Source organism: Rhinoderma darwinii, chromosome 5, assembly GCF_050947455.1.
Source record: "Rhinoderma darwinii isolate aRhiDar2 chromosome 5, aRhiDar2.hap1, whole genome shotgun sequence".
Lineage (NCBI taxonomy): Eukaryota > Metazoa > Chordata > Amphibia > Anura > Rhinodermatidae > Rhinoderma > Rhinoderma darwinii.
The window spans coordinates 155,440,879-155,512,967 of NC_134691.1; the positions used below are offsets into that span (position 1 = coordinate 155,440,879).

Here is a 72,089-nt window from a genome sequence, read left to right on the forward strand (position 1 = left end):
AAATTCCTCAACTCACACTCCGAACCCTGCCACACAAACAGTATGTCGTCAATGTAGCGGAGACAGCACTGCACATGGCGAGTGCCATCCCCATGAAAAACCTGCCTCTCCCAAAAACCGAGAAACCGGTTTGCATAGGATGGCGCACACGCCGCACCCATGGCAGTGCCTTGGGTCTGTAGATAGAAATTATCCTTGAATACAAAGATGTTGTTGCTCAGAACATACTGTAGTAGTTCCACAATGCGTTCGCATAATTCGTCATCCCAGTTGCTGGTCCCCAGGAAGAAGCGGACCGCCTCCAGACCATCCCCATGTCTTATGCATGTATATAGGCTTTCAATATCCGCGGTTACAAGGTACATATCGGGTTCAATCTGAATCCCGTCAATTCTCCCCAGGACATCCGTTGTGTCCTTTACATGTGATTGCAGTTCTGTTACCAACGACTTTAAGTAATGATCTATAAATTTACATGTGGCTTCGCATAGGCCTCCCATACCTGACACAATGGGACGTCCTGGGGGTTCCATCAGATTTTTGTGGATTTTTGGCAGAAAATAGATTGTGGGTATTTTGGGGTCCTCTGTCAATAGTCCCTCAAAAATCTTCTTCGTAATGATCCCTTTGTCCAAGGCCCTGTTCAAAATCTCCTTCAACTCCAAAAAGAATTTAGATGTAGGGTTAAACGTAAGTTTAGCATAAGTCTGCTTGTCTCTTAATTGTCTAAATGCCTCTTTTTCGTACTTTTCTGTCGGCCATACCACAATATTACCCCCCTTGTCAGCGGCTTTGATAACCACATCCTCATAGGATTGTAATTCTCTCAAGGCTTGTCTCTGAGGAACTGTGAGATTATCCCTATATCCAAATTGGGTATTTGTTCAAGGTCATCTACTACCAGTTTGGTGAATATTTCCACCTGGGGGCACAGTGACAAGGGGGGAAACCTCGTAGATTTGGGTAGGGGGGTCTGGTCTGGGGTCAATACTTTAGAAGGTCTGGGTCTATATGTATTCTATGATCTAGTCTGGGGTCAAAATGTATTAGTCTGAGTAAAAGGGGTTGTCCGGGCACATCGATAGGTTATCAGTATAAAAAACGTTCTGTCCCTGGACAACCCCTTTAATGTATGGTTCGGGGCCTTGGTGTCTAAATTTGTGTGTTTCTATAGAGTCTGGAATTAGCCTCAGAAGTGATAGGCAAAGATGTCTCATCAGGAGAAGTTGCCATAACGGTCTGCGTCAGATGGAGAAGAAAACTACTCCCTTCAGAGAAGACCTCACCTGTGAGTCACTGGATCTATAGGGGATCCTGGCATGTCTGTTATAGGAAATCCTTGTATTCTACATATCTTTGTGTACCCAGGACTAATAGACAAATGTGTTTTACCATTCCCATTTTCAAGAAGAAGTGTGATACTGTCAGCGATGGTCGGAGACTGTCAGTATATAGGGACACAGCCCTTTGATAAGAGGAATCGTAACACCCATTTGTCAATGCTCGAACAAAAAGGTGGTGGGGAAGGGGGCCCAAGTTTGGGGAACAGCCCAGGGCCTATGGTCTACTTAATCCGCCACTGGCTTGCAGTGCATTTAAAATAACTATAAACATTTGTGTTGTTAAAATATACAAAATATCATATAACATTTTTTGGCTAATGGGTGATTTGCTAAAAAAAACAACTCCTTGATGACCCTCAAGCCTTGGCAGTTTTAGATTTGGCACAAAAAACTGCATCTAAATCTGCCACATAAACTGCATGTGTGATTCCTTCCTTACATCTAGCATTGAGCTAATCGCATTCCACAATATCATACCAACAATTAAAAATAGGGGTGGTAGTGTGATGGTGTAAGGATTATTTTCTGGTTACAGGGTCTAGATGACTTGCCATTATTAACAGAATTCTCCTCTCCGCCAAAAAACCTGGAGAATGTCTCGCCATTAGTTTCTGATCTGAAGTCAGAGCGCAATTTGGTTATGCAGCAAAACAATTTGAAGCACACAATTATACACACCCGGAATTGCTCAAACAAAATTGGAGGGGTTTTTCTCGAGAGAGAATTTATGAACTTTCCTCAGGATAGGTCATCAAAATTTTATCAGTGGGGGTAGAACTCTCGGCACCCCCGATCAGATCCTGTGGCTGGGAGGCAGATAGACTGAGTCCTTGATGTAGCCCCACAGAAAGGAATAGCAGGCTGTTAGATCTGCTGATCATGGAGGTCAGTGCAATATTGGTGAATTGTTTTTTCCAGCGTGGCCGATCCAAACGTAGAGTTTCATTCAAGTATTGGCGAACATCCAGCTTCTACTGCAACACAGAGCAGCAGAACAGGGTTTAGGGGGCCCCGTTCTAGAGATAGGCGCAGGTCCCATACGTGGGACCCGCATCTATTTGACATTTATCCTGCGGATATGTCATAAATGCCTCTCATGGGAAAACCCCTTTAACTGTGTTCACACGGGCGGATACTCTGCATAACAGCACGCAACGTATCCGCCCTGTGCATCGCAGGGAATTCCGGCCGAAAAAGCGCACCAAACTGTGGTGCAGTTTTTTGGCTGGAATGTCTGCTGCGGAAAACTGCACGTTTCATCCCAGGAGACCTCTGCAGCCTGTGATTGGTTGCAGCGGCGGTCACATGGGATGAAGCGTCATCCCAGGAGACTGGCCCTCTGACGTCATACAGGCCGGCATCCTGGGATCACCTCATCCCAGGAGGCCGCGCTGGAAGGAGGAACACAGACTTCTGGGTAAGTATGAGATGTTTTTTTTCTGAGTTGCGTTTTTTGCGGTGGGGCTGCTGCGAATCCGCCGCAAAAACAACGCAACAACTGCTATTTGTTGCAGGTTTCACCTCCCCATTGAATTCTCAATGGGGGAAACCCGCAACAAATACAATTGATATGCTGCGGAATAAAATTCCGCACCGCATGTCAATTTCTGAGCATTTTTTCCGCTCCGTATTTACGCAGCCTGTGGATGAGATTTGTTTTATCTCCTCCACTTTACTGCTACTGTATTTGCTGTGGAATTTTACGCAATGATTTCCGTTGTGGAAAAACCGCAGTATTTACGCAACGTGTGAACTGACCCTTAAACTACACCTTATATATAGAACCCTTGGAAAGTAGAAGAAAGCTGCAAACAATGACCACCACTAAATATGCTCACATACTATTTAGTCTTTCTTGAATTCCTAGATCCTCTTGTAAGGTGTGTTGAAGTCACATTTTCTTGGCACTTGTTTATGAGATATGAAGCTGTTGGCAATTTCTTTAAGAAAATGCTTATGTTACATAGCTGAAGTATCTGGAGATTTGGAGTGGTAATAGTAAGCAATGTCAGAAGTTATTATAGGCTGCTGGTAAAATGTCACCACTGGCGATGTCTCTTCTGGATAATACAAATGTCAAAAGCAGAGCTGGCAGATATACAAACTCATTGTGATTTAGGTGTGTGTGTACAGTTACCTAACAAGATTTAGTGCACAGAATAAACACATCACGTACTCTCAAGGCTTGTGTTTTTTTTTTATAACATGAAGATTTACACTTCATATCATCTTCGAATGCTTTAAAATACCAAATGGCAGAGTATAAGACTTGCTTATATATGGCTGGAGGCTAGCTAAAGGCAGAAGCAACCCTGAAATCAAAGTTGTCACATCTGTAGTTTACAAACAACTCACATTTACTGAGCTGCAAGGTTGATCCGCTGTATTTCTGGTCAAAAGTGTTTTTCTAAATAGATTTGTGGAAGCAACTGAGCACATTTAGGCCCTGTTCACACAGTTTTTTTGCAGACAGAAAAAATCTGCCTCAGAATTCCTTCAAGAATTTTGAGGCAGATTTTGAACTGCCTGCTCTTTTTTTCCCCTGCGTTTTTCATGGCACATTGATAGGTCATCAGTATAAAAAACGGTCTGTGTCCGGACAACCCCTTTAATGTATGGTTCTGGGCCTTGGTGTCTAAATTTGTGTGTTTCTATAGAGGCTGGTAATGGCTGCAGAAGTGATAGGCAAAGATGTCTCATCAGGAGAAGTCGCCATAACAGTCTGCAGCAGATGGATAAGAAAACGACTGGCATGTCTGTTATAGGAAATCCTTGTATTCTACATATCTTTGTGTACCCAGGACTAATAGACAAATGTGTGTTACCATTCCCATTTTCAAGAGGAAGTGTGATACTGTCAGGAATGGTTGGAGACTGTCAGCATGTAGGGAAACAGCCCTTTGACAAGGGGAATCGTAACACCCATTTGTCAATGCTCGCACAAAAAGGTGGTGGGGAAGGGGGCCCAAGTTTGGGGAACAGCCCAGTACCACTGGCTTGCAATGCATTTAAAATAACTGTATACATTTGTGTTTTAAAATATACAAAATATCATATAACATTATAATACATGTTTTGGCTAATGGGTGATTTGCTAAAAAAAAACCTCATTGATGACCCTCAAGCCTTGGCAGTTTTAGATTTGGCACAAAAAACTGCATCTAAAACTGCCACAAAAACCGCATGTGTGATTCCTGCCTTATATCTAGCATTGAGCTAACCGCATTCCACAATATCATACCAACAGTCAGGGGCGTAACTAGGAAAGACTGGGCCCCATAGCAAACTTTTGACTGGGGCCCCCCCTCTGCTGGGTATCACACAACCCCCCCCCTTGTAGATAGTGCCTCCCTATAGATTCCACCACACAGCGCCCCCCTATAGATAGCGCCATACACAGCCCCCTGCAGATAACGCCATACAGACCCCCCCTGTAGATAACGCTATACAGTCCCCCTGTAGATAACGCCATACAGAACCCCTCTGTAGATAATGCCATATAGCCCCCACCCCCAAAAAAAACGGCCTATAGTTTGTCCTACAAAAGACATGCATCCCCTATCCACAGGATAGGGGATACATGTGTGATCGCTGGCAGCGATAAGGAGAACGGGGGACCGAAAGTCCCCCGAAGTTCTCCATGACTAACCTCTGACTTCCGGCGTCTGCGCAGTTCAATAAAAATGAAAGGAGCGCTAGTCACACATGCGCACAAGCGCGACCGGCGCTCCATTCATTTCTACGGAGCTGCCGACACAGACCCCGGAAGTCCGAGGTTTGTCATGGAGAACTTAGGGGGGACTTTCGGTCCCCCGTTCTCCTCATCGCTGCCAGCGATCACACATGTATCCCCTGTCCTGTGGATAGGGGATACATGTCTTATGTAGGAACAACCCCTTCAGTGGCGTCGCGCTGTAGCAGCCATAGCGGCTGCTAGCAGAGCCTGCGGCCATGGGAGGGGGCCGTGCCGGCGGGTGGCACGGGCCCCCTCATGCTGCAGGCCCTGTAGAAGTCGCTACGGCTGCTATAGCGGTAGTTACGCCACTGCGTATAGGTTTGTACGGCGTAAAACTACAGCTCCCAGCATGGCCGGAACAATGGTAAGGATATGCTGGGAGATGCGGTTTCACAAAAAAAATCATACCACCATCATCTCGCTGCAGATCATACAGTGACTACATTACTGATTAGAGGCAGAATAAACATTTACATTAAGTGACTCACCGGTGACGTCTCAGATTCTAGTTCTTTTCTTCTCCCTCCGGTTCAGACATCTATGATGGATTTCTCCCGGCCATGACCCATTTCTGCAGTTTTCCGTTCAGATGTCTTCAGCTTCTCACTTTTAAAACATTTCTGCACCTATAAACAAAGTTACAATTCTCAACACATCTAAATATAACTGTCACAAACACACAACGTGCCCCCTGTAGATAGTGACCTACATAGAAGCCCCTATAGATAGTGCCCACATATGGACTCCAGAGCTGCAAGGCAATAGTGCTAACCACTGAGCCACGGTGCTGCCCTACATATAGCTTCCCCTATAGTTAGTGCTCCACGTATAGCCCACCTCTGTATATAGTGTCTCACATATAGCTCCCCCTGTATATAGTGTCCCACATATAGCCCACCCCTGTAGACTGTGCACTACATATAGCCACCCTGTTGCTAGTGCCCCACAGGTAACCCACCCCTGTATATAGTGTCCCACATATAGACCCCCCTGTATATAGTGTCCCACATATAGACCCCCCCTGTATATAGTGGCCCACATATAGACCCCCCTGTATATAGTGGCCCACATATAGACCCCCCTGTATATAGTGGCCCACATATAGACCCCCCTGTATATAGTGGCCCACATATAGACCCCCCCTGTATATAGTGGCCCACATATAGACCCCCCTGTATATAGTGGCCCACATATAGACCCCCCTGTATATAGTGGCCCACATATAGACCCCCCTGTATATAGTGGCCCACATATAGACCCCCCTGTATATAGTGGCCCACATATAGACCCCCCTGTATATAGTGGCTCACATATAGAGCCCCCTGTATATAATGGCCCACATATAGAGCCCCCTGTATATAATGGCCCACACCCCCACATATAGACCCCCCTGTATATAGTGGCCCACATATAGAGCCCCCTGTATATAATGGCCCACATATAGAGCCCCCTGTATATAATGGCCCACACCCCCACATATAGACCCCCCTGTAGCTACTGCCCCACATATAGACCCCCCTGTAGCTACTGCCCCACATATAGACCCCCTATATATAATAGCCCACATAAAGATGACCCCCCCCCCCTATAGATAATGCAATTCACATTTTTATGAGGGGGAAAAAACAAAAACTTGACATACTCACATTCTCCGGTTCCCACGCTGTTCACTGGCGATGCAGACATGCTCTCTTCTGAGCATGTCTGCAGGAGCTGAATGAGCGTCCTCCAATGACGCTGATTGGCGGGGCAGAATGACTTGCCCCGCCAATCAGCACCTTCCAAGCATGGAAGCGGCGCGATGATGTCATCGCGCCGCTAGCCAATCAGTGTCATTGTAAGGCACTGGATGGTCAGGCACGGAACATGCCCGGCCATTCAGTGCTAATACATGTATTTGGCTGCCGCTAGCACTGGGGCCCCCTCCGGTGCTAGCGACACCTACAGGCATGAGAGGGCCTGTGTAAGGCTCGGCGTCGCGGGACCCACAGTAGCGACGCTACCGCTGTAGTAGCCATAACGGCTGCTAGCGGCGCCACCGGGCCCCCTCAAGCCCCGGGCCCCGTAGCAGCCGCTACTGCTGCTACCGCGGTAGTTACGCCACTGCCAACAGTTAAAAATAGGGGTGGTAGTGTAATGGTGTAATGATTATTTTCTGGTTCAGGGCCTAGATGACTTGCCATTATTAACAGAATTTTCTCCGCCAAAAAATCCTGAAGGAGAATGTCTCATTAGTTTGTGATCTGAAGTCCAAGCGCAATTTGGTTATGCAGCAAGACAACAATTTGAAGAACACAATTATACACACCCAGAATTGGAGGGATTTTTCTCGAGAAAGATTTGATGGCCTTTCCTCAGGATAGGTCATCAAAATGTTATCAGTGGGGGTAGAACTCTCGGCACCCCCGATCTGATCCTGTGGCTGGGAGGCAGATAGACTGAGTCCTTGATGTAGCCCAACAGAAAGAAGTGGCAGGCTGTTAGATCTGCTGATCATGGAGGTCAGTGCAATATTGGTGAATAATTTTTTCCAGCGTGGCCGATCCAACGTAGAGTTTCATTCAAGTATCGGCGAACATCCAAATGGAAATGTGGAGATTCACCATCCTGCTGATAGACTATGTTTGGCAGATCTTCCTCTATTTGTGACATAAGCCATTCCTTTAACATGTCCAGGTAGGAGTGGCCAGTGACAATATTCTCTGCAAAAAAGATGGGACCATAGACTTTGCACCTGCACCAGGTACATGGTTTTTCTGAGCCCCAAATTCTATTGTTGTGACAGAGGCATAGCTAGGGGTTTAGCACACGGCGGGCAAAACATATCTGAGTGGGCCCCCAATACTTGTTTACAACTGAAGAGGCGCAATCTAATTATAGTGGTCATCATTCTGAATGAGCAGTGTGCTGCATATGCTGCTGTATTATCTATTCTTACTAAAGTTTAATCTTTTCTCTGACAGAGGAGTTTGCATTAGAATGTGTTGCAGATCTCTCTGAAAGTAAATTAAAGAATATATAACCCCCATCATCCCTGAACGTACCAGTCATCAACCCTGTATATACCAGCCATCACCCCTGTATATAACCCCATCATCCCTGCATATAACCCCATTATCCCTGTATATACCTACCAGCGATCATCCCTATATATACACCAGCCATCATCCCTTTATATACCAGCCATCATCCCTGTATATAACCCTATGATCCCTGTATATAACCGCCATCATCCCTGTATATACCAGCCATCAGCCCCGTATATAACTTCCATGATCCCTGTATATACCATCCATCATCCCTGTATATAACCCCTGTAATCCCTGTATATACCAGCCTGGCTAGTATATACAGATAAGATGGGGTTTATAAACAGGGATGATGGCTGGACTACCCCTAATCCCTGTATATAACAACCATCATCCGTGTATATACCAGCCTTCATACCAGCCAGGCTGGTATATACAGGGATGATGGGGGTTATATACAGGGATGATGGCTGGTATATATAGAGATGATGTGGTTGTATACAGGGATGGTGGGGGTTATATACTTGGATGATGGCTGGTCCAGCTATCATCCCTGTTTATAACACCCATCATCCCTGTATATACCAGCCTGGCTGGTATATACAGGGATGATGGGTCCCTGGCTGGCTGGTATGTACAGGGATGGCTGGTATAAACATGGATGATGGGGTTTATATACAGGGATAATGGTTGTTATATACAGTGATGTTGGGGGTTATATACAGGGATGATGGGCATTCCAGCCATCATCCCTGAATTAACCTCATCATCCCTGTATATACAAGCCATTATCCCTGTATACAAACCTTATCATCCCTGTATCCATCCATTTATTGGGGAGGGCTGCTTGCTCACCCTCTCCTCACACGCAGGCTTCTTTTGTTCTTCTGCTCCTCTCTGTCGGGCAGCATCAGAGGTGTGCTCTAGCAGACGTGCCTAGCGTGCGGCACGTCTGCTAGATTGGAGAGTATTGTGGCGTAGCCATGGCGGGGAAGGCAGGAGCGGCAGTCATGTGCGTGGCAACGGCGGTCATGGCGGGAAAGGTGGGCCCTACCATCTCAGTGGGCCCCACCATCTCAGTGGGCCTGGGGCCACAGCCCCCCTGCCCCTACGCTAGCTATGCCACTGCGTTGTGGCGATTGACCTTCCCACTGAGTTGAAAGGTAGCCTCATCGCTGAACACCGGCCTGTCAGCAGATTCGTCCTCTTCCAATCAGCTCTGCAATTAAGGGATTTTCTTTTGCACGATCCTTTTTGAATCACCCTGTATTAACTGATTGCCTGGGGTTAGAGTAGCCATCCCTGCACCGATGAGCTGATAGCGCGGCTTGCTTTTATGTTTTTTTTTAAAAGGGCTCCCTTTATGAGACAACCCCGTTAAGTTTCTAGTGAGAGACACCATAGTCTGTAAAGAAGATTAGGCCAAAATTAATCAACAGCGATGTGAAAGACTAAGGCTACATTTAAATGAACATGTCCGATTTGCACGTGTAAAAAGCGCAGTGTTTTTCCCACATTCTTGTCTGTGTGCGTTGCGTATTGGCATCAGTGTGCTTTGCGTGTGGCATGCACTTCCTTTTTTTTAAATTTATTTCTCTGCTTTTCAATGTATTTGATGCATGAAACACGGAAATCACACGTATGCCATCTGTGTGCTGCCCATGGTTTTCACGCACCCATAGACTTCAATGGGCGACATGCAGTGAGTTTCACGCAACGGACACACGCTGCGTGAAAAACAACATGTGTGAATGGCCCCATTGAATTGCATAGGTCAGTGTGCTGTGAGTGATTTCTACACACAGCACACGGACGAGTATTACACTCGTCTGAATGAGCCCTAATGGAAGCAGTTAGTAGAAGCTCTTGCTGTTGAAGCTTAGAAAGGGGGAATTATGTTTTTTTCACATAAGTGATTTAGGTGATTGATAGCTGCCTTTATTCAATAGTTTATATGAATATCTAAACATTATATTCTTTGTTTACTCAGGTTGTCTTTGTATTAAATTAAATTGCAATCATTGAAACCATTAACTGTGACAGATATTAAATACAGAATAAATTATACTTATTCATGGCATTGTGTATAGAAATATATGTGGAGGAATAAAGGTATTATCTTTTCCGGATCCTGAGTTAGGGCTTATTTACACGAACGTGTTGTCTGCGTAAAACTCACGACATGTCCTATATTTGTGCGTTGTTCGCGCATCACGCACCCATTGAAGTCAATGGGTGCGTGAAAATCACGCGCAGCACACGGAAGCACTTCCGTGTGACGTGCGTGATTCGCGCAACAGCAGTAAAAACTATGAATGAAAACAGAAAAGCACCACGTGCTTTTCTGTTTACAAACATACAAACAGAGTGTCATAATGATGGCGGCTGCGCGAAAATCACGCAGCCGCGCACCATATGATGATGACACACGGAGCTGTTAAGTACCTTTTGCGCGTGCAAAACGCCGCGTTTTTGGCACGCGCAAAGCGCACCCGCTCGTGTAAATCCGGCCTTACAGTATCTCTGCCTTCTGAGCTGAATCTTTCCAGCTTTAGCTGCTCCTTTAATGTCTGCATAAAGCTTGCTCTAGTGATTTGCATTCTGGTAAATGTAATATTCACAGACACTGTGCTGTAATTCTATAAAGGAAAAACATACACCACCCAGAATGTAGTAAAGCCCAAAATGTTGTATTCTAAAAACTGAGCTGAGGTCTTTCTCTGTTGACAAACTGTTGACTGGTTCCAGTGGCAACCATAAGAAATCTGAACACAGATCTGGGTTATAAAATACACTATAACCCAAGATCAGAACTAGATAATGAAATCAATGTATTTCAAAAGTTTAATTATTTTAACTTGTTTAACTATTTTAACTTGTTTAACTATTTTGTATGGATTATATCTATACCAGAGTTGTAAAATGCTTTTTTGAAGGTGAACATGTTCTTTAAATAAAAAAGGATAGTAAAACAGCAATGTCAATGCAACATTTTAACTAAATTAGGAGGACCAACACTATAATAGATATCAGTGGCAGTCCATTTTGTTTGAGTCACTCTTTCCTGGTCAGTGTCCATATTTCTCTGAAAGAAACATCTGTTACTGACAGCAATAGTAATTTGTAGCCCTGAAAAACCTGTTGTTATGCTCTATTTCTCCTAAGTTGGCTACTTAGACATACACTAAATAATAGTTAAGTGTAAAGATAGCCTATATAAGGAGTCTGCGACTAAATAAAGATGCTAACATATTGGTTCACAACAGAAAACCATTACGTACGGGAGCAAACCCCATGGACTCTTTGTACTTGGGTCTGTTCAATAGATGAGGCTCCTGGCACATGTTCAGATTGTCCATTCATTTAAACTTTGTATAAAGTGAATATATGGGTGGACTTTAAACCAAAAGGACCGCATTATTAAACTGCAAAAAAAGGCTTCTGTTTATGCAAAGTATTTAAAGTGGAACTCCAGTCTCTCCTTTACTCAGGCTCTATTGGCTTATTATATGTGTAGCAACCTGTTTTGTTCATTTTGGTTTATAGTCATTCTATCCTTGTTGTAATGTAAATCATCCTAAAATGCGCTGACTTTCTGCTGGGCTTGTGCTCATACACAGCAGCCAATATGAGCACACAGAGCTGCAGTTTTTTTTTTATGATGGAGGGAAATAGCAGCAGCCTGAGCCTCTCATGAGACAGAAGGTGTGTTTCAGACTTCCTTTGTAGCGCAGACTATGATCCGGCTAAACTGTGATCACTGATCATAAATATGGTTTAATATAACAAATGCAAAAACAACTTCACAGCAGCCAATGCTCGAAAATGGAACTAGGGGGCATCACCCAAGCAGTGACGGCTTAAATCTTATTCTTTAGACCACTACTGTAATCCAATTTTATGTTAAGAAAATCTGCACCTACATTAGAAACAAAACATGTTCAGAACCTTTCCCATACCAGCATACCTGAATACTATAAAGGAAATAAACAATGTTTGCTCAGTTGAAAAATGTTTAAACAAGGTGCCTTTGGTGTCCTCGGGGACCTCCTATCATCACCAGGAAATCTTGTTTTTGTAGTTTTATTGGTGCACTACAGTTTTCATTATTACAATAGATGACAAAGAAAACATAAAAATGACATAAAATAGCCCTTTCAAAATTGTTGAATTCAGTTCTGAGAATTTTTTTCCTAAAAAATTCACGCTAGCGGTCAAGCCTGCTCAAATGCTACAAATTGCTCCCCAGACTATTAATAGCTGTTGTAGGTGCAGAATCATGTGACATGTAAAGCATGACTCCTTTTAGATGTAGACAGGGAGGCCCAGGTCTTTTAAAGTTGCTGTATTTTTTTTCTTCATATTAAACTTTAATATGTATTTTATAAAAATATAATAGCTAGATGTCCAGAGAGCATGACTGAAGAACCACTTAAACTACTAAAATAGTTTAGAAAAATGAATGAAGACAGGTTTCACCGTGTTCCCTGAAGTGCCTTCATCTTTAGTATAAAGACTGGTGTGGCCAATGTATTATTCACAGCTTTACTCCCATTAACATTTTCCTTTAGGCCAGTCTTGCACACACAGTTTTCGGCTCAGTTTTTGGCTCAGTTTATTTTAGCCAAACACAGAAGTGGACACAAAAGAAAGTAGTTGCATCAGTCTATTCTATATACCTTTCCTTCCTTTTGAAACCACTTCTGGCTTTGGCTCAAAAATCGGAGCCAAAACTGCCACAAAATCTGCATCAAAACTGTGTGTAATTATGGCCTTAAGGAGAAATGTTTAAATAATCCAGGTTATAATTAAGGATTCATGCACATGACTGTATTCTGTGATCTCCCCTGCCATTGGTGTGCCTGTGTCTCTGCAAGGCCTAGTTCACACAGCGTTTTTTGGCGCTGTTTTTGATGCAGAAAATGTGCCACAAAATGCCCGAAATTGCCTCCCGAAATTCGCTCGCGGGGAAAAAGAAGCGACCTGCTCTTTCTTCCCGTGTTTCTGTCTCTGACCCCCTATTGAAATCAATGGGCGGCAGAGAAAGCGTTTGCGTTTTATGCCCACGGCGCTCAATGGCCACAGCCAAAAAACTTGCTGACAAAACTCTGCAAACAAAGCGGCAAAGAAAGTGCAGGCAGATCAAAAAACTGCAAAAAACTCTGTGTGAACATACACTAATACAGACCAGTAGGTACTCTGTGTTCCACGATACAGGGCCTGTGCACATGGCTAGACTGTGTGCAAGAATCCTCTCACTCTAGCTTTAGACCTAAGGTATAGATGACATTTGTTTAATTGTTTTTTTTATTTTATTTAATACCAAACAATACTTAAAATGAGTTACGAGGTTGGCTTGCCCTATGAAACAAGAAAACAGAAAAATGTTTTAAGGGGTTGTCCCAAAATCGACAATTATGATTAATCCACAGAATAGGTGATAATTGTCTGATCGCTGGAGCTCCACCACTGGTAGCTCCACTGATCGCAAGAACAGGGGTCCCGAACCCCTTGCTGCTCCTCCCTGTATCCCTACAGTGAGAGGGAGATTGAATGGAGTGGAGGACGAGCATGTGACCGCTGCTCCATTCAAGTCTATGGCGGACACAGACGATCCTCCAACATGAGCATTCTTAGACTCCAACATTCTCACTTAATTTGGTTACGTTCTTGCAGCTATTAGTGCTGCTTCATGGAACAGATCAGGAGATCTGAAAGGAATGGCCCATGCTGGAATCATTCCTTCATTATGTCAGATACTTTACAATAAATCAAAGTGAGTATTGGTTTATTACAGGTATGACTTCTCTACTTAATGAAGCCATGATAGTAATGACAGCTATTATTTTTTTCAAATCCCAGCTAATTCTACAGGGTGGGCCATTTATATGGATACACCTAAATAAAATGGGAATGGTTTGTGATATTAACTTCCTGTTTATGGCACATTAGTATATGGGAGGGGGGAAACTTTTCAAGCTGGGTGTTGACCATGGCGGCCATTTTGAAGTCGGCCATTTTGTATCCAACTTTAGTTTTTTCAATGGGAAGAGGGTCATGTGACACATCAAACTTATCGAGAATTTCACAAGAAAAACAATGGTGTGCTTGGTTTTAATGTTACTTTATTCTTTCATGAGTTATTTACAAGTTTCTGACCACTTATAAAATGTGTTCAAAGTGCTGCCCATTGTGTTGGATTGTCAATGCAACCCTCTTCTCCCACTCTTCACACACTGATAGCAACACCGCAGAAGAAATGCTAGCACAGGCTTCCAGTATCCGTAGTTTCAGTTGCTGCACATCTCGTATCTTCACAGCATAGACCATTGCCTTCAGATGACCCCAAAGATAAAAGTCTAAGGGGGTCAGATCGGGAGACCTAGGGGAGATTCAACTGGCCCACGACGACCAATCCACTTTCCAGGAAACTGTTCATCTAGGAATGCTCGGACCTGACACCCATAATGTGGTGGTGCACCATCTTGCTGGAAAAACTCAGGGAACGTGCAAGCTTCAGTGCATAAAGAGGGAAACACATCATCATGTAGCAATTTCAGATATCCCGTGGCCTTGAGGTTTCCATTGATGAAGAATGGCCCCACTATCTTTGTACCCCATATACCACACCATACCATAAATTTTTGTGTTCCAACAGTCTTGGAGGTATCTATCCAATGTGGGTTAGTGTCAGACCAATAGCGGGGGTTTTGTTTGTTAACTTAACCATTCACATAAAAGTTTGCCTCATCACTGAACAAAATGTTCTGTGTAAACTGAGGGTCCTGTTCCAATTTTTGTTTTGCCCATTCTGCAAATTCAGTGCGCCGATCTGGGTCATCCTCGTTGAGATGCTGCAGCAGCTGGAGTTTGTAAGGGTACCATTTGTGAGTAGCTGATATCCGCCGAAGGGATGTTCGACTGATGCCACTCTCCAGTGACATGCGGCGAGTGCTACGCTGTGGGCTCTTGCTGAATGAAGCTAGGACAGCCACTGATGTTTCTTCATTAGTGACAGTTTTCATGCGTCCACATTTGGGCAAATCCAACACTGAACCAGTTTCACGAAACTTGGCAAGCAGTTTGCAAACTGTAGCATGGGAGATGGGTGGTGTCGTAGGGTGTCTTGCATTGAAATCTGCTGCAATGACCCGGGTACTGCGTTCACCAGACATCAACACAATTTCTATCCGCTCCTCACGTGTTAACCTCTGCGACATGTCAATGGCTGTAAACAAAGAGAAGCTTGTAAATAACTCATGAAAGAATAAAGTAACGATAAAACCAAGCACACCATTGTTTTTCTTGTGAAATTCTCGATAAGTTTGATGTGTCACATGACCCTCTTCCCATTGAAAAAACTAAAGTTGGATACAAAATGGCCGACTTCAAAATGGCCGCCATGGTCAACACCCAGCTTGAAAAGTTTCCCCCCTCCCATATACTAATGTGACACAAACAGGAAGTTAATATCACCAACCATTCCCATTTTATTTAGGTGTATCCATATAAATGGCCCACCCTGTAGTTATTAAAGCAACATAACAGAATGGAAAAGGACAGAGCCTCCGACTAGTTTAGTAAATGATACACAATGTGATAAATTGTAGACATTTTTATAGAGATTTTATTGCTCTAACTAATTGATAAACCTAGAATTAAATCTGAGGACGGCTGTAAAGAGTAAAGTTTACACAACCAATTTTATAGTTATGTTCATTCAAAAACTTCAACGATATCAAATATTCTCCCTGTAAAAGACAATAGAAGAGAAAATTAACAGCCAAAATAACAATCCGGATCCAACTTTTTTTTGTTGTTGTCAATGAACTTGTGAATGAATGTACCTGCCTTTATTCCTCAGCCAAATTGTGGCTATACATGTTGTCAATATTTTATTATATTGGTATTCAGTTCATTGGAAAGTAAGAATTCTTTGCTACCTTTTGCCTCTATTGGTTGTTTTAATCTAGAGGAGTGTTTAGTAATCCTCAAGGCTCCATAGTAAAACTTAAAATGTGCCTGGTCTTACCACTCGCTTTTTTCATAAAAAGTTCTAGCCCTTATAAAAATCTATTATAAGAAATAATTCTGCTCAAAATGTTGGACCTCAAGAAAATGTATGTAGTATGGGTTTACTTATTTTTATGTAAACTAAAAATACTCTAACTATGAAAGTACTAATTTGATCAATACATAACTGAGCAAAAAAAAATCTTACTTTTGGAAGAAATGGAATTCCAAATTTTACAGAATGATTGTAAAATACAAATTCTAGAAAGAAAGTTAAGAGTTAGTTCAGATAATATACAACTCATTTAAGATCTACTTATACTGAGTAATCACTAGTAATAGCGCTAGAATTAGTTTCTTAAGCCCCTATTACACTGGCCGATTTGGCAGGTGCAGTGGGCGCAGATCAACGAGTCGTTTGCTCCTGTCACAAGGAGCTATGGATGGGGATGAGTGGTCGTTACTTTGATCGCTCGTCCCCAAACATTATTATCATGTCGGCAGCGCCAACAACGAAAATATTTCCTTTTTATAAAACGATTCGACCAGCAGATGATGGAGCGTTTGCTCGTTCATCTGCTGATCGCTGCCCTGTTTACACAGGGCAATTATTGTCAACGAGCATTCTATGAACGCTTGTCTGCCCGATAATCGCCCAGCGTAAAACCCCCTTTAGAATGAGCAAAGAAATAGACTTTCATCAATTAACTGCTCAAACTTATGTATAATCAATGTTTTTATTGTTCATGATTTTGGCAATTACACTGGAAAGGTGACCACTAATATGCACTTCCTGTTATCACTTTTGCAAAAGTTGCGAAACATAGTTTATGAACATATGGCCACATCTTAACTATTACTATTAGTGGCAGAGATTGGGACACAATCATTGCCTGTGTATCATTGTTATGTTACATTGCTTGTGGCAACCAGGCTAAAGCTCACCACACATTAGTGATTTCAGACAGTCATTTTCTGAATAACTTGTCGTTCACAGTTGGGCTTGAAGGATGTAGCACGTCATAAAGTTAAAACGACAAATCGACGATAGATCTCTGCCTTAAACTGTGTCGTGGCCTTGGCTTCTACTTATGGGATGCAGATTTGTTGTTAATCATAAACGACTTTACAGGACTGAACCTGACAACAACCAGAAAAAATCCAACACGGCAGATCAATTTTTCCACAGATATCTGGTTGTGGTCGGCATCTGTCTCGCTTTCTTGTAGCACAAAAATGTACCATCAGCCAGCAGAAATGGTTTAAATTAACCTTTTTGCCATCCAAAATCCCTAGTGTATGGCCGACTTTTAATTTCTACCCTTGGTGGAAAATAAAAAATTTAAGTTAATCAGAAAACCTGAGGAAAATTGGGACTAGTTTAAAGCTTTAAAATGGATTTAGTTCAGTTGGATACAAAAAAACATAATCTAGACCACTCAACCACTATCCTTAACATTAATCTGCCTTAAACATTATATTGAGGAATTACATTAACAGCAACACCCTAATATTTATAAACAGAATTACTGTAATTATAAGTAGAAACAAGTAATAGAGCAGGAACAGGTAATATAGGTAAGAATAGGAACAGGTAATATAGGTAATAGAGCAGGAACAGGTATTATAGATAATCGAATAGGAACATGTAATATAGGTAAGAGTAGGAATAGGTAATAGAGCAGGAACTGGTAATATAGGTAAAAGAGCAGGTACAGGTAATATATGTTATAGAGCATGAACAGGTAATATAGGTAATAGAGTAGGAATAGGTAATATAGGTAATATAGTAGGAATAGGTAATATAGGTAACAGAGTAAGAACAAGTAATAGAGTAGAAACTGGTAATATAGGTAACAGAGTAGGAACAGGTGATATAGGTAATAGAATAGGAACAGCTAATAGAGTAGGAACAGGTAATAAAGTAGGAACAGGTAATATAGTAGGAACAGGTAATATAGGTAATAGAGTAGGAACAGGTAATATAGGTAATAGAGCAGGAACAGGTAATATAGGTTATAGAGTAGGAACAGGTAATATAGGTAATAGAGGAGGAACAGCTAATACAGGTAATATAGTAGGAACAGGTAATATTGGTAACAGAGCAGGAACAGGTAATATAGGTAATAGAGCAGGAACAGGTAATATAGCTTATAGAGTGGGAACGGGTAATATAGGTAATAAAACAGGAATAGGTAATATATGTTATAGAGCAGATACAGGTAATATAGGTAATAGAGCAGGAACAGGTAATATAGGTAATAGAGCAGGAACAGGTGATAAAAGTAATAGAGTAGGAACAGTTAATAGAGCAGGAAAAGGTAATATAGGTTATAGAGCAGGAACAGGTAATAGAGTAGGAACAGGTAATATAGGTAATAGAGCAGGTACAAGTAATATATTTTATAGAGCAGGAATAGGTAATACAGGTAATAGAGTAGGAACAGGTAATACAGGTAATAGAGTAGGAATATGTAAAATAGGTTATATAGTCACAACAGGTAATAGAGCAGGAACCACTAATATAGGTAATGGAGTAGGAGCAGGTGATATAGGTAATAGAGTAGGAACAGGTAATGGAGTAGGTACAGGTAATATATCTAATAGAGCAGGAAAAGGTGATATAGGTTATAGAGTAGGAACAGGTAATAGAGTAGGAACAGGTAATACATGTAATAGGGCAGGAACGGGTATTGTAGGTTATAAAGTAGGAACAGGTAATATAGGTAATAGAGCAGGAACAGGTAATATAGGTTATAGAGTAGGAACAGGTAATATAGGTAATAGAGCTTGAACAGGTATTATAGGTTATAGAGTAGGAACAGGTAATATAGGTAATAGAGCAGGAACAGGTAATATAGGTTATAGTGTAGGAAAAGGTAATAGAGTAGGAACAGGTAATATAGGTAATAGAGCAGGAACAGGTAATATAGGTTATAGTGTAGGAAAAGGTAATATAGGTAATAGAGCAGGAACAGGCAGTACAGGTAATAGAGTAGGAACAGGCAATACAGGTAATAGAGCAGGAACAGGTAATACAGGTATTAGAGCAGGAACAGGTAATACAGGTAATAGAGTAGGAACAGGTAATAAAACAGGAACAGGTAATATAGGTAATAAAACAGGAACACGTAATATAGATAATAGAGTAGGAACAGGTAACATACGTAATAGAGTAGGAATAGGTAATATAGTATATACTGTAGGAACAGGTAATAGAGACGGTACAGATAATATAGGTAATAGAGTACGAACAGGGAATTTAGGTAATAGAGCAGGAACAGGTAATATAGGTTATAGAGTAGGAACAGGTAATACAGGTTATAGAGTAGGAACAGGTAATATAGATAATAGAGCAGGAATAGGTAATATAGCTTATAGAGTAGGAACAGGTAATATAGGTAATAAAACAGGAACAGGTAATAAAACAGGAACATGTAATATAGGTAATAAAACAGGAACAGGTAATATACATAAAAGTGTAGGAATAGGTAATATAGGTTATACAGTAAGAACAGGTAATAGAGAAGGTACAGATAATATAGGTAAGCGGAGGAACAGGTAGTATAGGTAACAGGGCAGGAACAGGTAATATAGGTAATATAGGTAATAGAGTAGGAACATGTAATATATGTAAGAGTAGGAACAGGTAATATAGGTAATAGAACAGGAACAGGTAATATAGGTAAGCGTAGGAACAGGTAGTATAGGTAATAGAGCAGGAACAGGTAATATAGGTAATAGAGTAGGAACATGTAATATAGGTAAGAGTAGGAACAGGTAATATAGGTAATAGAGCAGAAACAGGTAATATAGGTAGTAGAGTAGGAACATGTAATATAGGTAAGAGTAGGAAAAGGTAATATAGGTAATAGAGCAGGAACAGGTAGTAGAGCAGGAACAGGTAATAGAGCAGGAACAGGTAGTATAGGTTATAAAGTAGGAACAGGTAATATAGGTAATAGAGCAGGAACAGGTAATATAGGTTATAGAATAGGAACAAGTATTATAGGTAATAGAGCAGGAACAGGTAATATAGGTTAATGAGTAGGAATAGGTAATATAGGTTATAGAGTAGGAACAGGTAATATAAGTTATAGAGTAGGAACAGGTAATATAGGTAATAGAGCAGGAACAGGTAATATAGGTTAATGAGTAGGAATAGGTAATATAGGTAATAGAGCAGGAACAGGTAATATAAGTAATAGAGCAGGAACAGGTAATATAGGTAATAGAGCAGGAACAGGTAATATAGGTTATAGAGTAGGAACAGGTAATATAGGTAATAGAGCAGGAACAGGTAATATAGGTTATAGAATAGGAACAGGTATTATAGGCAATAGAGCAGGAACAGGTAATATAGGTAATAGAGCAGGAAGAGGTAATATATGTTATAGAATAGGAACAGGTATTATAGGTAATAGAGCAGGAACAGGTAATAAAACAGGAACAGGTAATATAGGTAATAAAACAGGAACACGTAATATAGATAATAGAGTAGGAACAGGTAATATACGTAATAGAGTAGGAATAAGTAATATAGTATATACTGTAGGAACAGGTAATAGAGAAGGTACAGATAATATAGGTAATAGAGTACGAACAGGGAATTTAGGTAATAGAGCAGGAACAGGTAATATAGGTAATAGAGCAGGAACAGGTAATATAGGTTATAGAGTAGGAACAGGTAATACAGGTTATAGAGTAGGAACAGGTAATATAGATAATAGAGCAGGAACAGGTAATATAGCTTATAGAGTAGGAACAGGTAATATAGGTAATAAAACAGGAACAGGTAATAAAACAGGAACATGTAATATAGGTAATAAAACAGGAACAGGTAATATACATAAAAGTGTAGGAATAGGTAATATAGGTTATACAGTAAGAACAGGTAATAGAGAAGGTACAGATAATATAGGTAAGCGTAGGAACAGGTAGTATAGGTAACAGAGCAGGAACAGGTAATATAGGTAATATAGGTAATAGAGTAGGAACATGTAATATATGTAAGAGTAGGAACAGGTAATATAGGTAATAGAACAGGAACAGGTAATATAGGTAAGCGTAGGAACAGGTAGTATAGGTAATAGAGCAGGAACAGGTAATATAGGTAATAGAGTAGGAACATGTAATATAGGTAAGAGTAGGAACAGGTAATATAGGTAATAGAGCAGAAACAGGTAATATAGGTAGTAGAGTAGGAACATGTAATATAGGTAAGAGTAGGAAAAGGTAATATAGGTAATAGAGCAGGAACAGGTAGTAGAGCAGGAACAGGTAATAGAGGTAATAGAGCAGGAACAGGTAGTATAGGTTATAGAATAGGAACAAGTATTATAGGTAATAGAGCAGTAACAGGTAATATAGGGTAATGAGTAGGAATAGGTAATATAGGATATAGAGTAGGAACAGGTAATATAAGTTATAGAGTAGGAACAGGTAATATAGGTAATAGAGCAGGAACAGGTAATATAGGTTAATGAGTAGGAATAGGTAATATAGGTAATAGAGCAGGAACAGGTAATATAAGTAATAGAGCAGGAACAGGTAATATAGGTAATAGAGCAGGAACAGGTAATATAGGTAATAGAGCAGGAAGAGGTAATATATGTTATAGAATAGAAACAGGTATTATAGGTAATAGAGCAGGAACAGGTAATATAGGTAATAGAGCAGGAACAGGTAATATATGTTATAGAATAGGAACAGGTATTATAGGTAATAGAGCAGGAACAGGTAATATAGGTTATAGAGTAGGAACAGGTAATATAGGTGATAAAGTAGGAACAGGTATTATAGGTAATAGAGCAGGAACAGGTAATATAGGTAATAGAGCAGGAACAGGTAATATAGGTAATAGAGCAGGAACAGGTAATATAGGTTATAGAGCAGGAACAGGTAATATAGGTAATAGAGCAGGAACAGGTAATATAGGTAATAGAGCAGGAACAGGTAATATAGGTGATAAAGTAGGAACAGGTATTATAGGTAATAGAGCAGGAACAGGTAATATAGGCTATAAAGTAGGAACAGGTAATATAGGTTATAGAGTAGGAACAGGTAATATAGGTTATAGAGTAGGAACAGGTAATATAGGTTATAGAGTAGGAACAGGTAATATAGGTAATAGAGCAGGAACAGGTATTATAGGTAATAGAGCAGGAACAGGTATTATAGGTAATAGAGCAGGAACAGGTAATATAGGTAATAGAGCAGGAACAGGTAATATAGGTAATAGAGCAGGAACAGGTATTATAGGTAATAGAGTAGGAACATGTAATATAGGTAAGAGTAGGAACAGGTAATATAGGTAATAGAGCAGAAACAGGTAATATAGGTAGTAGAGTAGGAACATGTAATATAGGTAAGAGTAGGAAACGGTAATATAGGTAATAGAGCAGGAACAGGTAGTAGAGCAGGAACAGGTAATAGAGGTAATAGAGCAGGAACAGGTAGTATAGGTTATAGAATAGGAACAAGTATTATAGGTAATAGAGCAGTAACAGGTAATATAGGGTAATGAGTAGGAATAGGTAATATAGGTTATAGAGTAGGAACAGGTAATATAAGTTATAGAGTAGGAACAGGTAATATAGGTAATAGAGCAGGAACAGGTAATATAGGTTAATGAGTAGGAATAGGTAATATAGGTAATAGAGCAGGAACAGGTAATATAAGTAATAGAGCAGGAACAGGTAATATAGGTAATAGAGCAGGAACAGGTAATATAGGTTATAGAATAGGAACAGGTATTATAGGCAATAGAGCAGGAACAGGTAATATAGGTAATAGAGCAGGAAGAGGTAATATATGTTATAGAATAGGAACAGGTATTATAGGTAATAGAGCAGGAACAGGTAATATAGGTAATAGAGCAGGAAGAGGTAATATATGTTATAGAATAGAAACAGGTATTTTAGGTAATAGAGCAGGAACAGGTAATATAGGTAATAGAGCAGGAACAGGTAATATATGTTATAGAATAGGAACAGGTATTATAGGTAATAGAGCAGGAACAGGTAATATAGGTTATAGAGTAGGAACAGGTAATATAGGTGATAAAGTAGGAACAGGTATTATAGGTAATAGAGCAGGAACAGGTAATATAGGTAATAGAGCAGGAACAGGTAATATAGGTAATAGAGCAGGAACAGGTAATATAGGTTATAGAGCAGGAACAGGTAATATAGGTAATAGAGCAGGAACAGGTAATATAGGTTATAGAGCAGGAACAGGTAATATAGGTAATAGAGCAGGAACAGGTAATATAGGTGATAAAGTAGGAACAGGTATTATAGGTAATAGAGCAGGAACAGGTAATATAGGCTATAAAGTAGGAACAGGTAATATAGGTTATAGAGTAGGAACAGGTAATATAGGTAATAGAGCAGGAACAGGTAATATAGGTTATAGAATAGGAACAGGTATTATAGGCAATAGAGCAGGAACAGGTAATATAGGTAATAGAGCAGGAAGAGGTAATATATGTTATAGAATAGGAACAGGTATTATAGGTAATAGAGCAGGAACAGGTAATATAGGTTATAGAGTAGGAACAGGTAATATAGGTTATAGAGTAGGAACAGGTAATATAGGTTATAGAGTAGGAACAGGTAATATAGGTAATAGAGCAGGAACAGGTATTATAGGTAATAGAGCAGGAACAGGTATTATAGGTAATAGAGCAGGAACAGGTAATATAGGTTATAGAGTAGGAACAGGTAATATAGGTTATAGAGTAGGAACAGGTAATATAGGTAATAGAGCAGGAACAGGTATTATAGGTAATAGAGCAGGAACAGGTATTATAGGTAATAGAGCAGGAACAGGTAATATAGGTAATAGAGCAGGTAAGATGTTCACTATTTATTTTTTATCACATACATTTTATCACATACATTTTTCTATATTATCAGCAAACATGTGATTACATTCTCTGTAGCTGCCCTCCTAGTGGCATTTACTAAACCCACAGCCTGTAGTCTGTAATTGGAGCCGGCAGAGAGTCTGTCACTTAGGGCATGACCACACATGGCGGAATTCCTCCGCAACTGTCCGCATCAATGCCGCACCTAATCCGGGTTGCGGATTACGGCTGCGGATCTGCACAAAATGTGCAGAAAATTGATGCGGACTAGCTGCTGCGGACTGCGGGAAAAGTGCTTCCCTTCTCCCTATCAGTGCAGGATAGAGAGAAGGGACAGCACTTTCCCTAGTGAAAGTAAAAGAATTTCATACTTACCGCCCGTTGTCTTTATGACGCGTCCCTCCTTCGGCATCCAGCCCGACCTCCCTGGATGACGCGCCAGTCCATGTGACCGCTGCAGCCTGTGCTTGGCCTGTGATTGGCTGCAGCCGTCACTTACACTGAAACGTCATCCTGGGAGGCCGGACTGGAGACAGAAACAGGGAGTTCTCGGTAAGTACGAACTTCATTTTTTTTTACAGATACATGTATATTGGGATCGGTAGTCACTGTCCCGGGTGCAGAAACAGTTACTGCCGATCGCTTAACTCTTTCAGCACCCTGGACAGTGACTATTTACTGACGTCTCCTAGCAACGCTCCCGTCATTACGGGAGCCACATTGACTTCCTCAGTCTGGCTGTAGACCTAGAAATACATAGGTCCAGCCAGAATGAAGAAATGTCAAGTGAAAAAAGCAAGACGCATCCGCAGCACACATGACATGTGCATGACAGCTGCGGACTTCATTGCGGAACTTTGAATCTCCATTGAAGTCAATGGAGAAATTCCGCCATGAGTCCGCCACTGCTCCGCAACAGACAGAGCATGCTGCGGACACCAAATTCCGCTCCGCAGCCTATGCTCCGCAGCGGAATTGTACGCATCGTGTAAACGAACACTGCTAAATTAAAGTGAAAGTCAATGGAGAAACGGCTCCGCTGCGGATTAACGCTGCGGAGTGTCCGCAGCGGAATTTAAGTGAAATTCCGCCATGTGTGAACCCGCCCTAAGACTGTCAGCCCATTCATCCAGTTAATGCAGGTTGCACAAAAGCACAGCACATGGGGATTGAAATGGAAATATTCTTATTTAGCAAATTATAACATTTTCCAGTTTCATATTGATGGGCAAATGTACTTGATATATATATTGACATCTTGGATAGCACAACCACAAGCAAGCAGATATGTCATATATGTTACCTCCTTTTTTCTTTCCACAGAAGGTAAACCTTGGGGCTATCTTCCCACATAAAGTTTTTTCCTCATGGAATAAGTAGGCTCCATTGTAAGAAATCTCTGTACTATAGTAGAGTAAATTGATATCTTGTCCTGAAATGAAATAAAATAAAAAGAATGTTTTCTTAAAGGTTATTGAAGCAACATACCATAACATTACATGGATCTTGATGTGCCCATACTGTACCGCCGTATGCTTCTTTATTTTATACAGAGTCTCACAGAAATTACAGGAGAAAAGCTCTGTTACAATGCCAGTTTTCACTATTCGGGTATGTTCACACACAAACTCAAAAACGTCTGAAAATACTGAGCTGTTTTAAAGGGAGAACAGCTCCTGATTTTCAGACGTTTTTGAAGTCACTCGCGATTTTCGCTGGTTTTCTTACGGACGTTTTACAGACGTGTAAAAAAAATGGCCCATCGGAACAGAATTCCGTTTTTCCCATTGATATCAATGGGCAGATGTTTGGAGGCGTTCTGCTTCCGATTTTTCGGCCGTTTTTCCGGCGTTTACGGCCCGAAAAACAGCCGAAAACACTCTGTGTGAACATACCCTCAGGGTATGTTGACACAGACTATTTTCGAACGTTTTTCGGGCCATAAACGGCCTGAAAAACGGCTGAAAAATCGGAAGCAGAACGCCTCCAAACATCTGCCAATTGATTTTAATGGAATAAAAGGCATTCTGCACCAATGGGGTGTAAAAAAAGAAGTGCATGTCACTTTTTCAGCTGTTTTGGAGCCGTTTTTCATAGACTCTATAGAAAAACAGCTCCAAAAACGTCCGTAAAAAACACAGCGAAAAACGCGAGTGGCTTAAAAAACGTCTGAAAATCAGGAGCTGTTTTCCCTTGAAAACAGCTCCGTATTTTCAGAAGTTTTTGAGTTTTTGTGTGCACATACCCTTACGGTATGTTCACACGGCAGCGTCCATTACGGCTGAAATTACGGTGCTGTTTTCAGGAGAAAACAGCACCGTAATTTCAACCGTAACAGCATGTGCAGGCGTCTTTCGCTGCGTCCATTACAGACGTAATTGGAGCTGTTTTTCCATGGAGTCCCTGGAAAACGACTCTATTTACATCTGAAGAAGTGACAGGCACTTCTTTGACGCGGGCGTCTTTTTTACGCGCCGCCTTTGGACAGCGGCGCATAAAAAAAATGACCGTCGGCACAGCACATCGTAAAACCCATTCAAATGAATGGGCATATGTTTGTTTCCGCTTTTGAGCCGTATTTTCGGACGTAATTCAGAGCAAAAACGCCCGAATTACGTCCGTAAATAGTGTGTGTGAACCCAGTCTTAGGGCTGTGCTGGGTCTAGTCAGATCCAGCAGCTTTCATTAGTCACCTGCATCCAAGCAATCACATGATCACTTACTTGATCACAGAGATAAGAGGAGCAATGGCCCTGCTTCTGGCTCTATTCTATACACAGGGCTTATTGAGCATTGTAGATGTAAAAATAGAGAAGAGAGAAGTGGTAAAAAAAACAATTGCCTTCTATTCTTTTTGCTTGTGCGGCTGACATAAACCAGCGCTGTACATTAGTTAAGCCCAGGTTTAGAACCTATATCACACGATGTACTGTACATGGTTTTAAACTGTAATAAATATGGAAGATATCTACTATATTTACTTACTTAACATTAATCCAATTTTAGCTAATAGATGCTTTGAGAGAATTCTGGTACAAGGATTAAAGCTGACTCCTACATCTTGCAAAGGATCTGCAAAGAAAAAGTGTAATAGCTGGATCAATAAAAGCACAACTATATAGTATATTATAGCAATAACCATACAGTACACAAAATATTTGTAAGGTGGGTGAACTATGCACTGCAGCCTGGCGCTTTAAGGGTCAGTTCACAAGGCAGATTTTTCATGGCAGGTCCCACCGCAAAATCTGCCGTGGAATTATTCTTGCCGTCGGCAGGAAGATTCCTCCTCCCATTGACGTCAATGGGAGGTTTGGGTAGAATCCGCCCAAAGATCGGGCAGGACGTTAGCTAGCAGGAAAAATAAGTGAATTGAAATTAATGGGAGGCAGAATATTGCGCCGGAATCCGCTGCAAAAAATTCTGCCGTGTGAACAGGGCCTAAGAAGCACTGTAAAGCTGCTGAGAAATTGTTCGGGCATATATTGTGATGTTACCTTCAGGCTCCTGATGTGGTGATGTCTACTTTTTGTCTTGCAAGTACCTGGAGGAGGGCAGACCACAATGCACTGCCATTGTGAGTAGTGAGGTCTTCATCCCAGGAAGGGACCGGTACTGGCAAGAGGTGAAGTATGGTAAAGCTGATACTTTGCACCCCCACACTGATAGGAGGAGGGACAGAGGGGAGTCGATATAAGAGATCATTTTTGGCACCTAGTGGGGAATGAGTGGATCTACAACGTGAGGTGCTGAATAGGTTGCTGGAGTTCTGCAGTAGTAGAGAAACCTAGTGACCAGTGTGGGCTTGTCTTCCTGCAGTGAAGAAGGGAAAGACTGACGCCTTCAGCTATTGGGATAGAGATCCAGAGGGGGTGATGCAGGCCTACGCGTAGCTGGAAATAGCGATTGCGGGTCCTTGTAGAGAAAAGCAGTGAGGCTACTTTGCCAAGTGGAACCAATAAGCATGTGTCACGGAGCAAACGATGAGGTATGGAGAGACTTTTGACGGACTTTGGGACTGACAGAGGCAGGCTGTGGAGGAAGGTGGCTCAACAGAGTTCTGTGTGGGCCATTGTAGAAGCACTGCCGGTGCCAGAGTATTGTCAGTCGTAGGGGTAGCTATAGGAAGTCTGTTGCAGCTGTGGAGATAGTCAGCCCGGGATTGGGGACCAGTTGGCGGGTGAGCGGTTCTGGGTTCAAACCTGGGGAAATACTGTAGTGGGGCCTATTGGGGGTATAGATCAGTGACGTAGCTATAGGGGTTGTATAATGGTCGTATAACGGTCATAATTGTGACCACATCTATCCACAGTTACTGTGGCTTATGTAGTAAACATGGGCCCCTGTTACTAAAGTAACAGTACACTTACCTACCTCACTCCTGAGTCAGGTCTGGGCGCTGTGTTGAATCCTGATGTCTTTCCACCCGGAGATGAAGGACCCAATTCAGGAGCGAGTATGGTAAGTATAAGAATATTGTCTGCTGGGCCCTGTATCTAAGCCTATCATGTGGGATACTGTCTATTGTGCCCTATATCTAATCTTATCATGTGTGATACTGTCTGTTGAGACCTATATCTAAGCCTATCATGTGTGATACTATCTGCTGGGCCCTTTATATAAGCCAAAACCACCGAAAAAGGCCATACTTACAAATGGACACAGCCAGGCCAGAAATGCTGATGAAAGGGCGAGCAGGTGCTTTAAATAATAATAGCCACTCCCACTAGTCTTGAGGGGAGTGGTGTGTGGTGCATGGGATGTGTAGTAAGAAATAATAAATGAATAGTGTGTGTGCAAGTGTAATACTATAAGTGAAATATAGGGGGCAGTAATAAATGAAGTGCCTCAATGGAAATAAATGGATAATGGAGTGCAAGTGAGTGAAACATGGAGGGATAGTGTGTACGTCATGAGGCACAACGTGTATAGCCAGGTAGAAGCCTATTTGTGACGCCTTGATAATTCATAGAGCGGGCTACCCTGCTTGCTATGCCAAACAACAACACACCATGCTCTCCCAGCATCAAAGACCCGGCTGTGTCCAAGAGAAGCGAATATACATAATAATGAAAAAATACCTGGGGTATTGGTAATCATTTTGGCCAAAAGGACGCAAGCTCGCAATCCACGACAAGGATCCCCAGACTTGCGAGTCCCTAACTCCTAAACTGGAACAGAACGTTCCTGATGCACAAACAGCCGGGTCTTTGATGCTGGGAGAGCATGGTGTGTTGTTGTTTGGCATAGCAAGCAGGGTAGCCCGCTCTATGAATTATCAAGGCGTCACAAATAGGCTTCTACCTGGCTATACACGTTGTGCCTCATGACGTACACACTATCCCTCCATGTTTCACTCACTTGCACTCCATTATCCATTTATTTCCATTGAGGCACTTCATTTATTACTGCCCCCTATATTTCACTTATAGTATTACACTTGCACACACACTATTCATTTATTATTTCTTACTACACATCCCATGCACCACACACCACTCCCCTCAAGACTAGTGGGAGTGGCTATTATTATTTAAAGCACCTGCTCGCCCTTTCATCAGCATTTCTGGCCTGGCTGTGTCCATTTGTAAGTATGGCCTTTTTCGGTGTTTTTGTATATGTCCCTGTGTTTTTATCGGTTCTGTTTGTGCATCAGGAACGTTCTGTTCCAGTTTAGGAGTTAGGGACTCGCAAGTCTGGGGATCCTTGTCGTGGATTGCGAGCTTGCGTCCTTTTGGCCGGTGTATAGCCAGGTAGAAGCCTATTTGTGACGCCTTGATAATTCATAGAGCGGGCTACCCTGCTTGCTATGCCAAACAACAACACACCATGCTCTCCCAGCATCAAAGACCCGGCTGTGTCCAAGAGAAGCGAATATACATAATAATGAAAAAATACCTGGGGTATTGGTAATCATTTTGGCCAAAAGGACGCAAGCTCGCAATCCACGACAATCCAATGCTTCCAGGAAACTGTATACATTCTATGTTATAACGCTCTGAATAAGATCTGACGACTGTATATTGCTTTCTTTTTCTTATATGATGCATGTAAAATCAATAAAAAACTTTACTGTTAAAAACAAATTGGAAATTTTTTAATATGTTTAATTATCAATTCTTGAATTTACAGGCGTGTAGCCTAAGGGTTGATGCACAATAAGATTTTGACAACAAGTTTAGTGTTGTCACAGAGACATTAATGGAGATTTACTTATACTGGCTCATCTGCTCACTTGTACACCAGTTATATTTTGCAGTGTGTACCATATCCACCAACCAGAGGAATTAGGGCCTGTTCACATCAGCGCTGTCTCCTGTTGAGGATTTTCGTTCATCTATTCCATCCAAGGAACAGATGAACGGAAAGCCAAACTTAAAGCATCGCTTCCGCTTGCATCACCATTGATTTAAATGGTATTTTTTTTGTTTCAGTTGGTTTCCATTTGTCTCTGTTCCGCTAGGTTTACGTTTTTTTTAATGAAAGCAATAGTGCAATGCTTTCCGTTTGGCTTTCCGTTCATCTGTTCCTCTGACGGAACAGATAAACGGACATCCTAAATGGAAGAACAGGCCCTAAATCTGTTGCATTCAGTGTAAATGGAAGGTCTCATGTCTTGACACTTATGTATTTAAAAAATAAAAAAAATGCAATTATCTAATATGTCATTTCTTTTAAATTCAAGTATGCAGAAGTAAACCGCCATTGCCATGTGTAAACGTGTACATACATCTGCTTCTAAGTCAGTTAGGATATAGACTTTGAAGTGGATAGTTAATTGAAATCACATAATGGGACTTATTTATGAAAACCATTGCAGACAATTTTTTGGTAAATTTTAAGTAAAAAATAAATGGTGCACACAAGTGGCAGTCTTTTTTTTGTTTTTTGCTTTACTCAGAGCCAACAGTTTTTTTAGTTTGCGGATGGGATTTAGTTTGTTAAAATTGTGCATATCATTTATAAAGTGTGTACAATGTTTTCTACATATGTAAAAAAAAACTGTCAAACAGTCAATGTCTCATCATGCCAGGTGAATATTGTGGACAGATTTTTCTAAGGCTGGGTTCACACGACCATGTTACGTCCGTAATGTACGGAACGTATTTCGGCCGGAAGACCCGGACCGAACACAATGTAGGGAGCCGGGCTCCTAGCATCATAGTGATGTACGATGCTAGGAGTCCCTGCCTCGCTGCAGGACAACTGTCCCGTACTGTAATCATGATTACAGTACGGGACAGTAGTTCCACGCAGAGGCAGGGACTCCTAGCATCGTACATCACTATGATGCTAGGAGCCCGGCTCCCTGCATTGTGTTCGGTCCGGGTCTTCCGGCCGAAATACGTTCCGTACATTACGGACGTAACATGGTCGTGTGAACCCAGCCTAAAGGAGCAAAATGTCACCATTTTAGGAATAAGCATTTCAGATGAGTTAACCTGCTCAAAAAATAGCACTTGCACCAAATTCATACGCATTTTGACAACTGAAATATGTTAACAAAATAGCACTTTATTTTTTTAATTTTTTTAAGAATTGGTGTGAATGTGTCTGCGATACCGCTGAATTTGAGATACATCAGTACAGAACGTGCAATGAAATGATTACATCACAGCAGTCTTTACTTTCTGACATAGTTTCAAGCACTGATAACTCATAGTATTGAGCCATTAAAAAAAATAATTATTATAAATATACATCTAGTAGGTCTCCTTAAAAGATTTGTGCCATCACATCTTGAAAATAGGATTAAGATTCCTTAAAGCACGGGTGTACAACCTAAGGGCCACATTGTCAGATTGTACCACTCCCAAGAAAGGTCTAGATCTTATTTAGGGGTTTCATAGTAAAGGGGTAAATACATATGCATTCATACATTTTCTGTTTTTTTTTTCTCATTTAAACAAGGTAGTTTTTTTATTTTCCAATGTAACAATTTGGACTATTCTGTCAGGTCTATGACATAAAATGAAATTTTTAAATTTATTTTAATTACAGGTTTAAGGTGAAACATTTAAAGGGACAGTGTCATGATTTTTTTTTTTAATTACCTTATGTGTTTTTATTTAATAAAATATTATATTGACTTTATTTTTCACACACAATGTTTTTTTTTTTAAATTAACTATATCTTGCTGTACTGGGGGCTGCCATGTTTTATTTCATCTGTGTATGTGTCTCTTAACGACACATACACAGATGGAATACGGCAGCACAGTCCATAGGACATAATGAACGTATCCCGTTCATTGCATTTGCCATCTGCCTCTGGACTGCGCAAGCGCAGTCCAAAGCGACGCAGCAGAGAAGCTGGTTTGTAGGGAAATAGCAGGCGCCATTATGAAGACCGGCAGCACTGCAGGTAAGGTGTGTGTGTCTCTCTGTCTGTCCCTCTCTCTCTCTCACAGCCCCCCTCTTGCGGCCACCCCTTGCGACCTTCGCCTCTTGCGATGCCCCCCCACAACCACCCCTCTCGCGACGACCCCCCTCGCGACTCCCCCATCGCGACCCCCCCACACAGCTGCTGTAACTGTGTAGCAGTGCTGTGGGTGCGCGTGTAGCAGCGCTGTGTGTGTGCGCATGTAGCGGAGCTGTGTGTGCGCGTGTAGCAGAGCTGTGTATGGGCATGTACCGGAGCTGTGCGTGCGGGCGCAGCGGATCTGTGTGTGTGTGCTCGCGCAGCAGAGCTGTGTGTGTGCTCGCGCATTAGATCTGTGTGTGTGTGTGTAGCGGAGCTGTGTGTGCGGGCGCAGCGGAGCTGTGTGTGCGGGCGCAGCGGTGCTGTGTGTGTACGGGCACAGCGGTGCTGTGTGTGTACGGGCGCAGCGGAGCTGTGTGTGTGTGCTCGCGCAGCAGAGCTGTGTGTGTGCGGGCACAGGAGAGAAGTGTGTGTGTGTAGTGTGCGCAGCAGAGCTGTGTCCTATTTTCGTGCAGCGGGGTATGCATGGGCGCAGCTGATCCTTCATAGCCGCTTATCAGCTGTTTTGAAGAATCAGCGGCGAGCACACCCCCCACACGCACACAAACATGCAACTGCGCCACATACAACCCCACCCCACTGTTCTTTTTTATGCAACACGTTTATTAAAAACGATTGTGTAAAAAACTAACGGCGCACTTTCCCATTGATGTAAATGGGAAGCTTAATCAAGCGTTTGACGCTTTTTTCACGTGTTTTTTTATGCATTTTGTGTGCGCTTTTTGACACATAATTAGGACTCCCATTGACTATGGGAGAATTTGGCGTGTTTTACGTGCAAAGGAATTGACTCGACACGTCTTTATTTACACAAATTTGTGTAAAAAAAGCGCATTGTATGTACTGAGAGCGCACTTTACCAATTATGTAAATGAAAAGCATAATCAAGCGTTTTTTGATGCGGTTTTTGGCACGTAAAATGCGCAAAAAAAGTGTCAAATACACACCTTGTGAACCTGTCAACTGAAAAGTCATTCACTTCACTTTCATCATTCTTAGGGTATGTGCACACACAAAATCAAAAACGTCTGAAAATACGGAGCTGTTTTCAAGGGAAAACTGCTCCTGATTTTCAGACGTTTTTTTAGCAACTCCACGTCGGAACAGAACGCGGTATTTCCCATTGAAATCAATGGGCAGATGTTTGGAGGCGTTCTGTAAAGGATTTGCCAGACACAGCTTCTGTGTCGACGCCCGTGGGCAATCAGTCTGCACCTGCTCCTATGTCTGTGAGATTGACTCCATCTTCCACCACTCAGGATGGCCGGCTTAGGAGTGGGAGAGCCTATCACAGCCTGGCCAGACGGAGCTAGCTCCCGCCCACTGTCTATTTATACCTGCCTTTCCTGTTCCTCCTTTGCCTGTGATTCTTCTCTGCTTGTTTCCTGGCCTTGCTGCTACTGCTTGTACTACTCATCCTCTGCTTGTTATAGACCTTGGCTTTCTGACCACTCTCCTGCTCAGCGTTTTGTACCTCGTTCACTCCAGGTTTGACTCGGCTCGTTCACTACTCTTGTTGCTCACGCTGTCCCCGTGGGCAGCTGCCCCGTTTCCCTAGCTTCTGTGTACCCTTGCCTGTTTGTCTGTCTTGCACTTACTGAGCGTAGGGACCGTCGCCCAGTTGTACCCCGTCGCCTAGGACGGGTCATTGCAAGTAGGCAGGGACTGAGTGGCGGGTAGATTAGGGCTCACCTGTCTGTCTCCCTACCCCATCATTACATAATCACAGGCCCATATACCTAGTCTACCCTGGTCCCTGACACATCTATGGACCCCCTTGAGACCCTGGCTCAGCAGATGCAGGCCTCTCCCTACAGGTCCAGGCCCTGGCTCAGAGGGACAACCTGCATGATGCTACCCTGGTAGAGCCCCCCACCACACCTCTTGAACCCCACCTCAAGTTGCCTCACCGGTTCTCAGGGGACTGGAAGACTTTTTTTCTCCTTTCGGGAGAGTTGTAGGCTCTATTTTCGTTTAAAGCCCCACTCCTCAGGTTCTGAGAGCCAGCGGGTGGGTATAATTATGTCCCGGCTCCAGGACGGGCCCCAAGAATGGGCCCTCTACTTGGCTCCTGACGCACCTGAACTTTCCTCCGTTGATCGTTTCTTTTCTGCTCTCGGGCTCATTTATGACGAGACTAACAAGACTGCCTTTGCCGAGAGTCAGCTGGTGACCTTACGTCAGGTTAAGAGGCCTGTAGAGGAGTATTGTTCTGACTTTAGGAAGTGGTGTGTAGCTTCTCGGTGGAATGACCCTGCCTTGAGGTGCCAGTTTAGATTGGGTCTGTCGAACGCCCTGAAAGACCTGCTAGTTAGCTATCCCTCTTCTGACTTCCTAGATCAGGTTATGGCTTTAGCGGTACGACTTGACCGACGTCTCAGGGAACTACGACTTTAACGTTTTTGTGCCTTCTCCTCTGACTCCCCCATGATGCCTCCCGAGGTTCCGTTGCTTCGTTCTTCCACGGAAGACTCGGATGTACCTATGCAACTCGGGGCCTCCGCGTCCCCGCAACAACGAAGAGAGTTCCGCAGGAAGAATGGTCTCTGCTTCTACTGTGGGGATGACAAGCATCAAGTGAACAACTGTCCTAGGCGTAAGAATAAGCAGCCAGAAAACTACCGCGCCTAAGTGATCATCGGGGAGGTCACTTGGGCGCACAGGTATTTCCCGTAAAGATGAAACCTAATAAAATCTTGCTTCCCTTTCAGGTCTCTTTTGGTGGTAGGTCTGCTACCGGCAGTGCCTTCGTGGATTCAGGGTCTTCTGATAATATTATGTCTGTGGAATTTGCTATGACTCTAGCTATGCCATTTATTGATTTGCCTAAACCTGTCCCAGTAGTGGGTATCGACTCCACTCCTCTTGCTAATGGTTATTTTACACAGCATACCCCTGTTTTTGAACTCCTTGTTGGCTCCATAAATTTGGAGCAGTGCTCTGTACTGGTGATGCAGGGATTATCGTCCGATTTGGTTTTAGGCCTTCCCTGGTTGCAGTTGCATAATCCCACGTTTAACTGGAATACTGGGGATCTTACCAAATGGGGTAATGAATGCATGACGTCATGTTTTTCTGTTAATTCTATTTCTCTCCCTGAGGAGGTGAACACTCTACCTGAGTTTGTTCTGGACTACGCTGATGTTTTCTCTAAAGAGGCCTCTGAAGTGTTACCTCCTCATAGAGAATACGATTGCGCAATCGATTTGGTACCAGGAGCTAAGCTCCCTAAGGGTAGGATATTTAATCTCTCTTGTCACGAACGTGAAGCCATGAGAGAGTATATCCAGGAATGCCTGGCCAAGGGTTACATTCGCCCCTCTACTTCTCCGGTAGGTGCTGGCTTCTTCTTCATAGGGAAGAAGGATGGTGGCCTTAGGCCGTGCATCGACTACCGTAACTTGAATAAGGTCACTGTAAGGAACCAGTATCCCCTTCCTTTGATTCCTGATCTCTTCAATCAGGTTCAGGGGGCCATATGGTTCTCTAAGTTTGATCTACGGGGGGCTTATAACCTTATCCGCATCACAGAGGGGGATTAGTGGAAGACTGCGTTTAACACGCCCGAAGGTCATTTCGAATACCTCGTCATGCCCTTTGGGTTGTGTAATGCTCCCGCGGCCTTCCAGAATTTCATAAATGAGATTTTAAGAGACTACCTGGGGGTATTTCTTGTAGTGTACCTTGATGACATACTTGTGTTTTCCAAGGACTGGTCCTCCCACATTGAGCATGTCAGGAAGGTGCTCCAGGCCCTTCGGGAAAACAAACTGTTTGCTAAGACCGAGAAATGTGTGTTTGGGGTGCAAGAGATACCATTTTTGGGTCAAATCCTCACCCATCATGAATTCCGCAGGCTGTGGCGGAATGGGTCCAACCTGCCTCCCTGAAGGCGTTACAGTGCTTCCTGGGATTCGCTAACTATTACAGGAGATTTATTGCTAACTTCTCGTCATCGCTAAGCCTCTTACGGATCTCACTCACAAAGGTGCTGATCTCCTCCACTGGCCTCCTGAGGCTGTCCAGGCTTTTGAGATCCTTAAGAAGTGCTTTATCTCGGCCCCAGTGCTGGTTCAGCCCAACCAAATGGAGCCATTCATCGTGGAGGTTGACGCCTCCGAGGTGGGAGTGGGGGCTGTCTTGTCCCAGGGTACCAGGTCCCTCACCCATCTCCGTCCCTGTGCCTAATTCTCCAGGAAGTTTTCACCCACTGAGAGTAACTATGACATTGGCAACAGTGAACTCTTAGCCATTAAATGGGCATTTGAAGAGTGGCGCCACTTCCTGGAGGGGGCTAGGCACCAGGTAATGGTCCATACCGACAACAAGAATCTGGTTTTCTTAGAATCTGCCAGGAGGCTAAACCCGAGACAAGCTCGATGGGCGTTATTTTTTACCAGATTAAATTTTTTGGTCACCTATAGGGCTGGGTCTAAAAATATTAAGGCTGACACACTGTCGCGTGGCTTCATGGCCAGCCCTCCTTCGGAGGAAGATCCTGTGTATAGGATCTGCCAGGCACAGCTTCTGTGTCATCGAACAGAGGTAATTAGTCTGCACCTGCTTCTATGTCTGTGAGACTGACTCCATCTTCCACCACTCAGGATGGCAGGCTTAGGAGTGGGAGAGCCTATCACAGCCTGGCCAGACGGAGCTAGCTCCCGCCCTCTGTCTATTTATACCTGCCTTTCCTGTTCCTCCTTGCTTGTGATTCTTCTCGTTTGGTTTCCTGGCCCTGTTGCAGCTTCTGAACTATTTGACCCTGCTTCATACTGACCCTGGCTTACTGACTACTCTCCTGCTCTGCGTTTGGTACCTCGTACACTCCTGGTTTGACTTGGCTTGTTCACTACTCTCCTGCTCTGCGTTTGGTACCTCGTACACTCCTGGTTTGACTCGGCTCGTTCACCACTCTTGTTGCTCACGGTTTGCCGTGGGCAACTGCCCCATTTCCCTTAGCTTCTGTGTACCCTTGTCTGTTTGTCTGTCGTGCACTTACTGAGCGTAGGGACCGTCGCCCAGTTGTACCCCGTCGCCTAGGGCGGGTCGTTGCAAGTAGGCAGGGACTAAGTGGCGGGTAGATTAGGGCTCACTTGTCTGTTTCCCTACCCCCATCATTACATCCTGCTTGTATTTTGCCTCCAGGTATAATCATTTCCTCTATTGATTCTGATTTAGTCTCCGAAATTGCGGCTGATCAAGGTTCAGCTCCCGGGAACCTTCCTGAGAACAAGCTGTTTGTTCCCCTGCAATTTCGGCTAAGGGTTCTTATGGAAAATCATGACTCTGCACTATCTTGCCATCCAGGCATCCTGGGTACCAAGCACCTCATTGCCAGAAACTACTGGTGGCCTGGGTTGCTTAAAGACGTTAAGGCCTAGGTCGCCGCTTGTGAGGTTTGTGCTAGGTCCAAGACTCCCAGGTCCCGACCAGCGGGCTTACTATGTTCTTTGCCCATTCCCCAGAGACCTTGGACCCATATCTCCATGGATTTTATCACCGATTTGCCTCCATCTCAAGGCAAGTCGGTGGTGTGGGTTGTAGTAGACCGCTTCAGTAAGATGTGCCACTTTGTGCCCCTCAAGAAACTACCCAATGCTAAGACGTTAGCTACCTTGTTTGTCAAACACATCCTGCATCTCCATGGGGTTCCTGTCAATATTGTTTCTGACAGAGGGGTACAATTTGTTTCATTGTTTTGGAGAGCCTTCTGTAAAAAGTTGGAGATTGATCCGTCCTTCTCCTCGGCTTTCAATCCTGAAACTAATGGCCAAACGGAGAGGACTAATCAGTCTCTAGAACAATATTTAAGGTGTTTTATCTCTGACTGTCAACATGATTGGGTCTCATTCATTCCCCTCGCCGAATTTTCCCTTAATAACCGGGTCAGTAACTCGTCAGGGGTCTCCCCCTTTTTCTGTAATTTTGGGTTTAATCCATGGTTCTCCTCCGTTTCACCTGGTAGTTCCAACAATCCCGAGGTAGATGTCGTTCATCAGGAACTGTGCACAGTCTGGGCCCAGGTTCAGAAGAACCTAGAGGCGTCCCAGAGCATACAAAAGACTCCCCTTGTTTGTGGTCGGGGATCTGGTGTGGCTATCTTCTAAAAATTTGCGCCTTAAAGTCCCGTCCAAGAAGTTTGCTCCCCGGTTTATAGGGCCGTACAAGGTCATTGAAGTCCTTAACGCTGTCTCCTTCCGACTGGAGTTGCCCTCGTCTTTTCGAGTGCACAACGTCTTTCATGCCTCCCTTCTTAAACGCTGCTCCCCGTCCTTGGCTCCCTCGAGGAAACCTCCGGTCCCTGTTCTCACCCCTGAGGGGGTAGAATTCGAGGTGGCCAAGATTGTAGATAGCAGGATGGTCCAAGGCTCCCTCCAGTACCTGGTCCATTGGAGAGGACACGGGCCTGAGGAGAGGACTTGGGTACCCGCCCGGGATGTTCACGCTGGGGTCTTGCTCAGGAGGTTCCACCTTCGTTTCCCCAATAAACCAGGTCCACCTAGAAAGGGTCCGGTGGCCCCTCATAAAAGGGGGGGTACTGTAAAGGATTTGCCAGACACAGCTTCTGTGTCGACGCCCGTGGGCAATCAGTCTGCACCTGCTCCTATGTCTGTGAGACTGACTCCATCTTCCACCACTCAGGATGGCAGGCTTAGGAGTGGGAGAGCCTATCACAGCCTGGCCAGACGGAGCTAGCTCCCGCTCACTGTCTATTTATACCTGCCTTTCCTGTTCCTCCTTTGCCTGTGATTCTTCTCTGCTTGTTTCCTGGCCTTGCTGCTACTGCTTGTACTACTCATCCTCTGCTTGTTAAAGACCTTGGCTTTCTGACCACTCTCCTGCTCAGCGTTTTGTACCTCGTTCACTCCAGGTTTGACTTGGCTCGTTCACTACTCTTGTTGCTCAAGGTGTCCCCATGGGCAGCTGCCCCGTTTCCCTAGCTTCTGTGTACCCTTGCCTGTTTGTCTGTCTTGCACTTACTGAGCGTAGGGACCGTCGCCCAGTTGTACCCCGTCGACTAGGACGGGTTTTTGCAAGTAGGCAGGGACTGAGTGGCGGGTAGATTAGGGCTCACCTGTCTGTCTCCCTACCCCGTCATTACACGTTCTGCTTCCGATTTTTACGGCCCGAACAACGGCCGAAAATAAGCCCTGTGAACATACCGTTAGGGTATGTGCACACGTAATGTTTTCAGCCATTTTTCAGGTCGTAAACGTACAGAAAAACGGCTTAAAAATCGGAAGCAGAACGCCTACAAACATCTGCCCAATGATTTCAATGTGAAATACGGCGTTCTGTTCCAACAGAGCGTTGTTTTACACCTCATTTTAAAAAAATGGCACATAAAAAGATGACCACGAAAAAGTGCATGTCACTTATTGGGATGTTTTTCATTCACTCTCTATAGAAAAACAGCTCCAAAAACAGCCGTAAAAAAACGCAAGTTTGATTAAAAAACGGCTGAAAATCAGGAGCTGTTTTCCCTTGAAAAACGGCGCATTAAAAGATGCCCGCGAAAAAGTGCATGTCACTTCTTGGGACGTTTTTGGAGCCGTCTTTCATTCACTCTATAGAAAAACAGCTCCAAAAACGGCCGTAAAAAACGCAGTGAAAAACGCAAGTTTGATTAAAGAACGGCTGAAAATCAGGAGCTGTTTTCCCTTGAAAACAGCTCCGTATTTTCAGATGCATTTTTAGTATGCGTGTGAACATACCCTTAGCCCTTTTGGTGTGTCCTATAGCTTCTGCCAGCTGCATTGTACAATCACTCCCAAAATAGCAGCCGCACAATGCTTAGCAATTTGAAGACACCTTTTCCTGGTTTTAGCCAAAAAATAGGGGGGGGGGGGGTGAGATTCCCATTTACGGCAGCTGTAAGTCAGGTTGCTTTGTCTAATCACCTTGCTGTAATTCTGGAAAGTGCTCCCTCTGGTAGCCAACATAGGAAAACATGTCAAATTATTATTAAATTTTGAATACTTTCCATCATGTGGAAGAAAAAAAAAATACAGAAAAAAAACGTAAAAAATATAATAGAAATAAGTAACTTACTTAAAAAAAAAAAAGTTTAATTTACGACACATTCACTTTAAATGTCTTGGAAAGTACAGACCTTAATCCAATTGACAATCTGGGCATGACTGGAAGACTGCTGTACATCAACACAACCCGTCTAACAAACATGAAGGAGTTGGAACAGTTTTGTGTGGAAGAATGGGCACAAATCTTAGTGTCTAGATGCTAAGCTAATAGAGACTTACCCCAAGAGACTTGTATCTGTAAGTGCAGCAAAAGGTGGCACCATAAAGTATTGACTTACAGGGGTGAACACTAATGGACATTAAAGTTCTCTGTTTTTTGTTTTCAAGAAGCACTCCACTTTTTTTTTTTTTTATTGCACCTTCCATTTGTACATCGCTGCTTTTCAGAAAACCGGAACTCAGGCTCTCAATAGGAATGCATTGAGAGCCTTACTTCCGGTTTTCTGAAAAACAGCGATTCCCGTCCAGGTCAGAATGAAGATGACGTGAGCGACGCTGGACCCGAAAAACGACAAGATGCGGGGACCATTTTGTTAATGGATTCAACATTTTGTGCTTATTCATCTTTATTCATCTTTATAGTTCATTCAAATTATATAGTTCTGCCATCAGTAGCGAGAGCTTACTACTTACTGTTTATACATTGACTCAGTAATAAGATAGTGGTCAGTATGCTCCTAAGCACCCCCAAGTGGTGGCAGAAATGTACCTTTAAAGGGCCTGTTTACCTCAGCGTCAGGTTTCGTTGATAGGTTCCGTCAGACCTTTCCATTATAATGTTTCCGTTGTTTTTGCCGGAAACTATAGCGTAGTCTAATGCGCTATTGATTCCGTCAAAAACATGGGAATCTTACGGAACGGAGACAAATGGAAACCATTAGCAATGGAAGCATCACAATTGAAATCAATGGTAATGCAAACGGAACCTATGGTTTCCGTTTGCCTTTCTGTTGATGGCTTCTCCTGATGGAAAGGTCTGATGAAACCCATGAACGGAAACCAATGCTGATGCGAACACACCCATAGCTCTATGGCTATGCATGGGATTTGAGCTATGTATCAGAAAAATGGAGCTCCAACCCCTTTAAAATATCAAGTAAGACTTATTTTGTGACACGACTAAGTGCATACATACCACAGAGGCAGACCATGTGGCTACTGTGTGGCTCTTGGAGAAAGGGTGCCCAGCTCTGGTTGGACCTATCCTCAATTCTACTTGGTGGCAAAAAACGAATGTAGGAATTCCCCTTCCAAAATGGAAATTGACCCAAGAGTCATGAGATAGGCATGAATGGTGAAACCATGCTCTGTCATGGGTGGACACCATGGGCATAACTAGAGCTGCAGCAGCCATAGCATTGGCTATCGGGCCCATCGGCTGAGGGGCCCAGTCAAGTGCTAGAACATCATTGCTTATTGTGGGGAAAAACAACTTAGTGACCCGTTTTGTGGTTTTGAAATCTATCTATCTATCTATCTATCTATCTATCTATCTATCTATCTATCTATCTATCTATCTATCTATCTATCTATCTATCTATCTATCTATCTATCTATCTATCTATCTATCTATCTATCTATCTATCTATCTATCTATCTATCTATCTATCTATCATACACCACAGGAAACTACAGCAGTGGCTACAACAGCAATCATACACTGATAAATCCCAATGATATAAGTTGTACCCAGAATATTTCACATTTTGTTTAGTTAACTTTCTTATAACCTAACCATATCTATATAACTATACGTAAATCCAAATGTCACAGTCAAGCCTGCACATGATACCAGTAAAGCTTCACCCTGAAATGTCATTGCAAATAAACTTTTAAGCTTTCAATTACATTAAACGTCGACCCATGAAATGTTCCTCTGTGAGAAGAATGAAGGTCTTTAAACATTTTTATTTATATCTCTTGTCACCTTTGATATTGAAGTTCTGCTAAGTATGGAATTTGTTCAAAGAATAGACTTTTGTCATTCTCTTACATTTTCAAAGAAAAAAACTGAGATTTAAGACAATAAATAATACAGAATATAAAAACCTATAATTACCTACAGGTTCCTCTGTTCCTTATATAGCACCAACCTTTTCTGCAACACTGTGCCTGCTATTTGTGTTTTCAAAACCTGTTTCTTATTGCAATAAATGAAGGTATATTTGCTACATTTACAAACTTATGTGAGATTTTATAGGATGTATAGCTTGACAGCACTCAAATGGAATGTCCATTAGACTAAAATACTTAAAGGGACACTCCGGCCAAAACTAAAATTTCCCATGTGTACCATTATGGTATTCCATGTGTCAGTCTCTCATCTGTTATTTTTCTTGTTTCCTTTATCTCTATATATCAGACTGGAGTGGTTGCTTAGCATCAGTGTAAATCCAGCTCGTTGACACGCTTTCTCTACTTGAGTCTACGGAGATCTACGTGTCACGCGTGACGGCCTTCAGCAGTTCCTGTACCACACTAATTTTGCACAGAGGGGGGGACAGAAACTTCTATCATCAGCTACCACTGATACTTAGACTGGTTCCTGTCACACAGGTATAATGTAGAAGAATATAGTGCAGCATCCCTGTCTGTAAACTTATGGTCTCTCAGCTTATTTGGGAGAATATATAGGGAATGATAATCACAGTGTCCCCCAGCATGCATAAATGGTATGGTCTTCAGATGGTCATGTGATGCTGCGCTGAAATATCATGGGATTGATAGCAAAGCATAGAGGAAGAGAAAGCTGGGGAAATCTAAGAATCGAGATGGAGGCTTTTTCTAAGCACAGACAAGGCAGCAGATCATAAAGTAAGTACAGTATACATAAAAGAAGTGCAGAGTATGTGTCTGTGTAACAAGCTATACATCAAGCTGCATATGTTTCTTTTTATTAGTGACCTATGTGGGTAGGTGCCAAGGGGCACCAATAGTTACAACCTCACAAACATGACCTGGGACCGTGTATAGCCGTGTATAGCTTGTTACACAGAAACATACTTTTTGATGGTCTTTCAGGTTTCAGTGACTTGCTTGCTTTCTCATTCACGTACTTTTGTACTATCTACCTTATGCATATGCCATTACATTAGCCCATCATATACAGGTGTCTGGCCTCCATTTTTTCCACACTGTGGTAGTCATCCTTGATTTTAATATATGAGCATTTATATTCATTGTTGTTGGGTTATGTATTAATAAAAATTAGCAATTTTATCTATAATATCGTGGTTTTGACTCTTGTTCTTTGGTTCTTATTCTAATATATATTATGAGTCATAACTAATGTTACTAATAGTCATGGGCATCAATTGGTTTTCCCCTCCCCCAATATATGACATAGTACTTGAAACAATTTAATTTATTTTGCATTATTCTTAAGGGGTATTTAGGTTGTCCTCCGTATTGGTTGTGTAAAGGGTTTGCCAGGCACAGGTTCTGTGCCGACCAGGGTTAATCAGCCTTCATCAGCTCCAAGGTCTGCTAGAGTGACGCGATCTGTTACCACTCAGCCTGCTGAGGAGAGGGAGAACCTATCACAGCCTGGTCTGACGGTTCTAGCTCCCGCCCTTGGTCTATTTATACCCTCACTTGCAGCATGTTCCTTGCCTGAAATTGGTAGAGTAGACCTCCAATTTATATTATAAGTAGTTAAATTTATCCCTCCATGCTCTGGTGTACACCACCTATTAAATCATGAAAAATGTAGGTATAGGGAGAGAGGAGGAAAGGTAGAGCATGGTGGACAATGTCGCCTTCAATTTTTTATTGATACCGACTAGTGTAGTAGGAGAAGGATTATACTATGCAATGTCCCCTTTATTGCCACATTGTGTGGTATTTTGATTAAATTATTGCACAGTGTGATTACAGCTTTAAACAAATTCCACTGGGTAGGGAGCTTGTTGGCCCTACTACTCAGGTGGAAATAAACGAGGTGGTGCTGCAAGGGTTATTTTTGTATCTGTAAGATACCTTGCATATGCACACTACAGGAGGTTGTGTTCAAACTCTATGAGCAACTGCCTGATCATTGACTACCTTTTAAGCGTTGCCGCTCCAAACTTTTGGTGAGTAGCAGCGCAAAATTTTTGTGTCAATGAACAGTTAATTAGTCTTCAGATTGTGTTGTATTTGTTCTGTTACCAGCGTTGCTGTTCCATTCCTGGCTCAAGCAGCAGCTCGGCCAGCAACGCGGACAGAAAGCAATCTATCTCAGTGAGCAGCTAGCTGGTCACCGAGTGCGTTTTGTGTTCTCAGCGTTGCCGCTGCGGTTCTTAATTATGCGGCAATGCAGAGAGACAAACTGCCTGTTTAGTGTTCTCAGCGTTGCCGCTGCGATACACAATTCGGCGGCAATACAGAGACAGCAGCGTACGCTGTGTTTAGGCAAACAGACAGCCTGCCTGTTAGCAGTGAAAACTACTGGTTCGTGCAGTTGTAAGGATTGCTGGCTGTTTCAGAGTATTGGCTGTGAGTGCCGCGACGTCATGGGCACTCAGCAACACACTGGTCTCAAGTGTCGCCACTACGTCCGTTCCCTCCAGCTGTCTGGAGCGGACTTGAATTCGGCAGGATTAGTTAATTATTATTCATGGCTCCAATCTTGCCCTGTGTAATCTGTAATCTTTCCCTACTGTCAGGGTCGGTATGTCCCGACGTACGTTTCACTGAACTGAGTCAGCTTCTTCCGGGGGCGGGAGCATTTTGTTTCTGGTGCTTGTTATAGGCCAGAATTTGACTGACATTAATTATGGCCAATCAGCATAGGCAGTGGCGTAACTACCACAGTAGCAGCCGTAGCAGATGCTACGGGGCCCGCGGCATGGGGGGGCCCGTGTCGCCCTGACAGGCACATTACATTATGTGCCAGGCCTAGAGGCACGGGCCCCCTCATGCCTAGTAGTAGCATCACTAACGTTACACTAGGCATCCGGGGGCGGGGGCCCGGTGATAGCCGTGGGGGGGGGGGGGTCCGGGGGCCCGGTGATATCCGCGGGGGGGGGGGGGGGCGGGGGGATGGTGATAGCCGCTGCACTGCACACTGTGCACTGATAGTCTGCCACACAGTTGAATAGGACGGCGATAGGTGGTAGGAGGAGCGCTCAGGCAGGGGAGAGGATAGGGGGCGGAGCTAAAGGGAACGAACGACGCGAGACTTCGGGTGGAGGACAGTACAGTCAGGACTGCCGGAGTACTAGTATCTCATAGGACGGGCAGAGGACAGTCACAGGACGGGTGGAGGAGGTGCAGACTGCAGAGGACAGGTACAAGAAGTTAAAAAGTTCATGGGAGAAGGGAAAAGTTTTTAGGTAGAAAAATTTGCCTCATAATTCCTTCTGGAATTTTGAGGCATATTTTGAACACTTCCCGCGTTTTTCGTTGCGTTTTTTGTGACGTTTTTCGGCCATCGGGCCATGGGCAGAAAAACACAGCAAAAAACGCATTTTCTGCCTGATTGATTTCAATGGGAGGCATCGGCGTCTTTTTCCTGCGCACAGTAAAACTGCCTCGCGGGAAAAAGAAGCGACATGCCCTATCTTCGGGCGTTTACGCCTCTGACCTCCCATTGACTTCAATGGGAGGCAGATAAAGCGTATTTCGCTGTGTTCTAAGCCCGCGGCGCTCAATGGCGTGCAGGGAGAGGAAAATCTGCCTCAAACTTCCAAACGGAATTTTGAGGCAGATATTCCTCCTACAAAAAACTCTGTGTGAACATAGCCTTACGCTTCTTTTTCCCGCAGGCGGTTTTTACTGCTCGCAGGAAAAATTTCATCGATTTCAATGGGAGGCACTTTCGGACGTTTTTTTGCCACGGTTTCCGCGTCAAAAAACTCAGTGTGAACTCCCCCTAACACCTATACTGAAGCCTTAAGGTCCTGTTCACACAGAGTTTTTTTGCAGGCAGAAAAATCTGCCTCAAAATTCCTTCGTGCCTGCACGCCGTTTGCCGTGTTTTTTGCTGCGATTTTTGGCTGCGGACATTGAGCGCCGCGGGCAAATTTCTCTGCCTCTTATTGTCAATGGGAGGTCAGAGACGTAAACGCACGTAGATAGGGGCAAGTTGCTTGTTCCCGTGAGCGGTTTTAGCGCTCGCTGGAAAAAACGCATCCGTTTTCGTCTATTTTTTTTACACGTTTTTCCGCGTCAAAAAGCATGCTGAAAAACTCAGTGTGAATTCCCCCTAACACATAAACTGACGCCTGCCTGGCCCTGCCCTCTGCCACGTTATATAACTTCAAACTTCACACACATTACATTAAAGAAAGGGGTCCTCTGGGCATTTTATATTGATGGCCCATCCTTAGGATAGACCATCAATATTAGATCAGTGGGGGTTCGTGATTGATGGGACCATAGCGTTCGTCTGACTTTTCCCAGTTAACAAGCACAATACCGTAAACACACACACACACACACACACACACACACACACACACACACACACACACGGATTGCATTCAAGTGAACGGGACTGAGCTGCAATCCCTGGCACAGCTGCTACCAATGTGTACGACGCTGTGCCTGGTAAACACTGAAGAGGCCAAGGCGACGAGTACTACGGCCCCTTCAAAAAAGCTGATCGGCGGGTGTTCCGGGAGTTGGACCCCCGCCAATCTAATATTGATAACCTATCATAAAGATAGACCATCAATAAGAGATGTCCAGAGGACCCCTTTAACACCCTAACGACATGCCACGTACATGTACGTAGCAGCCAGTGGCGTAACTACCGCTGTAGCAGCCGTAGCGGCACGGGCCCCCACCGGCACGGGCCCCCACCATGGCCGGAGGACAGGGGATACATGTGTGATCGCTGGCATTGATAGGGAGAACGGGGGACTGAAAGTCCCCTGAAGTTCTCCATCACAAACCTCGGACATCCGGGGTCTGTGTCGGCAGCTCCGTAGAAATGAATAGAGCGCCGGTCGTGCTTGTGCGCATGCGTGACCAGCGCTCCTTTCATTTTTATTGAGCTGCCGACACAGACCCCGGAAGTCAGAGGTTTGTGATGGAGAACTTGGGGGGACTTTCGGTCCCCCGTTCTCCTTATCGCTGCCAGCGATCACACATGTATCCCCTATCCTGTGGAGATCCTGTGGAGAGGGGGTGATACATGTCTTTTGTAGGACACACTGTAGGTGGGATTTTTTGGGGGGGTTGGGGCTGCATGGCATTACCTACAGGGGGGGCTGTATGGCGTTACCTACAGGGGGCTGTATGGCGTTACCTACAGGGGGGGCTGTATAGCGTTACCTACAGGGGGGGTGTATGGCGTTACCTACTGGGGGGGCTGTATGGCGTTACCTACAGGGGGGGTGTATGGCATTACCTACAGGGGGGGCTGGATGGCGTTACCTACAGGGGGGCTGTATGGTGTTACCTACAGGGGGGGCTGTATGGCGTTACCTACAGGGGGGCTGTATAGCGTTACCTACAGGGGGGCTGTATGGCGTTACCTACAGGGGGGCTGTATGGCGTTACCTACAGGGGGGGCTGTATGGCACTATCTACAGGGGGGGCTGTATGGCGTTATCTACAGGGGCTGTAAGAGATTATCTACAGGGGGGCTGTATGGCGTTATCTACAGGGGGATGTATGGCGCTATCTACAGAGGGGGCTGTATGGCGTTATCTACAGGGGGATGTATGGCATTATCTACAGAGGGGGCTGTATGGCGTTATCTACAGAGGGGGCTGTATGGCGTTATCTACAGGGGGGGCTGTATGGCGTTATCTGCAGGGGGGCTGTATGGCGTTATCTACAGTGGGGGCTGTATGGCGTTATCTCCAGGGGGGGCTGTATGGTGTTATCTACAGGGGGGGCTGTATGGTGTTATCTACAGGGGGGGCTGTATGGTGTTATCTACAGGGGGGGCTGTATGGCGTTATCTACAGGGGGGGCTGTATGGCGTTATTTACAGGGGGCTGTATGGCGTTATCTACAGGGGGCTGTATGCCGTTATCTACGGGGGGGGCTGTAAAAAAGGCACTATCTACAAGGGGGTGTTGTGTGACACCCAGGGGAGGGGGGCCCCAGTCAAAAGTTTGCTATGGGGCCCAGTCTTTCCTAGTTACGCCCCTGAGCATAGGGGTGACTTGTTACACTGTTTCCTTTGTTAACAAAGCTATGATGTATGTCTTTGTTTGTGTCGGCAGCTCCGTAGAAATGAAAAGAGCGCCGGTCGTGCTTGTGCGCATGCGTGACCAGCGCTCCTTTCATTTTTATTGAGCTGCCGACACAGACCCCGGAAGTCAGAGGTTTGTGATGGAGAACTTGGGGGGACTTTCGGTCCCCCGTTCTCCTTATCGCTGCCAGCGATCACACATGTATCCCCTATCCTGTGGAGATCCTGTGGAGAGGGGGGGATACATGTCTTTTGTAGGACACACTGTAGGTGGGATTTTTTGGGGGGGTTGGGGCTGCATGGCATTACCTACAGGGGGGGCTGTATGGCGTTACCTACAGGGGGCTGAATGGCGTTACCTACAGGGGGGCTGTATGGCGTTACCTACAGGGGGGGTGTATGGCGTTACCTACAGGGGGGGTGTATGGCGTTACCTACAGGGGGGGTGTATGGCATTACCTACAGGGGGGGATGGAAGGCGTTACCTACAGGGGGGGCTGGATGGCGTTACCTACAGGGGGGGCTGTATGGTGTTACCTACAGGGGGGGCTGTATGGCGTTACCTACAGGGGGGGCTGTATAGCGTTACCTACAGGGGGGGTGTATGGCGTTACCTACTGGGGGGGCTGTATGGCGTTACCTACAGGGGGGGTGTATGGCATTACCTACAGGGGGGATGGAAGGCGTTACCTACAGGGGGGGCTGGATGGCGTTACCTACAGGGGGGCTGTATGGTGTTACCTACAGGGGGGGCTGTATGGCGTTACCTACAGGGGGGCTGTATAGCGTTACCTACAGGGGGGGCTGTATGGCGTTACCTACAGGGGGGGCTGTATGGCACTATCTACAGGGGGGGCTGTATGGCGTTATCTACAGGGGCTGTAAGAGATTATCTACAGGGGGGCTGTATGGCGTTATCTACAGGGGGATGTATGGTGCTTTCTACAGAGGGGGCTGTATGGCGTTATCTACAGGGGGATGTATGGCATTATCTACAGAGGGGGCTGTATGGCGTTATCTACAGAGGGGGCTGTATGGCGTTATCTACAGGGGGGGCTGTATGGCATTATCTACAGGGGGCTGTATGGCGTTATCTGCAGGGGGGCTGTATGGCGTTATCTACAGTGGGGGCTGTATGGCGTTATCTCCAGGGGGGGCTGTATGGTGTTATCTACAGGGGGGGCTGTATGGTGTTATCTACAGGGGGGGCTGTATGGTGTTATCTACAGGGGGGGCTGTATGGCGTTATCTGCAGGGGGGCTGTATGGCGTTATCTACAGGGGGCTGTATGGCGTTATCTACAGGGGGCTGTATGCCGTTATCTACGGGGGGGGGGCTGTAAAAAAGGCACTATCTACAAGGGGGTGTTGTGTGACACCCAGGGGAGGGGGGCCCCAGTCAAAAGTTTGCTATGGGGCCCAGTCTTTCCTAGTTACGCCCCTGAGCATAGGGGTGACTTGTTACACTGTTTCCTTTGTTAACAAAGCTATGATGTATGTCTTTGTTACAAGTGGCAACCTATCACCACTACATACAAAAGTATCTTCAGCAATTTTAGATGGATTGGTTGGATTCTTAACCATTTATTGGTTTATTTGAGCACACACAGCGTACGCTGCTGTCTCTGTATTGCCGCCGAATTGTGTATCGCAGCGGCAACGCTGAGAACACAAAACGCACTCGGTGACCAGCTAGCTGCTCACTGAGATAGATTGCTTTCTGTCCGCGTTGCTGGCCGAGCTGCTGCTTGAGCCAGGAATGGAACAGCAACGCTGGTAACAGAACAAATACAACACAATCTGAAGACTAATTAACTGTTCATTGACACAAAAATTGTAATCCTTTTGCGCTGCTACTCACCAAAAGTTTGGAGCGGCAACGCTTAAAAGGTAGTCAATGATCAGGCAGTTGCTCATAGAGTTTGAACACAGCCTCCTGTAGTGTGCATATGCAAGGTATCTTACAGATACAAAAATAACCCTTGCAGCACCACCTCGTTTATTTCCACCTGAGTAGTAGGGCCAACAAGCTCCCTACCCAGTGGAATTTGTTTAAAGCTGTAATCACACTGTGCAATAATTTAATCAAAATACCACACAATGTGGCAATAAAGGGGACATTGCACAGTATAATCCTTCTCCTACTACACTAGTCGGTATCAATAAAAAATTGAAGGCGACATTGTCCACCATGCTCTACCTTTCCTCCTCTCTCCCTATACCTACATTTTTCATGTTCCTTGCCTGTGATTGTCTGGTTTCCTGGCTCTGCGATTCCTGCTATTTACCTGATTGACCGCTGTTACTTATTGACCCTGGCTTGACTGACTATTCTCCTGCTCTGATTTTGCTACTACATACTCTCCTGGTTTGACTCGGCTCGTTCACCACTGCCTGTTGCTCACGGTGTTCCGTGGGCAACTGCCCCTACTTTCCCTTTGCTTCTGTGTGCCCTTGTCTTGTGTTGTCTGTCTTGCACTTATTGAGCGTAGGGACCGTCGCCCAGTTGTACGCCGTCAATTAGGACGGGCCGTGCAAGTAGGCAGGTACTGAGTTGCGGGTAGATTAGGGCTCACCTGTCCGTTTCCCTCCCAGAGTCATTACAGGTTGCTTATATTTTGCCTCGATCTGTACATGACATATAATTGCGTTTATGTAACTCTGTGCATGAATAATAGTAACTTGTTGTTATGCCTTAACAAACACTTGGGCATCTAACAAACAGACCCAGAATGTTTGTGGGGGAGAGCGTCTTCAAGCTCGGAAGTGGATGACTATTTTCAACTTGTTGGTTTCTAATCACTTTACACAAAGAAGTACTTAAACCACGATGGTAACTCCTGGATTCTTTCCATGCAACATGTTTAAAGCAGATAGGGTTTTAATTACCAAGAAGGAATTTGTAGATGGTTTTGGGAAAAAGTACCGGAATAAAGAACATATCAGATGCTCGACAGAAGATGTAGTCTATTGCCTTGAATGCCCATGTGGTCTTAGATATGTGGGCAAGACTACCAGAGCATTAAGAACTCATATTAGAGAGCACATTGGTACAATTACAAATTACGATAAAAATTAAAAAGATCATCGGCTTAACACGACCCCTTTAGCATCACCACGATCACCAGGCACTATAAAACCAAACATAATTTAGACTGCACTAGCCTCAAGGGTTGGGTGATTTGACAAATCCGTCTGGGAATAAGGAGAGGAAACTTAGATCTGGAGCGAGGGAGGGAGAGCTAATTGATTTTCAGGATGTAATTCGTTAATCCCCATGGATTGAATGAAAACTTTAATTTCAGCAGTTTCCTTAGAACGGCTCATCCTTGTATAATATCTGTTATTGAGGTTCGCATATCTTTAGTAATGTATCTCATATTGTGTATGTGACAATTTATTTCAATTAATTTAGAATCCAGTGTTACTGTTGTTATTACTATCTCTTATGCGAATCCAGCTCTTCTGACTTTGCAAACTGGGTTATATTTCATATCCTTAATGGTATAGGTAGGTTATCAAATTGTATTATACAGCATTGGCTACAACTAATTCAAACTTTGCACCGGATATTGTGTGCTCAATTCATAAGGCTTACTGTTATTGTATTTATTTAATTAATATTTTTTCTATATATAGTTTTTCTTTACAGTAACAGTTGCAATATTTTGACTTAATTAATCTGTATATTTATTCTTATAAATAATGCATGGTATAGGTTCAATGTTTACTTACACACTGGATTCTATATGACTTAGATGTTCACTCTCAGGATTCATTTTCATTGCTGTTAATCAAACTTTTACCTATTTAATGGCTGCGGGAGCGGCGGTCCCAATCCCTGGAAGAAGCCGGGAATACTTGGGAAATGTGCGTCGGGTGTTCAGTTTTAATCATCTTCTGATACAGGGGCAATTATATTAGGCAGTGATACTCAGTAACAGTACAGCGGCGGTACAGTACACCTCTCCACTTACAGCACATACAGTTAGGCTATAATCACACGGTAATGTAAAAACACCTGTAAAATACAGAGCTGTTTTCAAGGGAAAACCGCCTCTGATTTTCAGCCGTTTTTAAAGCTTAAGTCTTTTTTGATGCGTTTTCTGTAGACCGTTTTGGACCTGTTTTTCTATTAAAATGGCTCCAAAAATGGCTCAAGAAGTGACATGCACTTCTTTTTACGGGGCGTTTTATTACACACCGTTTTTTCAAACGGGCGCGTAAAAAAACTCCAATCTTTAAACGCTATTTTTTCTATTGAAATTAATGGGCAGATGTTTAGAGGCGTTCAGCTTCCATTTTTTCAGGTGTTTTTCCGAGGCGTTTACGCCCCAAAAAATGGCTGAAAACACAGCGTGTGAACATACCCTTACAGCTCACACCTGTACCGCTGCCCTGCTGCTGAGCTTTACTGATTCTAGCTCGGCATGGCGATGCTGCAGGTTTCTGTATATATCATAAGGGAGCGCTTATCTCTCCGCTCCAAACACGAATGATGTGATATTACTGGCACAAGCTTTAGGCTTGCAATGCATCGTTGCCACTGAACCCCTTTAGTGTTAGTGGAGAAAGGTGGCATTCCTAGTAATAGAGTCCCCCATGTTTATTACAGCACTTGAATTTATTCTCATCCAACGCTGCTGCTTTATTGGAGCCTACATGGTTTGCTCGTGGGGGGTTACATCACTGTGGCTCAGATAACGCTTTGCTCTCTAATATCCAGACTTGGGAAAGATAGCTTAATTCAATAAATGTTTACATAACCATACAGTTGTTCTTGCCCTTACCCTGTCTATCTCTTGTGACGTTTATTATTACAAACATCACTTACTTTCTTTTACTGGCTATTTTTGGCCATCCAGAAGGTCTGGAATTGGGGGTCATTCACACTGACTTAATTGGACCCTTGTACTACAGGAGAGTTTTAATTGTTTGTTACAATTTTAATAAATGGAAATAAAAGTTATTTTTCAAAAAATTTTCCAATTGTAACTTTACACAACCACACACTTGGGTAGTCCTTTCCTTTCCCTTATTCTTTTCAGTTACATATAAATTAGTGGTGTACACCTTGCGTTCTTTTCCTTTTCCTTATGATTTAGAATTATAATTCCAGAAGGTTGTTACTATTCCCATTTAATATCTTGCTATTACCACCCACCTTCGAGATTGGTTCAGGCACTGGACTCTGAATCTGTTTCCAGAAATGGACACAACCTTATTCACTTCGATACAAGACACAGTGCACAGATTAGTTCTTGTGATCAGTGGGGGTCTCAGAGATCGGACTTGTACTAATCACTTATCGATGGCACATTTTTAATGAGGGTCTAGATTTTATAACAATTGCTAACACCACTGTAAACGTGTATGTAATACTTAATATACAGTTTTATTTAAATAAATTGTGCAGTAACCATGTTGTTACAATACTATACGCCTTTGATGTTGTTTTTAAGCTACTTATTTAGTCTTTTTTGGAATCATGTACAATTACAATTAGTATGCTGCTGATAAACATAGAATATAAAGGATACATTTGGGTCACATTGAATTAACACAATTTTGCGCTGTGACTGTCCCACCTCACACACAGGCTGTAGATTTAATGAAAGATATCTAGTTCATGCTGAGCTGGCCGGCAGTTTTCTGTCATTGTATGCCCTTGGTAAAAGCAGGTATTGCTTGTGTTATAAGTTATCCTCAGCATGACATGGAAGTTATTAAAACAGTCAGGACTATACAGAGCTCTATAGCAAACAAGGAATTGGTTTTCAGTGAACTCACCACAACTTTTGTAATATGCTTCAAAGTCCTTTGTCTTGCAGATTGTGTGCGTAGGCCATTCTTTCATTTCTCCTGGCCACAGCAAACATGAAATAGCGAGTAAGATGGCAAAATTCTTCATTCTGCAACGGTGTTGTCTTTTTCTCAAGTAGTGTGTCAATTCAAACCAGCTATATGTGACTCCTTTTACAGAACTCACTTCTATACATTCAATCCTAATCTTGAAGGCCAGATATGTTTAGGGCGTGGATATTACGAATATGCTACCAGCAAAGTTCCCCAAACAAGTCTTGTTTCACTTCCCTTATTAATGTTTTGATATTCATATATTTTACTTATAATATTTAAAGGGCTATTCCCAATGTAGACAATTATGGCATATCCACAGGATAGGTGACATAATTGACATTGGCACAGGAGTTAAAATTGAATCATTCTGAGCAGACTTTGTGCAAATGCCAGCCATGGCAGGGACGAGCAAAGATAACTGTATGGCAATAGGCTTACATTAGCAACAGCCAAAAGGAGATTTAGAGACGTCGGCAGAATACAAAGGGCTAAGCAGAGTAGTTGTCTCTCCTGGATACTTGAATTGTTGCTATGAAATGGTCCAGGCACATTCTGGCGGCAGTGGAATCAGACATCATGATCACAGATGATAATTCACATGGGAAACGTAAATATTTACTGGAATTTCTCTTTAACCCCTTTAGGACGCAGCCTGTTTTGGCCTTGTGGCACAGCCGATTTTTTCAAATCTGATGTGTCACTTTATATGGTAATAACTCTGGAACGCTTTTACCTATCCAAGCGATTCTGAGATTGTTTTCTCGTGACATATTATACTTTTTGTTAGTGAAAAAATTTGGTCGATAAATTCAATATTTATTTGTGAAAAATTTTAAATTTTAGCAAAAATTTGCAAAAATTACAATTTTTCTAAATTTAAATGTGTTTGCTTGTAAAACAGATAGTAATACCACACAAAATAGTTACTAGTTAACATCCCCCATATGTCTACTTTTATGTTTGCATCATTTTTTTTCACGTACTTTTATTTTTCTAGGACGTTACAAGGCTTAGAACTTTAGCAGCAATTTCTCATATTTTCAAGAAAATGTCAATAGGCAATTTTTTAAGGGACCAGTTCTGAAGTGGTTTTGAGGGCCTAATATATTAGAATCCCCCAATAAATCACCCCATTTTGAAAATTGCACCCTTCAAAGTATTCAAAACCACATTCAGAAAGTATTTTAACCCTTTAGGCGTTTCACAGGAATTAAGGCAAAGTAGAGGTGAAATTTACAAATTTCATTTTTTTTGCCGCAATTCATTTGTAATAAAAAAAAAATCTGTAACACAGAAGGTTTTACCAGAGAAACGCAACTCAATATTTATTGCCCAGATTCTGCAGATTTTAGAAATCCCCCACATGTGGCCCTAGTGTCCTAATGGACTGAAGCACCGGCCTCAGAAGCAAAGGAGCACCTAGGGGATTTTGGGGCCTCCTTTTTTTAGGAATATATTTTAGGCACCATGTCAGGTTTGAGGAGGTCTTGTGGTACCTAAACAGTCGAAACCCCCCCAAAGTGACCCTATTTTGGAAACTACACCCCTCAAGGCATTTTTCTAGGGGTATAGTTAACATTTTGACCCCACAGTTTTTTTTGCAGAATTTAGTGGAATTAGTCTGTGAAGATGAAAATCACCTATTTTTCTGTGGAAACATAGAATTTTTTCATTTTTACAAGGAATAAAGGAGAAAAAGCACCCCAAAATTTGTAAAGCAATTTCTCCCGATTACGGCAATACCCCATATGTGGTCGTAAACTGATGTCCCTCCCCGGAGGGACCAAAACAGTGGAAACCCCCCAAAAGTGACCCCATTTTGGAAACTACACCCCTCAAGGAATTTTTCTAGGGGTAAAGTGAGCATTTTGACCCCACAGGATCTGTTTTAGAGCTAAGGTGACCAAAAAAGAAAGATTTTGGCACTTTCAATTCTTTATTTCTTACAGCGTTCACCGTGCGCAATAAATTAAGTTTTACTTTATTCTGCCGGTTGGTACGATTATGACGATACCATATGTGTATAGTTTTTTTTAAAGTTTTGCAGCGCTTGCAGAATAAAATGACGTTTCTATAAAATAATTTATTTTCTGGGACACGCTATTCTCAGCTGTAACTTTTTTATTTTTTCGTCAAAAAAGCTGTGGGATGTCTTGTTTTTTTGCGGGACGGGTTGTAGTTTTTATTGGTACGATTTTGGGGTAAATGCGACTTTTTGATCACTTTTTATTCTATATCTTGGGAGGGGTGGTGACCAAGAAATAGCGATGCTGACAAAGTTTTCCATTTATTTTGTTTGCGGCGTTCACCGTGCGGAAAAATTAACATTGTAGTTTCATAGTTTGGGTCGTTACGAACACGGTGATACCAAATATGTTTACTTTTTTTTAACGTTTTCATTTTTTCCCTATAATAAATGACTTATTATAGGAAAAAACAACTTATTTTTACACTTTTATAAAACATTTTTATTAACTTTTTTTTACTTTTTACACTTTATATTTTTGTTTATTAACTTTTCTTTTACTCTTTACTCTTTATTTTTTTGACCTGCAGCTTTGATCGCTGCTAGAATACATTACACTACCTAGGTAGTGTAACGTATTCCAACTGTCAGTGTGACGTCACAGTCACTCTGACAGTTGGTCTACGAGGATCAGCAGAGGCTGATCCTCATAGGCTGACATACATGGCAGACCTGAGGGCGTTGCCTGGCCCTCGGGTGCCATCACAAGCATCAGAAGCCCCCACGATTGCATGGGGGCTGCTGATGCGCTACAAACCCACTACATGCGGAGATCGCAATCGAGCCCCGCATGTAACGGGTTAATTGCCTAAATCAGCGGCGATGAGCCGCTGATCGGCAACACTGGGGTGTCAGCTGTCGGGGACAGCTGATCTCCGAGTTCCCGATGCACACTGTCGCCGACAGTGTGCCATCGGGAACGACACAGTGACTTCCTGTCACTCTGACAGGAAGCCTATCAGGACCAGCCGAAGGTTGGTTCTGATGGGCTTCCGTCCATGGCAGATCCGGAAGCCATTGTTTGGCTTCCGTTTGCCATAGTAACTATCGGCAAACCCCGCGATATGTTAGAGACCCCCAAAATTCAGCGATTGCACCTGATCGCCGAATTTAAGGGGTTAATTCGCCGAAACCAGTGGCAAAGGACCGCTGGTCGGCAAGAGTGGAGTGTCAGCTGTCGGCGACAGCTGACCTCCCCGTTCCCGGTGCACACTGTCGCCGACAGTGTGCACCGGGAAAAACTCAGTAACTGTACGTGCGTTAAGACACTGGCAGCAGGGACGTACAGTTGCGTCCTGGTGCGCCTAGGGGTTAAGAACTGATACACAATGAATTTGGAAAGTTTTCAGACCCATTCATTTTTTCACACTTTGTTATGTTGAGGCCTTGTTCTAAAATAAAAATTCTAGTTTTTCCCCATCATTCTGCACTCAATACACCATAATGACAAAGTGAAAACAGAATGTTATTAATCTTTGCTAATTTATTGAAGAGGAAAAACGAAAATATTGCATTGACATAAAAAATCAGACCCTTTACTCAGTACTTAGTTGAAGCACCATTGGCAGTGATAACAGCCTCCAGTCTTCTTGGGTATGATGCCACAAGGTTTACACACCTGGATTTGGTGATTTTCTGCCATTCTTCTCTGCAGAACCTCCCTAGCTACTTCAGGTTGAATGGGGACCGTCGGTGGACAGCCATTTTCAGGTTTCTCCAGAGATGTTCGATTGGGTTCATGTCAGGGCTCTGGCTGGGCCATTCAAGGACATTCACAGAGTCGTCCCTAAGCCACTCCTGTGTTGTCTTGGCTGTGTGCTTAGGGTCATTGTCTTGTTGGAAAATGAACCTTCGGCTCAGTCTGAGGTCCAGAGCACTCTGGATCAGGTTTTTATTAAGAATATTTCTGTAATTTGCTCCATTCATCTTCCCTTCAACCCAGACCAGTCTCCCTGTCCCAGCCACTGAAAAACACCCCCACAGCATGATTCTGCCACCCCCATGCTTCACTGTAGGGATGGTATTGGGCAGGCGATGAGAAGTGCCTAGTTTCCTCCAGACATTAGAATTGAAGCCAAAAAGTTCAATCTCGGTATCATCAGACCACAGAATCTTGTTGCAAACTCCAGACGAGCATATATGTGCCTTTTACTGAGGAGAGGCTTCTTTCTGGCCACTCTGCCATAAAGCCCATATTGGATGAATTCTGCAGTGATGGTTGACCTTCTGGAAGTTTCTCCCATCTGCACACAGGTTCTTTGGAGCTCAGCCAGAGTGACCATTGGGTTCTTGGTCACCTGTAAAGGATCTGCCAGGCACAGCTTCTGTGTCAACGCCCATAGGTAATCAGTCTGCACCTGCTTCTATGTCTGTGAGACTGACTTCATCTTCTACCACTCAGGATGGCAGGCTTAGGAGTGGGAGAGCCTATCGCAGCCTGGCCAGACGGAGCTAGCTCCCGCCCTCTGTCTATTTATACCTGCCTTTCCTGTTCCTCCTTGCTTGTGATTCTTCTTGTTTGGTTTCCTGGCCCTGCTGCAGCTTCTGAACTATTTGACCCTGCTTCATACTGACCCTGGCTTACTGACTACTCTCCTGCTCTGCGTTTGGTACCTCGTACACTCCTGGTTTGACTCGGCTCGTTCACCACTCTTGTTGCTCACAGGTTTCCCGTGGGCAACTGCCCCATTTCCCTTAGCTTTGTGTACCCTTGTCTGTTTGTCTGTCGTGCACTTACTGAGCGTAGGGACCGTCGCCCAGTTGTACCCCGTCGCCTAGGGCGGGTCGTTGCAAGTAGGCAGGGACTGAGTGGCGGGTAGATTAGGGCTCACTTGTCTGTTTCCCTACCCCCACCATTACATCACCTCTCTTACCAAGCCCCTTCTCCCCTGATTACTTAGTTTGGTGGGCCGGCCAGCTCTAGGAAGAGTCCCGGTTGTTCCAAACTTCTTTCTTTCAGTGCAGTAAAACATTTTTTGTACTCTTCTCTAGATCTGTGCCTCCACACAATCCTGTCTCTGAGCTCTACCGGCAGTTCTTTGTACCTCACGGCATGGTTATTGCTCTGATATGCATTGTGATCTGTGCGACCTTATATAGACAGGGGTGTGTCTTTCCAAATCATGTCCAATCAAATTACCACAGGTGGACTCCAATCAAGGTGTAGAAACATTTCAAAGATGATCTAGAGAAATGGGAGGCCCCAGAGCTAAATTTCAAGTTGTCATAACAAAGGGTCTAAATATTTATGTCCTCCCGAAATTTTAGTTTTTCATTTTTAATAAATTTGCAAAAATTTCTACAATTCTGTTTTTACTTTGTTATTATGGGGTATTGAGTGCAGAATTATGGGGAAAAACTTGATTGTTTTTTTAATTTTAGCACAAGGCCTCAACATAACAAAATGGGAAAAATGAAAGGGTCTGAAGACATTCCGAATGCACTGTATACTGTATATTTACACATTTCTGCCTGAGACCACCACTAACACCTACATCATCCTAAACAATACAATAATAATTGTATATAATAATATAATTATAAGAAATGGTAAAGTGTTAACCACTAAATCACCATAGAACTTCTGGGATACTAGAATTTAACTCATAATTGCCATGTATAATGTATAGCAATACATTTTGTTCATTTAAACCAAAAGAGGTATTCGGTATTAACTGCTAAACCACTCTAGACCACCAGGAGTATGACAGGAATAGTATTACTAACCCCAAACCCAATGTAAAAGTATTTTAAATAATTTATGTACAATGTTTTCAAAGTCCGTATAACTGGGGGCATTTTGCCGTCTCCATTGGGGGCACTAACCTACTTGGAATCTCCCCTTTTAAAAATTCTGCGTTTGCCCCTGCCATCATAGATTGATTGAAATAAGCCATAAATTCATCATAGAAAAACCATTTAACTCCTTTTAACTTAATTAGACATATTTAATAACATTTCTTATATAGTGTCTACTTACCTGTGCCAGCGTTACCCTGTTCTGATCTGCGGTCACGTGACCGCACCCAGGGTAAATTTTTTATTTCCTGTGACGTACCGTGTCTTTGCTCAGCCAGCACTTCAGGCTGAGAAAGGCACGGCTCGTCATCAACTACATTTACAGGCAGTGGGCCGGGGGGATGTTTCATGAGCTCTTCAGAGCTCCACCTCCTCTGGTCCCGCCACCTGTAGTCCTAGTTGATAAGGCGTCGTGTCTTTACACAGCAGGAAGTGCAGGCTGAGCAAAGACAGGGATCGTCATCATAGTACACGCCCCCTCCTTCTCCTGTCTCGTCATCCACGCCTCCTCCTTCTTTACTCTTGAGGTATGTGCACACACACTAATTACGTCCGTAATTGACGGACGTATTTCGGCCGCAAGTCCCGGACCGAACACAGTGCATTGAGCCGGGCTCCTAGCATCATACTTATGTACGATGCTAGGAGTCCCTGCCTCGCTGCAGGACAACTGTCCCGTACTGTAATCATGTTTTCAGTACGGGACAGTAGTTCCACGGAGAGGCAGGGACTCCTAGCATCGTATATAACTATGATCTAGGAGCCCGGCTCCCTGCACTGAGTTCGGTCCACTACTTGCGGCCGAAATACGTCCGTCAATTACGGACGTAATTAGTGTGTGTGCACATACCCTTGGAGCTCTCGCACTGAAGTGCATGTGAGAAGGAGGAGCGGAATCCCTAATCCCCGGCCACAGCATTGCTGAAGCTGTGGCCGGCGATTACGCTCCAGGAAAAGTCCCTGACTTCACTGACCATATATGGACAGTGAAATCAGGAACTGCTCCTAAAGCGGAATCCCCGGCAACATCAGCCGACAATGTTGCCGTGGATTCCGCTCCTGGAGAAGTCACTGCCTTCACTGTCCATATATGGACAGTGACGTCAGGGACTTCTGAAGGGAATCCCCATTGCTGTGGCCAGGCATTCCGATAGAGGAGAAGTCCCTCACTTCACTGTCCATATATGGACAGTGAAGTGAGGGACTTCTGGAGCCGTCCCCTACAGGAAGGGGGGTGACTATGTACAAGGGGGCTGTGTGGCATTACCTACAGGGGGGCTGTGTGGCATTACCTACAGGGGGGCCATGTGGCATTACCTACAGGGGGGCCATGTGGCATTACCTACAGGGGGGTCATGTGGCATTACCTACAGGAGGGCCGTGTGGCATTACCTACAGGGGGGATCGTGTGGCTTTACCTACAGGGGGTTCATGTGGCATTACCTACAGGGGGGCCGTGTGGCATTGCTTACAGGGGGGCTGTATGGCATTGTTTACAGGGGGGCTGTGTAGCATTGCTTCACTGTAAGACCCTGTTCACACTGAGTTTTTTTTGCCGGCAGAAAATTCTGCCTCAAAATTCAGTCTGGAATTTTGAGGCAGATTTTGATCTGCCTACACACCGTTTGCCACGTTTTTCACAGTGTTTTTTGCCCGTGGCCATTGAGCGCCGCTGGCAAAAATGCAGGGAAAAATACTTTCTCTGCCTCCCATTGATGTCCATGGGAAGTCAGAAGAGTAAACGCCCGAAGATGGGGCATGTCGCTTCTTTTTCCCGCGAGCTGGTTTTACCACTCGCTGGAAAAAATCCTCCGCCACCCATTGAAATCAATGGGAGGCATTTTTGGCCATTTTTTTAAACGTTTTGACACGGAAACCACGTTGGAAAACGCGCAAAAAATATCTGAAAATGCCTCCTATTGATTTCAAAGGGAGGCGGAGGCGTTTTTTTCCTGCGGGCAGTAAAACCGGTTCGCAGAAAAAAGAAGCGACATGCCCCATCTTCGGGCGTTTACATCTCTGACCTCCCATTGACATCAATGGAAGGCAGAGAACGCGTTTTTCTTTGCATTTTTGCCTGCGGCGCTCAATGGCCGCAGACAAAAAACGCGGCAAGCAGCATGCAGGCTGGTCATAATCTGCCTCAAAATTCAAGACAGAATTTTGAGGCAGAATTTTCTGCCAGCAAAAAGACTGTGTGAACAGGGCCTAATACAGGATCTCTTGGAACAGATCCAGCAGCAGGTGAGGAAAATGTGCTGACTGGATTGTGTGTACCAAGTTGTCTGACATAGGTGGAGTGGGCAGACTTACATTTATCAGGCTGTGAAAGGGGCGGGGGAGGGAGATGGGTGCCTGTACTTAGATCAGGGATAGATGGAGGCACAAAGGATAATGATGATTATTAGTGTGTAAGACAGGGTGCAGGGAGGGAGCTGCCTGGAATTAGAGCAAGGAAGGACCTGTGAACATAGAGGGGCGTGGCAGTATGCAAATAGCTGAGATTCTTTGGGGGAAGGGGGGGATGCAAGCTGTCTCCTCAGATGCAGCAGGGGATCATGAGTATGGTGGGTTACAAGACAGGAAACAGCCAGGACCAGAAGAAAGGGACGTAAACAAACAGAAAGAGCAGCAGTGACAATGGAGATCAAACTTTTTTTTTTCCTGGATAACCCCTTTAACATCAGATGAACTTTTGGTCTTAAAGAGGACCTGTCAGCTATCCTGACATGTCTGTTTTAGTAAATACTTGTATTTCCCATGAAATAACAATTCTGAAGCATCTTTTCTTAGAGCACTGTATTGTGTTATTCCTCTGTTATTCTTCCTGGAATTGTATAAATAAATTGACAACTGGTTGTTGCCATTCCCCTCGTCAATACGTTGTATCCCTACACAGTCTTAAACTGTCAACACTGACTGGAAATTGTAAGTCTGTGTAAGGATACACCCCATTGAAAAGTAATGGTTAATATTTAAAGAGGTTATCCGGGTTTTAAAATTGATGGCCTATTTTTAGGATAAGCCATCAATATTAGATCAGTAGGGGTCTGACTATGAACACAACGAGCCTATTAGCTGTTTGAGTGAGAGAATGGTACAATACCTTGCACAGCCGCTACAAATGTAACGGCGCATGCAAAGTATGAACCAAATTCAAACCATGTAAACAATGAAGAGGCTGCCCCTCCTGTATGAGCGTCACGGCCCCTTCAAACAACTGATTGGCGGAGCTGCTGAGAATTGGACCTCACCAATCTAATATTGAAGGCCTATCTTAAGAATAAGCCATCAATTTTAGAAACCCGGATAACCCCTTTAACTTGAACCCTTATTATAATCATACCTCTCAACTTTTGAATTCGGAAAAGAGGGACATTTTTAAGCCATGCCCCCTAACCACGCCCAATATTCTGCATAAACACATCAAATCACAGCCAGATCCTTCTGCAAATAACACGCGCATTACATAGTTACATAGTTACATAGTTAGTACGGCTGAAAAAAGACACATGTCCATCAAGTTCAACCAAGGGAAGGGAAAAGGGAAGGAAAAATTTCTACACATAGGAGCTAATATTTTTTTGTTCTAGGAAATTATCTAACCCTTTTTTAAAGCCATCTACTGTCCCTGCTGTGACCAGCTCCTGCGGTAGGCTATTCCATAGATTCACAGTTCTCACTGTAAAGAAGCCTTGTCGCCTCTGCAGCTTGAACCTTTTTTTCTCCAGACGGAGGGAGTGCCCCCTTGTTTTTTGAGGGGGTTTTACAAGGAACAGGATTTCACCATATTTTTTGTATGTGCCATTAATATATTTATATAAGTTAATCATGTCCCCCCTTAGTCGTCTTTTTTCAAGGCTAAATAGGTTTAATTCTTTCAATCTTTCCTCATAACTTAACCCCTTCCCGACATTTGACGTACATGTACGTCATGGAAAGTACTGACTTCCCGCATCTTGCCGTACATGTACGTCAAACGTTTGGCACCGGCTCAGAAGCTGAGCCGGTCCCATCATCACCGGATCTCAGCTGTATCTTACAGCTGACATCCGACTGTAACGGCGGGGACCGAAATTAGCTTCGATCCCCGCCATTAACCCCTTAAGTGCAGCGCTCAAACGCGATCGCTGCACTTAAGGTGTTTGCAGCTCATCGGAACCCCAGTAATGAAATTGCCGGGGTTCCGGTGGCTGCAATGGCAACCGGAGGCCTAATACTGGCCTCCCGGTCTGCCTAGCACCGAAGCCGGTCAAGATCCGCCCGGCGGCGGAGCCTGATCGGCTTCCGTAGCTGCCGGCAAGATGGCGCCGGGTCAGGAGCTGATCCGGCGTCATCAGCGGTGGAAGTCAGCTGTACTGTACAGCTGACATCCACCTGTAACGGCAGGAACCGGAGCTAGCTCCGATCCCTGCCATTAACCCCTTCGATGCAGCAATCGAAAGCGATTGCTGCATCGTAGCGGTTACAAGCAGATCGCCAGCCCTGACAGGCAATCGGGACTGGCGACTGCTGTTATGGCAACAGGAGACACAATGGTCTCCTGCTCTGCCATTACGGAAGCCGATTTAGGCCCCGCCGGGAGGCGAAGCCTAAACGGCTTGCTGTCAGTGAATGACTGACAGATCTAATACATTGCACTACATAGGTAGTGCAATGTATTAGAAAAAAAAAAATCTGACCGTTGGACCTTCAAGTCCCCTAGTGGGACTTGAGAAAAAGTGTAAAAAAAGTATAAAAAAGTGTAAAAAAAAGTGCAAAAAATAAAAGTTTGAAAACAATAAAAGTTTCAAGTAATCAAATAACACACAATCCCCCTTTTACTCTTATCAAGTCCTTTATTATTGAAAAATAATAATAAACCATATGTATTTGGTATCGCCACGACCGTAACGACCGGAGGTATCAAAATATTATATTATTTATTGCACGCGGTGAATAGCGTAAAAAAAACCCGTAAAAAACGTTACCAGAGTTTCTGTTTTTTAGTCACTTTGCCCTACAAATATTACAATAAAAAGTGATCAAAAAGTCGCACGTATCCAAAAATGGTACCTATAAAAACTATAGCTCGTCCCGCAAAAAACAAGCCCTCATACAACTCCGTCGACAAAAAAATTAAAACGTTATGGTTCTCACAACTTGGCGACAGAAAAAATACATTCTTTTTACAAAAGTAATTTTATTGTGCAAAAAGTTGTAAAACATAAAAAAGTTCTATAAATGAGGTATCGCCGGAATCGTACTGACCCGCAGAATAAAGGTAACATGTAGTTTATAATGCGTGGTGAACTCTGTATAAAAAAAAACCAAAAAAAGCTGTGCCAGAATTGCGTTTTTTGGTTTACCTGTCATCCCAAAAAATAGGATAAAAGGTGATCAAAAAGTCACATGTACCCCAAAATGGTACCAATAATAACTACAGCTCGTCCCGCAACAAACCAGCCCTCATACCGCTACGTCTATGAAAAATAAAATTAGTTATGGCTCCAATAAGTCAGGAAATAAAAAAATATGCAGTTGTGCCCGAGGAGAACATTTCTTCTGTTTCAAGAGGCGATTTATCAAGGACCTAAAATTAGGGAACCAGGAAGGGAGGGCCCAATCATATCCGATGGAAGCGACGGTGCCCGTATTATACCAGGATAATACTTTCCCAGCAAAATTCCCCAAACTACAAAGGCGCGGAGTGTGGACCAAAAGGGGGATAAGAAATGACACCATTTATCAGTGCGACACCGGCCTGTGCAGAAAGGATTGCTTCACAGCGTAACACACATCTATGGATTATTTTTATTTTTTTATACCACCTGACTATGCCCCTTATATACTCCGCCCCGCTTACATGTACCCCCACATTATAAAACACCAGCAATACTCAAACAAATATAGTACCAAGCAAAATCCGCTCTCCAAAAGCCAAATGGTGCTCCCTCGGCCCTGAACCCTACAGCGTGCCCAAACAGCAGTTTCCTTCAACATATATGGCACCGTCATACCCGTGAGAACCCTTTTAACAATTTTTGTGGTGTGTGTCTCCAGCGTCATAAGCTGGGCATGACATATTTGCCACTGAATGGCATATCTAGGGAAAAATATAAATTTTTAATTTGCACCATCCGCAGCGCATTCATTTATGGAAAAGACCTGTGGGGTGAAAATGCTCACTACACCCCTTAATAAATGCCTTGAGGGGTGCAGTTCCATAATGGGGTCACTTATCAGGGGTTTCTTTTTATTATTTCACATCTGAGCCTCTGCAGTTGTGAACCAATACTTTGTAAATCGCCAAATTAGGCCTCCACTCCGCATGGTACTCTTCACTTCTGAGCCCTGTCATATGTCCAGACAAAAGATTAGGGCCACATGTAGGGTGTTTCTAAAACCGGGAAACACCGCATAATAATTAGAGAGCTGTCTTGTTATGGTGGCACAAGCCGGGCACCACATATTGGCATATCTATGGAAAAAAATCCCATTTTCACTCTGCAACATTGAGCGCACACTAATTTCTACAAAACACCTGCAGGGTTAAAATGCTTACTACACCCCTTGGTAAATGCATTGAGGGGTGTAGTTTACAAAATGGGGTCACTTCTGGGGGGTTTCCACTGTTTTGGGCCCACAGGTGCCCAGAAACCAATCCAGCAACATCTGCACTCCAAATGGCGGTCCTTCCCTTCTGAGCCCTGCCGTTTGCCCAAACAGCAGTTTATGACCACATATGGGGTATTGCCGTACTCGGGAGAAATAGCTTTACAAATGTTGGGTTCTTTTTTTCCTTTATTTGTTGAGAAAATGAAAAAATTTGCGCTAAAGCTACGTCTTATTGAAGAAAAAGGACTGTTTTTATTTTCACTGCCTAATTCTAATAAATTCTATGAAACATCTGTGGGGTCAAAATGCTCACTACACCCCTAGATGCATTCTTCAAGAGGTGTAGTTTCCTAAATGGAGTCCCTTTTTGGGCGTTTTCATTGTTTTGTCCCCTCAGGGGCTTTGCAAATGTGACCTGGCCTCCGCAAATCATTCCTGCTAAATGTGATCTCAAAAAGTCAAATAGTGCTCTTTCCCTTCTAAGCCCTGCCGTGTGTCCAAACAGCCGTTTATTACCACATGTGGGGTATTGTTTTACTCGGGAGAAATTGCTTTACAAATTTTGTGGTGCTTTTTCTCCTTTAGTCCTTCTGGAAATGAGAAAAAATTAGCTAAACCTACATTTTCTTTGAAAAAATGTAGATTATTATTTTCAGGGCCTACTTCCAATAATTTCTGCAAAAAAACTGTGGTGTCAAATCGCTCACTATACCCCTAGATAATTTCCTCAATGGGTGTTGTTTCCAAAATGGGGTCACTTGTGGGGGGTTTCCACTGTTTTGTCCCCTCAGGGGCTTTGTAAATGTAACATGGCCTCCGCAAACCATTCCTGCTAAATTTGAGTTCCAAAAGCCAAATGGCGCTCTTTCCCTTCTCAGCCTCGCCGTGTGTCCAAACAGCCGTTTATTACCACATGTGGGGTACTGTTTTACTCGGGAGAAATTTCTTTACAAATTTTATGGTGATTTTTCTCCTTTAGTCCTTGTGGAAATGAAAAAAAATTAGCTAAACCTACATTTTATTTGAAAAAATGTAGATTTTCATTTTCACAGCCTACTTGCAAAAATTTCTGCAAAAAACCTGTGGGGTCAAAATGCTCACTATACCCCTAGATAATTTCCTCAAGGGGTATAGTTTCCAAAATGGGGTCACTTGTTTGGGGTTTTCACTGTTTTGTCCCCTCAGGGGCTTTGTAAATGTGACATGGCCTCCGCAAACCATTCCTGCTAAATGTGAACTCCAAAAGCCAAATGGCGCTCTTTCCCTTCTCAGCCACGCCGTGTCTCCAAACAACCGTTTATTACCACATGTGAGGTATTGTTTTACTCGGGAGAAATTGCTTTACAAATTTTGCGGTGCTTTTTCTCCTTTAGTCCTTGTGGAAATGAGAAAAAAAATCGCTAAACCTACATTTTCTTTGAAGAAATGTTGATTTTAATTTTCACGGCCTACTTCCAATAATTTCTGTAAAAAACCTGTGCGGTGAAAATGCTCACTACACCCCTAGATAATTTCCTTGAGGTGTCTAGTTTCCCAGATGGGGTCACTTTTGGGGGATTTTGACTGTTTTGGCACCGCAAGAGCCCTTCAAACCTGACATGGTGCCTAAAATATATTCTAACAAAAATAAGGCCCCAAAATCCACTAGGTGCTCCTTTGCTTCTGAGGCCGGTGTTTCAGTCCAGTAGCACGCTACGGCCACATGTGGGATATTTCCTAAAACTGCAAAAACTGGGCAACAAATATTGAGTTGCATTTCTCTGGTAAAACCTTCTGTGTTATAAAAAAAATTGTATTAAAAATGTATTTCTGCAGAAAAATATGAAATTTGTAAATTTCACCTCTACTTTGCTTTAATTCCTGTGAAATGTTTAAAGGGTTAAGACATTTTCTAAATGCTGTTTTGAATACTTTGAGGGGTGAAGTTTTTAAAATGGGGTGACTTTTTTGGGGTTTCTAATATATACGGCCCTCAAAACCACTTCACAACTGAACTGGCCCCTGTAAAAATAGCCTTTTGAAATTTTCTTGAAAATGTGAGAAATTGCTGCTAAAGTTCTAAGCCTTGTGAGGTCATAGAAAAATAAAAGGATGTTCAAAAAACGATGCCAATCTAAAGTAGACATATGGGGGATGTTAATTAGCAACAATTTTGTGTATTATAACTGCCTGTCTTACAAGCAGATACATTTAAATTGAGAAAAATGCTAATTTTTGCAATTTTTCGCTAAATTTTGGTGTTTTTCACAATTAAATACTGAACATATCGAGCAAATTTTGCCAGTAACATAAAGTCCAATGTGTCACGAGAAAACAATCTCAGAATCGCTTGGATAGGTGAAAGCATTCCGGAGTTATTACCACATAAAGTGACACATGTCAGATTTGAAAAATGAGGCTCTGTCAGGAAGGTCAAAAGTGGCTAAAGAGGGAAGGGGTTAAATTCTCCATGCCCCTAATTAGCTTCGTTGCTCTTCTTTGTATTTTTTCCAACTCCAGGGCATCCTTTCTATGAACTGGAGCCCAGAACTGAACTGCATATTCTAGATGAGGCCTCACTAATGCTTTGTAAAGTGGTAATATTACATCCCTGTCCCGCGAGTCCATGCCTCTTTTAATACACGACAATATCCTGCTGGCCTTTGAAGCAGCTGATTGACACTGCATGCTGTTATTGAGTTTATGATTTACAAGTACACCCAGATCCTTCTCAACAAGTGAATCCGCCAGTGTAGCTCCCCCTAGGACATATGATGCATGCAGGTTGTTGGTACCCAGATACATAACTTTACATTTATCTACATTAAACTTCATCTGCCAAGTGGACGCCCAAACACTTAGTTTGTTTAAATCTGCCTGTAATTCATGAACATCTTCCATAGTCTGAACTATATTACATAGCTTGGTGTCATCTGCAAAAATAGAAATAGTGCTATTAATCCCATCCTCTATATCATTAATAAATAAGTTGAATAATAGTGGTCCCAGCACTGAACCCTGGGGTACACCACTTATAACCGGTGACCATTCAGAGAAGGAATCATTGACCACAACTCTCTGGATACGGTCCTTGAGCCAATTCTCAATCCAATTACAAACTATATTTTCTAAACCTATAGTCCTTAATTTACCCATTAGGCGTCTATGGGGGACAGTGTCAAATGCCTTTGCAAAGTCCAAAAACACTAAATCCACAGCGGCCCCTCTGTCTAGACTTCTGCTCACCTCTTCATAAAAACAGATTAGGTTAGTTTGACAACTTCTGTCCTTAGTAAAACCGTGCTGGCTGTCACTTATAATGCTATTTATTGTCACATAATCCTGTATATAGTCCCTCAATAGCCCCTCAAACATTTTCCCCACGATGGATGTTAAGCTTACTGGTCTATAATTACCTGGGGAAGACCTAGAGCCCTTTTTGAAAATAGGCACCACATTTGCGCTGCGCCAGTCCCTTGGCACTATACCAGTCACTAGAGATTCTCTGAATATTATGAAAAGGGGGACAGAAATAACTGAACTAAGCTCTTTAAGAATTCTAGGGTGTAACCCATCTGGTCCCGGGGCCTTGTGCACATTTATTTTATTTAATTTAGCTTGGACCATCTCTACATTCATCCAATTCAGTATATCAACTGATATATTAACAGCACTGGCACTGGCTACATCAGCTGCTCTTTCTTCAGTTGTATATACAGAGCTAAAGAACCCATTTAGTAACTCTGCCTTCTCTTGATCCCCTGTGATCAACTCCCCATTACCATTATCTAGGGGTCCTACATGTTCAGACCTGGGCTTTTTTGCATTTATATACTTGAAGAATTTTTTGGGATTTGTTTTACTATCCTTGGCCACCTGCCTTTCATTTTGTATTTTTGCTAATTTTATTACATTTTGACAGATTTTATTAAGCTCTTTATATTTTACAAAGGCTACAGCTGTACCCTCAGATTTGTATTTTTTAAATGCCCTTTTTTTGTCATGTATTGCCCCTTTCACAGAAGGTGTAAGCCATGTGGGGTTTAATTTGAGTCGTTTATACTTGTTACCTATAGGAATACATTTTGCACTATAATAACTCAAAGTAGATTTGAAAATCTCCCATTTATCATTTGTTCCATTATTTGACATTAGTTCTTCCCAGTCCATATCCTGAATTGCAGCCCTCATCCTGGGGAAATTGGCTTTCTTAAAATTAAATGTTTTTGCCCTCCCAGCCTGCGTTTGTTTTTTACAGTATAGGTAAAATATAACTATATTATGATCACTGTTACCGAGGTTTTCACGAACATTGACATTCCCAACAAGATCTGCATTATTAGAATTGACCAGATCCAACAGAGCTTCACCTCTAGTCGGGTCTTCCACAAACTGGCCCATAAAATTTTCCTGCAACAGGTTGAGGAAATGTCTCCCCTTTGCAGTTGAAGCCGAACCATGACACCAATTAATATCCCGGAAATTAAAATCTCCCATTATCACTACAGTACCCGCCTGTGCAGCCTGCTCCATCTGTTTATATAGCTGAACATCCATCTCCTCAGTTATATTGGGGGGTCTATAGATTACACCAAAAGTAATTTTTTCAGTGTTTACCTCCCTTTCTAGTTCCACCCACAAGGTTTCAACCTCCTCACAGTATTCACCCACTATTGTCTCTTTCACACTCGCCTTCATATCATTTCTCACATACAGACATACACCACCACCTTTCCTATTTGTCCTGTCTATCCGAAAAAGTGTAAAACCCTGTAGATTTACAGCCCAGTCATGTGAAGAGTCCAGCCATGTTTCAGCAACACCAACTATATCTATATTTTCTTCCAGTATCAAGGCCTCCAGCTCCCCCATTTTGCTTGCTAGACTTCTGGCATTTGTGAACATACACTTTAACTTGCCTGTCAGTTTTTCACTTTTATTATCAGAAATGTGATTTTACATTAATTGGGCCTTTTTATTTACACTGATGTTTTGTAACGAAAGGATCTCCTTATCTTGTTGTCTAGTCCTCTCCCCACATTCTGTTTCTCCCCCCATCAATATAGTCTGACCCCTCTCTAACCTGGCTACCCCTTTATTTTCTACATTGACCTCCCTCCTCAGCCCTAGTTTAAATACTCCGCCACCCCAGCTAGAATTCTCTCCCCCAGCACAGCGGACCCCC

At 43.3% G+C, this 72,089-nt stretch overlaps 1 protein-coding gene across 1 annotated transcript; it reads right to left on the minus strand.

Moving 5' to 3' along the window:
- Nucleotides 1-15,766: 15,766 nt before the first annotated feature.
- Nucleotides 15,767-54,634, minus strand: LY86 (lymphocyte antigen 86). Its single transcript, XM_075828447.1, has 5 exons — nucleotides 54,436-54,634; nucleotides 26,977-27,063; nucleotides 25,295-25,423; nucleotides 16,330-16,382; nucleotides 15,767-15,859 (listed from the first exon to the last, which is right to left on the minus strand). The coding sequence occupies exons 1-5, from the start codon at nucleotides 54,554-54,556 to the stop codon at nucleotides 15,767-15,769; spliced, it is 483 nt and encodes a 160-aa protein (XP_075684562.1). The 5' UTR covers nucleotides 54,557-54,634.
- Between the last annotated feature and the right edge of the window lie 17,455 nt (nucleotides 54,635-72,089).

What these genes read in the sequence shown, in the direction of transcription:
- LY86 (XM_075828447.1), bottom strand. Translation starts at nt 54,556, where the DNA reads ATGAAGAATTTTGCCATCTTACTCGCTATTTCATGTTTGCTGTGGCCA. An exon ending in AGCATATTACAAAAGTTGTG is followed by an intron (nt 27,064 to 54,435) that starts GTGAGTTCACTG and finishes TTTTCTTTGCAG; the next exon opens with ATCCTTTGCAAGATGTAGGA. An exon ending in TAAAATTGGATTAATGTTAA is followed by an intron (nt 25,424 to 26,976) that starts GTAAGTAAATAT and finishes ATTTCATTTCAG; the next exon opens with GACAAGATATCAATTTACTC.